The following is a 72,089-nucleotide window of genomic DNA, read 5'->3' as shown; positions in this document are numbered from 1 at the left end:
GGTCTTAATATAAAGTTGGATTAGCATGGGGGCACTTACTGGCTCTCCTCTAAGTAGGAAACACTAAACTTCTGGTATCATATTTATAATGAGTTTATACAATAAAAAGTTAGGAGATAGAAATGAACCTGATAATCGTATGATAACTAATGAATCTAGTAATATGTACATTTTATGTTGAACCTATTTCTACAACAACGGTGCTTTTTAGTGCGAAGCATGCTCAAAAGAATTTGAAGTTTGAGCAATCATAATACAAGTTCTGAAACTAATGAGATGAAGGAGAAAATTAATTACCAATCCCTGTTAAGAAATGTAGAGCATGGAATTCCTTTCTTACTTGTTAGCATTTTCCCTCCACAGTTATATTCAACATAAAAAATAGTAATTTTATTAACATAAACTCTTAAAACTGGTTTAAGATTTTATTAGAAAATAAATTTACTATATAAAAATATAAAAATAAATGTTCTTTCCTAATAAAATATAATCGCTTTTAGGATTGATATTAATATTTTTCAAAATAATAATAATATTATGCAACAAATCATGGACTTTTTTTTTTGCCTTGAACAAAACATAGACTTTATATGGGCCTAGTGCAACCTTCCAAATTTGGACTTTGCTCTTCCTTTGACATCAGTCTTATTAGTGATCAGTCCTGTCTTTGAGCAGGCTGTGTTGATTGATTGTTTTTAAGTTCATCATTCAACTATGCAATTTATTAGGTTTTGGGCCCATCTCAAAGGTCATATAGAACAATTAAACAAATATAAAAAAGTAATAATAAATTTTTAAATATTAACTAAAAGTGTGTTATTAATATTGGTCAGTAAAAAATGTAACAAAATATAAACTCAAAAAGGCCCATTTTTTTTTTGGGTAATGAAATTAACTTTTAACTTATTATTACCACGATACCACTGTTGAAAATTAGTAGTGGAGTTAAAAATTAGGGTGAGAGGTAAATGCCAAAAAAGTGGCAGCACCCAATGCTCCTCGAAAATCTAAACTAATAAATTCAATATATTGTATGTTTAAAAATTCATCCGAATTAAAATAAAAAAGAGAGTAAAAAACCAGGATTTTCCCTACTTAGAAAATGAGATTTAGCTTCTTTTAGTGGAGTGATTAACAGCTCTTTTCTCAACTTATGTTATAGACAATGTCAAAATAATTGCAGAAAGTAAAAGAATATCTTGGTAGTTGCTTTTACATTTCTCCAAAAACACACAATGATCTTGCACGCAAAGATCAATATATATCCAAATACTGAATGTAATTGAATGACTTCAAAATGATCCAACACGAAATACCAACACTTGATGACGACAACGTATCATTCGTTTTGGCGAAGGCAAGCTTTGGTACACAGCTTGCTGATAGTACTCTATCTTGAAGTCCTACATCATTTAAGTACACCAAAGAACAAAAGAAAATTCATGTTAATAACATGTATTAGTAATTGTTATATTGAGCACAAAGCAATTCCAAGATGCTTATGCTTGTAACTATTTTATATATTTTAATAAAGGAGCCAATGAAAGATGAACTTAGAGGAGAGGTGGTAAGAATGTTGAACACAGTGTTTGAACATAAACAGCAAAGCTAGTGATTGAGCTATTACTCTACCATAGAAGCAGCTGTAACAAGAGTAACATGAGCATCACACTTTTTGTACAAAACAAGCTTGTACAAAATAAAAAGGGCAAGTATATATACACACAAATTATTTGAGTTTTCCACCTTTTACACTCCTTTACCACTATATACTACAACAATCTTATGATATCATATCGTCCTCTTGTTCCAATTCATTTTTCCCTTGAAATTATTACTAACTTTTCAACCATTAATCCTTTATTCTTTTTTTTTTCAACGAACTAGAACAACCCACCCTTGTTCTAACTATCCCTTCATTTTTATGGAATGAATCTTGGTCACTTTTACCAAACCATGACTACTTTAGAACAGCTTAAGGTTTTAAGGTATGTTTGATTACCCGTTTGAAATATGTTGCACACACTAAGAGAGAAGAAACGTGAAATAATTTTTTTTTTTCATTGACCTAATATTAGTCAGACATTATTACAACGGAAAATCAAATTCACATTTTGATAGAAATTTGGCCTAATTTTTAACTAATGTGAGCACTGCCTCATATTTATAATTAAACATTATTACATAAGTTTGCAAAACTTCACATTAGTACGATAGTCAAGTTAGATAGATTTTATATTAAAAAAATAAAGTCTAATCAATGTGAGATATTTTAACACTTTCAGGTCAATCTAATAGGATATCATCCTTCATTCTCAGGGAGGATAGTGTGGCATAACTGTGAAGATACATTTAAGTCAGCACATATTAGATTAAAATTGGAGCACCACAACTAATCTAAAAATGGGGCTTTGATCCAACCTACGGATGTTACGGTGTTGCTGATCTAAAAATTAAATTTGAGACAGACTTAAACTAAAAGTAACCAAATCATAGAAAAGACAAAAACTTTGATTAATCTGACTTAAATTGGGTAATATCATTATAAACGAAAAAAAAAATCTTCAAAGCACTGATGCACTTTTAAGAACCTTTTAAACAGAGATTTATGAAGTTATATTTTTTCACAAACTTCCAAAAATCTCCCTTGTACGATTTTCTAAGTTGTCCTAAATTACGTGTAAAAAACATATTAAACTAAGAATGTTAGTTTATTTATATCACTTCATTCTATAAATTGGTAACATGCAAACAAGGTTTGTTTTTTATTTTCTTTCCTAATTCTCAAACACGTTTCAAGGAGAACAAAATAATTTTGTGGACGAATATAAAGATTCACTGGCATTTTTACTCACTAAAGGAACAATTTTGCACATTGGATTATTTGTTTCCATTCACATTGGAATGTAAAACCCATTCTCACCATAAAGTCATAAACACGCCCAAAACCCCACCATTTTACAATTCTTTTAACAATTAGCCTTTTCTTTTGGGGTCTAGTATAAGTGTTAGATGAAAAAGACCCAATTCTAGTCTTCCCCTACCTTCTCTTTTCTAATGCTCTTGTTGGGTACATTTTTTTAATACATATTAACGGATGGGACAAATAGAATGACACAAAAATTAAGTGAATCACAACATAACTTTTTGTTTGGTCAAGTAATTTTGTCATTGTTATGATTAACGTGGGAATGAAAGTAGATTTCATGTTTGTGCAAGTTGATATAAAAGGAAGATGGCTAAGAATGGTAGATGATTGTGGAGTAAGGAAATGGTTTTGTTGAGAATAAGGAGGGAAAGGATATTAGGCAGTTGGGTAGAATAAGGTTTATGTTTCAACCGTGAGAACTTGTGTGAGAATAACTTTTGAACATTAGATATGTAAATAACACTAGTTTCATGTTTTCTTTCCTCTTTCTATTTCTTTTTATTTCATCCAAACCAGTGACATTTGCTTTTTATTTTTATATTTTTTGTTTGTTTTAATTTTCATTTCCGATTTACATAATTCTATAAATAATTGAAATTTTCAAATTATTTTTCTTTCTTTTTATTGTTTTCATTGGGAAAAAAGTAAAATAAATAAAAATCTCATTTCCATTATAAATTTTAAAAATAAAATAATGTAAACTATTAATAAAACAGTATTACTAGTGTTATCTAAAAAATGATTAAAGAATAAAAAAAGATAAATTTATTTTAAGTAATACATTATAAACTTTAAAAAAAATTTTTTTGGTTTGAAATATTCCTCAACAATTATTCTAAGGATAACGGTTAACAAAATCAACAATAAATACACATAAACTAAAGATGACAACACAAAATACATTGAACACTAAATTTTTGGAAACTAAATTCTGATACGTATATTTTTTTTTACAAATTTGTAATACAAATAAAGTCGCATTTTCTATAGCATTTACACCATAGATATAGAATTTGACAGTCAGCTACTATAGGCTTTGCATTTTACAGTGATTTTTTAATCCTTTTTTTGTGGTCTCGCGTATCTATTTTTGTTATCATTAAATTCTATGAGAAGAAGAAGATTCATACTCAGTGCTCCTGCTATTATTAAAATATCTCAATCATACCTTATGAGTTCTCTTTGTTTATTTCTTTTTATAAAAAAAATGTTTCACTGATGAGTAATAGTAAAACATAATGATATGTCGGTGACATCAAGAATATTAGAATGGTCAATTTCATTCAATTAAAAAGGATATATATATATATCCGAAAAAGTGTATACATGCTGCATATATCTGAACTCAATGCAGAGCTGATTCAAATCTTCAAAGGTATTTAAGTTGATAGAAAAAAATCACCTTACTGTTTTCTCATCATTTTTATCATGTTTTCAAAAAAAAAAAAAACTTTTAAATTTTTTTTCTTAATTTATGTGGTACAAAATAGTCATTAAACTTATATAATTAAATTAAAAACCAAATATTTTAATTAATTAAATTATTTAATTATTCTTAACATATTTTAACAAAAAATTTATTAATTTTAATTTCAAATTTTTTATAAACTTATGGTAACATGAATAATTAATAATACTATATAAGTTATTCTTGTACTTAACCAAAATAAGTTACCTTTTTTTCATTAAATTTATGTTTCAACCGGTTTTTAATTTGTATATTTATAAATAATATTGTTTAAATTTGTTTTATTTTCATTATATATCATAAATATTTTGCGACCGGATTTTGAGCATAATCTTTAATGACCTATGCCTTAAACTGCCCTGACTCAATGGACTAAATTATTTCATCACGACTTGTAATTTAAAGTTTGGGTAACTTTATATCTTTAATGTTTTTAATAATTTTTAAATGTGAAAAATATTTTAAAAATAAACATATTTACTGTCTTAAAAATATCAAATTATATTTTCTTCCAATGGAGAAAATTATTGAGATATGTTATGATATTAGATGTTCTAAAATTATTTAAAAAATAGTCAATGTTTTCATCTTGTGTGTAATATCCATGTTCAAAATGTCTCTGCCTGTAAGTTATTATGGGGATTTTTTTTTCTCAACAGCACATAAATTAAAACTGCTTACATCATAAAAAATATATGTAGTCATCTGAGAGGCAGTTCCTTTCATTCTATGCGTGAGTGTCAGGAGTGAAGTTTGTGGCTACGTGCATGGACCTTTCAATTCAACACATGAAAAAGTGCACCCTAATCCAATGCGAGGTAAAATGCTATGCTAGGGTCATATGTTTTGATTGAGGAACCTGACAATGAGCCAATCAGGGTCATGTCATGTCATGTCATGTGGGTGCACAGCATGAGCTATATTGCACAGCTTTGGAGCGGGAAATGAATTGGGATTGTAAAGTCATTTTAGACTTTGGTTTTAGTCCAAAGCATAATATTAACATTGCCCCCATTCAATGACTTACACATGGTTTATGCCACACAAAAGCTTACACCTGACATGCTATAGTGAGGGGAACCAATGAGAGCACAAACAAGGAGACAACCGGCCGATACCCTATTCACAACAACCCATGCAGGAATCAACAAAAAAAGACAACACAACCCATAGCAAAACCATAAATTTATGCCCAATGCCCAACTTGTTTATCATTACCTAGAAGCCAAGCGGCTCATGGTATTGCACACAACACGTCAACCCAAAAATATCATCGTTCAAATGAAGATTCACATTATATCAAATATTATAATGTCACATCATATCCACGTAGGTTTACCAAAACCAAAGCATCTCATTAGGGCAGCAAATCAAACAACAAAAATGTCGACCGCAATGCATCAAACATTAACATTTAACGCCAAAGCCAAACAACAATCCCAGAAAAAAAAGAGTGATATATTTTGTAGGCAATACATGAAGGAAATACTACACCAGCAAATTATTACATATTATATTATCTAGCCCTTTTTTTAATAAGATTATAAATGAAAGGCAAAGGAGTGAAAATGCAAAAAAAAGATGAAAGATTGTTGCATGTCTTACCAGGAAGAAAATGGAGGAATCCAAAAGTCAGTTCTTGGCTTTCCCCTTCTGGTCTGAATGCCGGCATGCATCAGCATAGCAAAGTTGCAAGCGGCTGCCATCAAAAACAGAAGAAAACTGATGGTGGTGATGGTTCTCCATGGTAGGAGCAGCTGATGCAGGTGCAGCTCCAATGAAGAAAGGTACAGTGGATCCGTCTATAGGTGAAAACCTCTGAAAGTGAGGCAACAGAGACGGAGAATTGGACTGAAGGGTCCCCCTATTGTAACCAGCAAGGCCCGAAGATATGGTGAAGTTGAGGTTGTAATCATTCCCGCTGGGTTGAGAAGAAGCAGAAGATGTTACCACAGCTGACATAAGATGATCTGGGATGAATGAGAAGTGTTGTAGCTGAGGATCTGATGAGTGGTTTTCACCACTCACGTTGAAGGGTGAAACTGACATGGCTTCAGGAAGGGAATGTCCTAATTGGACTTGTGATACTGAGAACCCAGAAGAGGAAGAGGGTTGATTGTGATGATGGTGATGGGTTCTTGAAGAGGAAGGTCCAAGAAGCCCTGAGGTGAAGTAGTCCATTGGTGCTGATGAACACCATTGCTGTCTGGATGCTTTGTTGAATAAATTAGGCTCGTCACTAACATTCTGATGAACTGACCCTCTTGGACTTGTGGGAACTGCATTGTTGATTCCAACAGTGAGAAGCTCAGTGAAAGAAGCTGTTTGAGAAATGGGGTTCACATTGTGGTGTTGTTGGTGGTGGTGGTGGGGAGCTATGTTGTGAGATTCATTCTCTTTTTCTTTCTCCTTTTCCTTCTCCTTGGCTGTTCTTCTTTCCCTTGCTCTCTCTCTGGCCTTGACACGGTTCACACGAATGTCAGACCTAGAGAGGGACAAGCCAGAACCCTTGCTTGTCTCAGAGGTGCTGCTACAAGCAGATTTGGACAAAGAAAGGTTCTGGCTTTGGTTGTTATGCTGCTGATAGTTTGTGTTCTCACCATCTAGTTCTGCATCAGCAGAATCAAAGCCTTGTTCACTTGCCCTTTTCTCATCACTTGGTTGCTTGGGGGTATCAGGGAATGTGTTGTTCAAAGAAGGTAGTTCAGCAATGGCATCTGCAGCTGAGTTTATTAACCACTCCACGGCTTTGCTGGGTTGGTCATAACCCAAGCGATCTTGAAGATCATAGAACTGAATGGCTGTGGTAACAGAAAGCCTAACCCTCCTGTCTCTTAAACCCTTTGAAGTCATGACCTTGCTGTGCCTATCTTTTCCCCCAGATGCTCTTGACACCCTTATGATTCTAGAAGAGTGGTGCCAACTGTGGAACCTGTTTGTGCTCACACCATCGCTTCCTTTTCTTCTGATCTCTCCATCTTCTTCCTCATTCCTTCCATTTCCTACTCTTGGGAACTTACACGCCTGTGCTTGTATCTCATCCTCCTCCATACCACAATCATGCCTTTGCAACAACAGAAGCCGATCAAGCTCAAAACAAGCCCACTTTGCCTTTCTCTTTAATTATGTTACACTAGTACAAAGGTAGAGGTAGAGAGAGAGAGAGAAAGAAAGAAAGAGAGAGAGTGCAGGTGTGGGGTTGGCTATGTCCTTTGCATTGATGATGATAATTCAGAGACTGCTTTGGCTGTGTAGTGATAAAAAGGCCTCTTTTACGCTCTGATATATCGCGGTCCAAGTCAGGAGGGCCTTGTTTAGCTTTTTGCAGTTGCAGAATGCCTTTCAAAAGCAAAAGACTGAACTAGGTCTCAGACCCTCACCCCCTCTCTTCCTGCAAAAAAACCACACCCAGCTACCATAAGCACCCGAATAATTTCTGTATTAATTATCATTCAAACCCAAGATAAAATAAAATAAAGTTTTAAATTTTAAAAATAAAAATTAAAAAGCTTCAAATACTTCGTACACTTCCCGGACTCACTAACTACAAAGTAGATAAGATCTGACAGTGTTTAGCCTTTAGCTGATATATTAGCACATTACAAACCAATACATATTTTATGAAAAACCCAAAGTTTTAAAAGAAGGTTCAAGTGCTTGAATTTGGAGGACCTTCGATCTGAGCCTTTCTGCTTTGTTTTAAGCCAAAGGTGCAAAATTTGCAGATGGGTGTTTGATCTGAGTCAAACCCTTTTTAGCTTCTGCTAGTAGTATTTATGTCTTGTCCCTTCCCTTGAAATTAAAATAACATACATTATGTAAATCTCATTAGAAATCACAACACCACTGCAAGGCTCATTATGGCTGGCTTAGTGTGCAAAATATCACAAAGTCTTTAATGAAACCACTATTTGTGAAACGCTCAAATAGTATTTAAATAAAGTTATTGAAGAAGAAGGTTCAAGCCTCGTTACTTTGAACAATGTTGGGTGACAGGTGTTGAGGTCTAAATCAAAGACAAGAAAGATATTAAAAAAAAAAAAAACCCAGATGTTAAGATTACAGATCTATATCCCTGGAGTTCCGTTGTTATTGAAACAAAACCAAAAATAAAAGTACAAATCAGAACCTGAAAACTTTAGCTCATTAAAAGACAACACTTCTTCAGATCAGCACCCTTCATTTTGCCAAAAAAAATAAAACAAAAACTTTAATTCTCATGGATTTAAAAAAAGGAAACCATAATAACAAAAATCAAAGAGATCGAAGAAGTGGCTTCATATGAGAGGGAGAGAATTAAGGATAAAAAATGATATGAGACCTTCTTTGCTGTCTGATTTCAGGAGTTTGTTGAATTTCCCAAATGGTCTTTCCTTGTTCTCAAAAGCACCTTCAAGTGTAAACAAAAAAATTTCAGTTTTTTTTTTTAACTCTCAACCTTAAGTCCTAGACAAGGAAGGTGATAAAAAAGAAAAACCTCAAATCCACTACCAAAGCATGCTAAGCTGAATTTGGAGTTTGGTTGACACTTACAGATTCTTTTCTCTCTTGGGTTCTAGGGTTGGTTGGTCGGGTGTTTGGTGGGTGAGAAACGGAAAGAAAGTGAAAGAAAAAACCGGGTATATGGGAATTGCGTGATTGCTAGAGAGAGAGAGAGAGAGAGAGAGTATGTGAGTGTGGAAAAGGTAGAGAGAGAGAGAGAAGAAGAAGAAGAAAAGCACGAGGGTGTGGTGAACTCAAAGTGGTTGAAGCTGAGAAAGAATGAAAGAAGAAGAAGAAGAAGGGTTGTCGTTGATGTTTCCCATTCGAACAATGACCGGGCTTATCGGAAAGGGCCAGACACGGCGCTGTTCCACTGTTTATGTATTCTTCACTCCTTCACATTTGTCCGTCCTTTCTCCCATATTTACTTCCTAACCTTATCTCATTAATTATTAACCCTAGAAAATATTCATTCTCAATTTTTATTATAAATTAATTAAGTTATAATAAATACACAATTTTTTCATTCACTTTAAAGATAAGTTTACTTTACTCTTCACAAGTGATTTACTTGATTATTTATTTGAATGTTTATAAATTTGAGTGGAATTATTTTAAAAAAATATTTTTATAATAAAATTTAATATAAATTTTTAGTTCACAGCATAAATTATAATTTGATATTTTTACTAAAATATAAATTTAAAAATAAATTGAATTTTAATTTAAACCAACTAAACATATTAAAATAAAATGCATAAAAATATTATAATAATAATTAATACGAATAGGTTTTTAAACGCACATTGCATATTTTATTAAATTAGAATTTATTCAGATATTATATTCAATCATCAAATATTGTCCAAAATAAATCCTCGAATATTGGATTATTTTTACTTATATGTAACCACGGTAAGTTATAATTTAGGCTTTAATATGTTTTCATCTTAATTACAAGAAAACAGCTTTGTCCTCTTAAATCTTTTGTTAGCAACAAATAATCAATATTCAATTATATGCTGTGTTGTTGATGCTGATTTGTGCTCAATTAAAGGTGTTTTACGAGGGATCTTTATTTATTAAGAGTAATGTATCATCATACATAGTCTCCTACACTCAAAACATTTCTAAACTTTAGAATGGGAGCGTATCCTTGTACCTAGACCTTTCTTTTTTTTTATTTGTATATCTAATGTGTGATCACTAAATTATAATCAATTCATCGACAAAACAAACTTTAATTTTCATCACCGTGACAATCAAACTCGAACTGTAAGAGAAAATTACAAATGAAATTAAACTTATGTAAAAAATAAATTAAATATAAAATTTCTCTTATCCTTCGTATTATTTATAACCTTTGAAAAAATCTTTTGCTTGCATTCAATTGAGATTCTTTTTAAGAGGGTAGTGACCCCTTTTCCGTGTTTCACAAATTTCAATATCTTCTGTTTTTCTTCGTGATTTGATATATTATACAAATTATCTACTAAAAATTTGGACAGTGATCGTCAAAAGCATCCATTTGGTTCGTTAAAATCAGATAGATAGAGGTTAACAATTATAGCAGTATTTAGTGAGAACAAAAAATGAAAACAGATCAATTACTATTGGTTTTATAATAAATTATACTTTATCTCTTTTTATATTTCTTAATTTATTTTTGCAAGCGCATATTAGTGAGCTTCTTAACGAAAAAATTACTTCATTGAAAAGATGTTATGGTAGAAGGTTACATGAAAGGGAACCTTATACTCCTCAAAATCTAGACCAATTTCTTAGCATTCTATATAAGCGGGTGTTTCACAAAGATTAACGTTCCCCGTTGACCATTGTGTGACTCACTTTTCTTTTGAAAATCACGTAACATATAAATCACAAGCATGGTTATTTCAATATGCTACCCGTCCTTTCCATTTAAGTGTTAGGTTATTATAATTTTTTTATGCTACATGTTATGGTCCCCTAACTCTCAATTTGGTCCCCAATTCAAACAAGCCTTGTATTTGCGGCTTTCCGCGTATATGAGATTTTTTGAAAGATGACACCCTACCATAAGCCATACATTAACTATTATTAGTTCATCCCATTTCTTACAACATGAGGACAAATGGGGTCAATTCACAACCATTCATAGCCATCTTAGCTTAAGCTAGATAATTATCCTATCACTGCCCTTTAGCAAATAGGTTCTAGAGTATACAATGTGGCACTAGGAAGAAGAAAAACTGTATAATTGAATTATGAACACCTCAGGAGGGTTTGAGCATAAAGCTTTAATTTTCTTAGCCCCACCTCATCACTCTAGTTTTGGAGTTACTACTTGCACTTGAAGAAATTGCATGACACTGAAGTTTCATTCTATTGTATAGGGTGCTTTAATTAGATAATATGTTTATTTAGATAAAAATATCTTCAGTTCTTCCAGCAAGGTCCATGCATGGGTTGTAAATGGAATGCATTAACTAGCTCATTAATTAAGAACTTGGTTCCTTACTAGAAATTTAAGACCATGGGACCCGGCTTAATCATCTAGGCCCAAAAATTGAAACAAACTAAAATAACAGTCAAGTGATTGAACGTAATATGTTATTACTCTGTTCCTTTTAGCTGTTCTTTAAATAATTATGCAAAAATAATAATCATGTTTGAATTAATTGCTTTATTGAGACATTTAAAATAACATTGTTATTATGTTATATAATCTTTTCTCTTATTTATTAATAGAAAAATACTAACTAGTGCCTTTCATTAAGGAATTGTTTTTTTGAAAAAATATTATTACTGGACTTTGGTCATTATTTTTTAAGACATTTTAACTTAATTTTCAAAAAATTATTTATTTATTTTTTAATCAGTATCCTAAAAATATTAACTAATAAGACCCTTAATAATATTAAGTATAAAGTTTCAAAAATAGTCGATACGTTAATTTTCTAAAACGATAATGGATCATTCTTTTAACCAAACATATTAAAAGGAAAGGATAGAATATATACCCAATATATCCATGCAATATTTATCAAAAAATTAACTGTATGACTTAAAATTAAAATCCTAGCTTGAATTTCTATAGATGTACAAAAATGGGCTATTAGAATACCCCTAATTGAATAATATAAAAATATTTTCCATGCAAAGTCTTTCTTTTAATTGGGTTTTTTCTAATCCTAACAATACAATGAACAGGCTTCCACTATATCTTTTTTATTTGTGTCTGCATTAATTTGTTAATGAGATGATATAGTTTGTTCATAAGATTGATCAAAGAATAAAAAAAGTTTTTGATTTAAATTTTGCTGGCAACTCTTCATTGATAGATCTTGTGTAAGCATAGTGTAAATTGTACCCAATTGGATCATTTTTTTCCCTCTCTCTACAATTGTTTTCTAATATAAATAAATTTCCTTTCTTGTCAGTGCTATCTTGCGTTAAAGCCATATCACCCAAACACAAAGTTTCTCAAGCATCCATTATTGAATATATTGAAGCTAGGCAGCCATTATCATCAGAGGTGCTATTGGCTTTTGTGTAGTTAGAATGTGTTTGATTTGATGCATGAAGAAAGGATAATATACAATGCAAACAAAACAACGAAATGAAGAGTTGGTTAAGTTACGACATAGATTTTCATTTGATTTGTTGTCTAGTGATAGACGCACAACATAAGCTGTATAAAAAAAAAGGGGTAATAAAGGGTTGCACTAAGTACTAGTCCGATCAAGTTAGCTAGTGGCATCGATAGAGAAAGACCAAATTAATGAATATTATACACTTTTGAGTGGAGTCGTGTCCTGTTTGAGACAGTTTGTCCCCTCATTTATTTATTAATATATATTTATAAATTTTATCATGCACTTTAATTTTTGGTTTCTTAAATCTCATCTATATGTTTCTTAATTTTTGTTTATTTTAACTTTAAATTTTAATTTTCAATTAATTTTGATTATCTTCTTTGTGATCCTAATTTTTTTTAATTTAATCTATACTTTTCAGGCTTTACAAGGTTATGTTTATGAAAAAAGTAATAATAACAAGTTAATTAACAAAAAGAAAAAAAAATGAAAACCAGATGGATAATAAAAGTGTTTCGTAATATTAGTTGTTGAACTAATTAATAAGTGTAACATTGCAAATGAAAAATGCTTATATGTTTTTTCCTATTTTCATTTCATAGAAAAATATATTTAGGCAATTATAATTTTATATTATTTACTTGATTTGGAACTATTATTTTTATTTGAAAATGAAATTTTTGTTATGAATATAAATAGCGTAATAATTAAAATAAACAGTGCGATATTAAAGGTGATTAATAATAATAATAAGTTATTAATTAAAATGTTATTTCAAGTATCATATGAAATAAATACATTTTTATTAGTCATATATATCCCTTTATAATTTTGAATATTTATTTTCTAAATAATTTTTATCTTTGATTTATATTTTACCTAAATTTAAAATATCCATACAATGTATAAGTATTTTCAAATTCAAAATAAAATTTAAATTGTATAAGTGGGAAAATATTTAAAATTTGAAGAGAGTGTACATTAGTTTTTAAAAGAATGATAAACAAAATTTTCTTCTATCCTTTATTATGTAAAATTAATTGTTAACATAAGTAAAACTGTCTTTCCTTCATAATTATTTACTTGTTAAAAAAATTAGTCAAATTTATATACTTAATAAAACCTTTATAAAGGGATTCAGTTAAAAATAATTTAATAATTTTTAATAAATAAGATCTTGTTAAGCTTTTTAAAAATAGTTCAAGGACTTACAAACTAATTAATCTATAAAATTATAAGTTTCACCTTTTATGATAAAGGAAAAAGCTGCAAGATTTTTTTAAAAAATTAATGTGACTAGTATTTTTGTAAAATGTTACAGTTTTGTAAGTTCTCACTGGATATTGTGAATGACCTGAAATACAGAGTTTTTCCAATGATTTAACATGATAAACTCTTGTTTGAATGTATAAAATGAAACTTTTCTTGAACAATCATTCTTTTGGAATCAATGATGGTAATTATGTCCAAGGCAGCTTGAGACACACTATGCCCGTTAGTGATTTTTTTATGGAAAAATGGTTTTTTAAAATTCTTTCAAAGAAGTAATTTTAGTTTTTCTAAGTCAAGCAAAGCAATTTCTTTGACAAGTTATTTATAAGTAGGTCAATTATGTTAAAACTAAATTATTTAAAAAATTGAAGTAAAAAAATAAAATCGATGGCTGCAAAAGAAGAAATAAATTTTGAATTTCAAACATGGTAGACACTCACCCACACCCTTCTCTCTGTAACTCTTTATAGCGCAACCTCATGGTTGTCAAATTAGATATGAATGTAGACACGAGCATTGAATGAATCATTCAAAATTATATCACCAACAAACATTCATCAATGAAAGTTGCCAACAACTTAAGCCCAATTGTAGCATTAGATGTCATTGCTTTTGCTTGAATGAATAAAGTCTCTCATAAATGAAATCACAACTTCATATGTTAAAAATTAATATATCGTGTACTTTGAATTCAACTTTTAATGTTTTTGGGGGTTAAAAGTTCAAGTGTGAGCTGGTGGTAAATATTATGTGTAAATAACATAGTAAAATATGTTCCAAACAAACACGTGATTGGAGAATAATAACTCAACCATTAATTATCTCGGAAAAAATTGAACACGACACACTTTCACACATAATTGGAAAAGTTTTTATTATCAATTAAGATTTTTGTTAAGATAATTGAAGCAATTAAAATATAATATACATAAAAAAGAAACAAGAAAAGATGAACCATTGGGCCAAGTCCATGGAAGGTTAGAATAATAATCGATAAAGGACAAAGCATACTAATCGAAATTCAAATGTAAATGGTAGCTTTGTAATTGTAATTAGACAAAAGGGTTAATTCCAACGAAGATGAAAAGGATAGCACTACAGCCCTCAAGTAGTGTGCAAAAAAGGTTCTTCCCCACCACCCAAATGTCGAGTTCAGAACTAACCGGGCTCCTTCAGTAAAAACACACACAAAAGTTGTTTGGGGTTTTAAATCATCACGATTATTTAATTTAGATTTTACAAAGCAAAGATTTGAGGACATTTATGATTTAAATTAATGGGCTAAGGATGTAGTTGTCCGTACGACCAATGATGTGTCTCTTTGCTTCCTACCCTCTCTCTCATAAGTGGCATGTGGAAGGTATATGCAGTTACAGGAACAGCATTTGATGGGCCATGGATGAAGCAGAAACCCACTAAGATCCCTTTGCTGGCAACCAGAATGGCAATTGGGAAAAGACCAACAATTAGGCCACATACAATGTTCAATTTGTGGTGCAAATGCTGCATCTTTTGTGATTATTATAAAGGAGATAACTAATAACTAGGATTTTGACAAAATTTTTACCCTTCTGAAATCCTTCTTGCATCTCCACCAGTTTTTGTTTTGTTAGCACTGTAGTCAGAGTAACCATCAAGGACAAATAATAAGCCAAAAATCTTATCTAGAACTGATTATTTATTAAATATATAAATGACACCCAAAAGAAGTATTTTGCATGACTTTTTTTATTAACCAAATGACAAATAGCTGATTTTGTTATGTGTGAGTTCCAATCGCCAAGCATTAAGACTAATGGATGAATAAGTGTTTGTGAAAAGTTTTTCAATCTGTTATTTTATAAAAGTAAAATCTTATCAACTCAACCATTAAATGATGTAATACAGCATTGTATAGTAAAAAGTGTATATACATATTAGGAAACGTTGGTTGCTATCATCTTCTCCTTATTGTCCTTGGAAGACTTCGTACTTATAGCATGCCTGTCATTTTTTGATAGTTGTACCTAATCACTGGTTAGAGGGTAGATTTGGTCATGTTTTGATTGTAGTACTTTTTCTTAAAGGAGAGGGCTCTATTGAATAGGGGCAGGTTGCTTGCTTTAGGCCTAATTCGAATGAATGATTTAGAAATATAGTCATTTTAAACTTCTATCTGTATTAGTTATTAAGCTTAATAAACCATTTACCCACATTAACCTCTTCCTCGTAACAATAAATCTACGAATAATATAAGAATAGCAAGCAAAGACCAAATTATTCTTTCCCATAGCAATTTTTATGTCTTGTTGGTTTAAATTTTGGTAAAAATAACTTGGACAGTATTAATTCTAAATTGTTCAGCGTGATTGAAACAAGTGTTCACATTAGTCTTAATTACATCCTAAATAAGTGCTTCAATTCCAAACTATATATATTAAATACTAAAATTTACTTATATTTTAAATATTATATTATATATTAAAATTACGAGTATCGAATGATTTTTAAATTGTATGAATATTTATAAATTTGATCTACTTTATTAAAATTTTAAATATAACAATTGAACCAATTCTAAATACAATTGATGACACGAAAGTATATGCTTTAAATACTATTCAGCATAAAATTGAACTCCAACTTAATTTAGAGAGTGAGGTTAGCAACATCAAAATAGTCTACTAAAAAAAGTGTTAAAGGTTGCCCTTCAATCAAAAGTATTAAAACCTTGCTTTAGCAAGAGCGAGATGTCTAAATATCATATATAGAGCGAATTAAGTAAATAAATGTGATATTATTTTAGCTAACCTTATATGTGCTCATAATCTTTAGTATATAGTCTATGGAACTCCTTTTCAAATACTCACTTCTGATGTAGTAAGAGTTTTTAACAACAAATATTTCAGTATTATTTATGAGGGCATAATGCATGAAAAAAAGTTTATTTATGAGGGTATAAATACTAATTATTTAGATTTAATCATTACCTTTAAAATACTTTCAAGAGTCATTTTAAAAAAAACGCGTCGTTAGAGCTTGTAAATAATTTTCATTCCTTTTAGATATTGCAAATACATTGAATTGAATTGTAAAACATCAATCGTAGTAGAAAACGTATATGATGATTGTGTATAATGAAATATGTTAATTGTCTGAGAGGTACCTATACTAATGTTAATGCATGTTTATAATTTCATAAAAAAAAGTAAAAGATAAACAAAAGGGGAAAAAATGACCTATCATTATCAAAGATATTCGGATACATGTTATTGACTTAATTTAATTCTTTTGTTAAGTTGTAACGGAAAAATACCAATTCAATAAAATTATTTAATTTGTCTCTAAGTTCTTTCAAAATAATATTTTTTACTGCAAAAACATGATACTTTCTGAAGAAATGTTAACAAAATGCAAATAACAGCATCACTTAAAAACTTATCTCTGTTTAAAATGAGATAAATATACATTTGTTATAAATACTCTTTAAATATAAGAACTTTTATTTCTCATTTTACGATGAAATACTATGTTCTTTCCTGATAACAAAATTAAAAAATAAAAATAAAAATGCAACGCCATTCCAGAAGTTATTGACTAATTTCACATTCACTAGGAATACAAAGAAAGGATCACAAACACCCAAAGTAATTGGTTTGATTCTATACCATTTGATCTATATGGCTTCATCGAAAATAGATAATTTTTCATTCAAAGGTGTAGACTACGAAGGGATGCATTAAAATCAAAATTTGATAGTGTTATAATAACTTACAGTATAGTATTTGGATTAACGTTTCTTTTTACCAAATTTACGTCACTTTAATTAAACACTCCCACGAATAACTTATGCGTTCTCAAACTCACATATAACCTCTATCAACGTATATTTAACTCACGCTTAGATTGGTATTAAATCCTATAAAATGTTAAGAATCCAATAGCACTAAACAAAATAGTTGATGTCGAAACAGTAAAGCATGTGAGACAGTAAACTCTTATAGATGAACATGAGTCTGTCATACTCCATTTTATTAATTTTATTGTGTTCAATTCTTTACCAAACTTTCTCTCTTTCTTTTTTTTATTAAAAAAAGACAATATTTATAACCCTTGTTTTAGTATTGTAATAACTAAATAAACACAAAGTAGCTGACTATTCTGCAAACTATCAAATTAAACTAGCTTATTGAGGCAGAAATATCAAATATAAGAAGCTAGGTCTAGTAAGAACCGATTAGAATCCTCGAATCCCCGGTTTAAAATCCAATCCAATGTTATATTATTAAAATAATTGCTGCATGTAAACTTTCAGCAAGAACGTAATAAAAGTTGACATTCCACGATTATGTTAATATCTTATAACGTAATAAAATTATTTTACACTGTTGAGACCGTAGAAGATCCAAATCCAGAAAGAACTGACCCTAGAAAACAAATAAATGAACAAGTTTTTAAATTTGCGATTAAGGAAGATTTAAAGAACGATTCTGATTAAAAATATAATATTTAGAATTATCAAGACATTAAATCTTATAAATCTGTATTACATGTGGTTTCACTTAGCAGCAAAAATAGAGAGAAGGAAGAGGGCGTGTTGCCGTGTTCTCGCAATTCGACGCTGAATCACTTGCCGGGTAAAAAGAAGCGAAGATTATTTTAATAGAGCCCCATAAAACCAACTTTCCATGGCACTTTACTATTATTAATGAAACCCATAAATTATTTTAAAAAATATAATTAAAGCTAAGAGCTGAGATTAGCTTTTAATTATTATAAGGAAAAGCATTAACCAATAATAAGCACAAGAATGTGCACCCTATAGAAGAACCAGCAATGGGGTGTGTGAAAATAATAATAAAAAAAGGGGTAGAATGTTTAGCAGTGGAAGATGGGGGAAAAGTAGTTGTCTTTGTTTGGAGTTTGGAGAGTGAGAGGGTTCAAGTTGTTGGGTAACAGTGTTTGTGACACGCTCGAGAGAGAAGGTACAGTGATGAGGGAGCATAGGCACGTGTCAATTGCTGCCTCTGTGACTCTTCTCGATGACCGTAGACCAGCATTGCACGTGTCACGGTCTTTGTGCACCTTTCACATCTCACTTCTTAAATTCATACAACTATCATATATCAATATTTTAATTATGCTATTATCATTTATTTAATGCTTTATATTATATTACTTTTTTTTTTTTGTCTTTCTCAAAATACACACATGCACCTTATCAAACATGTTTTTATTAGACATAATTTTATTGATATTGAACATTTATATATTATCATTACACAAAAGATAATATATTGCATTATTTATTAATATAGATTTTAAAAATGTTTACTAGTAATTTAATATTTATTAAATAAATATTATATTAACAAAATTATCTTAACATTTAATATCTCTCTCTCTCTCTCTCACGAAAAATATAAAGTATAGAAAAGAAGAGAAAATAAAATATAATATTTTTAGGCTATTCAAATAATAAAAAAATGATTTTTCATTATTAAGCATTCATCTAGTTGAATAAAAAAGTAACATTTTATAGTAAAGACACATTAAAAAATGTAATTCTTGTCTCATTCCATACGAAAGATAACATAAGAAAGATGAATTTATTTTAAAATTCTATGCTATTTTTTCCTTATATCCCATATTTTGACTTTTGCTCTTTCTGTTTTTTTTATAAGATATTTTTTAGAAATATTTAATGGTTTTTTTCATAATTTTGATAAAATATTTGTTATATTCTTTTTTCATTTGTCTTAAATAAATAAAGTTAATGAACACTTCAATTAAAATTAACAAATTTAATTATTAACGGTGAGGTTAAGTTTAATGATATCAACTGAGGGTAAAATTGTTGTGTTATAATATTCTTTTTAAAAGAATAAAATAACTCAATTAACTTCGAATATTTTCATCAGCATGTATAATTTAATTAAAAGTGTCTTAGAAGAAAGATAATTTAATTTCATCATTTTAAAATTGACTTTCACATTTTAAAATTCAAATTTCTTTAACTCTTAAAATTAGTAAGTATTTTTGCATATATTTCGTAATTAATTCATCTTTCCATGAATCAGCACCGATATATATCATTACTTTTTAGTTGAAAACTAAATACTTACAAGCCATTATTTTTAAGAATAGATTGATTTTTTATTAAAAAAAAAAGGAAAACTTTTGAACACAACTGGTTTTTGAAACCCTTTTTCAGACTTGAAAGGGGAATAAATGTCATCCATGTGAGCAGTGCTATATAGTTTTAAAAAAATGATAGAATTTTATCTCAGATCTAGGCGTGGTTATTAAACAAGATTTAAAAAAGTAAAACTATTCAGTTATTTCAGAATTAAAAATAATCCCAACCAATTCATTGGAGTAATAATTTTAGCCATTTTATTTTATAATATTTTCTGTACTTCAGTGTCAGACTGAAGGAAGTTTGCAGTTTTTCTTTCTTGACAGAAAAGAAAAGAAAAGAAAAATATTTGCAATGTTGTTATAATGTTTCATTACTTACTTAGATAAATGATTATAGAAGCGGATAACATATGGTACAAAAATTTGGTGATCATTTACTCTTTTGTTTCTTCACCAATGATGATCTATCCATGAGTCTTGCAAAGCTTCCTTAATTTTGCAACTGGTTTTATGTTGATATATTATTGTTTAAAAGTGTGCTAATATATAAAGGAAAAAATAATTGTTCATTTACATAAATATTGGAATATAATATTTAAATGATAGCAGGTTTTGTTTTTGTTTTTTTTTTTTTAATTATCCAAATTGAATGTATTGCTTTTATCTTATCTTTGAGTTAAACAATGGTTTTGAATCTCAAAAAGCTAAATCTTAATCAGCACTTTCAACTTCAAGTAAATTTGACTTTGATGGGATAGAATTGAAGAGTTTCAAAAAATCTCCCAGAATATGATTGTGGTACCATAAAGTTATGTGATTATTGGATATCCCATCAATTCCTTGTTGAATCCATCATGCTAGATTGGTGGCCAGCTTATATGACCCTGCCTGAAGCTGACATTTATTGTGGTACCACAAAACAATATTGATTTACTGTTTACACTTTAATAATTGTATATTAGAATTTATTTTTTTCTTCATAATTTCAATTCAGAAAACTGGTTTAAGTTTTTAAACACAGTTTAGGCTATTTGAGTTAGGGTTTTATGTAGAAAGTAGAAACTAATTATAATAAAAGAATAATATAAAAACTCATGTAAAGGGATAAAAAAAAAGTGATTTTTTTTTTCAATTTTCCCTCCACATTAATCACTCATGCAGCATAATTACCCTCAATCATTCACAAACAACTGATATAACTTTGCAGATATCATGTTCTATCTAAATAAATATATATAATCTGAAAATTTTATAAAATTTTACATCAACTTATTTTTACGAGATAGTTTTTTATTCTTTGGATTATACTAAAAACTGAATGGCAACCTGAATTGAATAGTTTGAGACTTTTATCTCATTCTATATATAACACCTAAAGTAGCCTCAACTGACAACCCAAATATATAATTGCGTAGCATAGAAGAAAGTGTTGGTCTTTTAATCCTCAATAGACCAAATTAGGTTCAAAATCACAGATTCGCAGATTCCACAACATTAAAATCTTTGATGGGCTTGGTTATGCAGTAGGTATAATATAGCATTTGCTCAAGTTATTCCAACAGAATCAACAGATATAATTAATAAATGTGTTCCTTCTAATAATGGCCCAGATTCTGGCACCATATGCCACCCTTTTATGGCTATAACACATCATGTCTCAATAAAAGCTGTTTTAGCCATTGTTTACTCTTCTCTCCAACTCTTTGTTTATTTAGAAGTGTACAAGACAATCACATGAGTTTTCTTATTTAATAACATACCCTCCCTTTGCCATGCTTGCATAGAACCTTCAAACAATGTCTAATATATATTGTAACTTATAGCTATACACCGTAGGAGGAATCCTCGTGATATTAACACCAACCCCATGTGACCTTTTTATACACAACACAGATAGCAAAAACATGATTATAGATTACTTCTCTCTGCTGTGTGTGTCTATGTATATGTACAAATTGTTAATTTTATTTTATTTAATAAATTTGATAAAATTATTTAATCGTATATCAATTAATTTTACTTTAATGAGTAATAAAAAATGTTAAAAACATATTTTTAATATTTTTCAATATACTCTTTGTAATTAATTTATTTTTAAAATAATAAAGTATTTGTCTTGTAAATTGATTATTTTTAAATATTATTTTAATTTTTTTTAATAAATAAATCTCTAAAAGCAAGTGTATTTTAAAAAGTGTCTCATTAACCTTACTCATGATTAAGTTGTTTTATAATATATACGTAGTTGAATGTTAACTCTAAAGTTATATACTCATAAATATATAATTTATTTAAAATGTAATACATATAATTATTGTTATTGAGATAATATCATAAGATTTGTATTGTATAATAAATGATGAAATTTACAAATTAAGTAACATATTAAAATCTCCATTTATAATTTAGTTAGGTCTAATATATTGAATAGAATTTACGTAAAATAACCGTGAGAAACAATATAAAACTAAAAAGGATTGATGGAAGAGAGATTGTAATTATAAAATTTGAGGGAGGAAAGAGCTACTGTATTTGAATATCTATAAAAGTTTATGAGAATTTTACAAGTCACTTTTAAAAAATTGAAAGAAGGAATTAAATCTATTAAGTTATTCTTGTCAACTGATATTACATGTGAACTCTTATTAAAATATTAACTTATATTCGCAATATTCTTTATGCTATGCTCGAAAACTTTGTCTCATTCCTATTAAACATTGCAAACGAAACTGATTGAAAGGTACTAGCAATCTACTTGTTAAAATTGTAACTTCTAAATAAAGAAAATATTAAATAGTATAAAACTGTTTAATTTATATTTTGATCTCGCTTCATCTCTATTTCATATTCTATTAATAAATAAAACATAAGTTTTCTGGAATATGTCTATTATCTGATAGTTCATAAAATATGTTTATTTACAGTTAAAAGTTGGTACACAACAAAACACAGGTGGGCCTTGTGTTCGGAAATTTGCAAAATAAACAACACAACAAAAAAATGAGAATGAAAGATTGACTTGAGTTCTTATACAATGATGGTTTATTGCTTATCAGTTTTGAAGTGAGCTGGCTAGACAAAATTCTCCAATCAACAAGCTTACAACTGGGAAAAAAAAAAGAATAAAAAGAGAACTCTAAATCAAACAATCAATAAATTTGTAATTTTCTAATCACAATAATCTAGAATAGTATGCAAAGAAAGTCATAAGTTGGAGACATGCAGCATACCTTATTATTTTGTGTGTCCACAAATCAAATTCAATTTCACGGTGAGTTTTCCAAATTGAGTAAGATAGTTGACTTGAGAGTGAAGAAGCTATAAGCAACCTCAAAGATTTTTGCCAAACATGGTAGGCAGAGAAGCTAGACAAGTAGATAGCAACTTTTGCTAGGTCGCATGCAAGTGAAATGAAAGTTGACTCTTGAAAGTTGAAATTCCCTCTCCTCCTGATGAAACTATATAATTAATATGTCTGCTTTTATTGTATGAAAAATTAAACAAAAGAAAACCCAAAGCAAAGCAGTTTAACTTTTATAGGTGCGGGAAAAATTACAATTATGTAAAGATTTAGTTTTTAAAAAATAGACGTGATTTAGTATATATTTGATAAATTTAATTTACAGTATTAACTTTGCTATGGGAAAAGAAGTGACTGGATAGAGCTACTATGGAAAAAAAAAATCATAAATCTCGAATTGATGGGTCATTTTCAAATTGATGAAAAGGCAAAACACAGGCACAAACCGTTATTAGTCTTCAACACTTGGCAGGTTAGATGGGGGAATAGACTCTACAGCACTTGGCCTAAAACATAGGTGCTCACTCGATAAAGAGACGTTTCCACGATTTCACGTTATGCTTTCTATATTGTGTTTCTGGTTTGATCCCACTTATTAGTGAATATCAAATCATAAAATGACTCCTCCATACATTGTATATTCACACGGGTACTCAAACACACAAAAATACAAATGATATTTAAAAAAAATACGTAGTGCGGTTGTTCATCTAATATGTTTGTGACATTATATTTATTGTTTTTATTTTAATGCGCTTTTTATAGTTAAGATTTCATCCAGTTTTTTAACAACTGCAGAGAACCCAAGATTGTTTGGCAAGACTCAATAAATTCAATAACCAAAGGACAATCATGGAGAGGGTGTCACAAAAATGGAAACCTTAATTAAAAACCTGAGACTCCCTTTTTCAATTGATTGGGTTGGGTGCTGTTTTCCATCAATGTAGGCCCAGACATTTCTCTCTTTGCTGGGCTAGGATATCGCAACCCGTTAGTGCCCCTGTGATAGGGGAACTTTTACTGTTAATTAATAAAACTAGAAACTAGATGTTTTCTTACTAGCAAGGCTTTAGAGATGTACAATATATAAACTGAGCTATTATCATGTATAAAAATCAATAGTGATAGGTAGTGATTTTATTTTATTTTATTTTTTCTTTTAAGTACATTGATATCTCTGATAATGTCAAATATCTTTTTTATTTTTTTTCATAATAAAATGTCGAATTTCATAAAAGGTTGGCTATCTTTCCCGCACTATACGTGGGTTGTCGAAGTGTTCATTTACAGGGATCTGGACATTGAGACTGCTGCTTTCAGAAATCTTTATACAAATAAATGCCAAAAGGTCACTCCATGATGTCCATGGGAAGTATTTCTTCTGGTTCACTTTATTAACAGAATATAGAGAAAACGCAAATACTGGAAATTGCTGTATGCTGTTATTCTATTGGTCGGCTCTTAGCTGCAAAATTATTCATGAAACATTTATGTTGAATTAGCAATAATACTATAATATAATCAAGTCGCTAATCAGTCCTTTTCACAAACTATTTTTGAATTTAGGTATCACGCCATGACAAATGACAGTGAGTTAGCCAACAGAAGCTTCTAACGCATTTCTTTTTTCAAGTATGATTAACTGACTTTTCCTGACCAGTGAATGTCAGTACAGGATTGATAGTTCCCTTCTAGTGTGGAGACCTTGTAGCCTAAAAATATGAACTTGATTGGATCTAATTGCAAGGTCGAGACTGAGACTCTCCAGCCAAGACTTTGTGGCGTGATACTCCAAAAGTTCTTATCAATTTACATCATAGCTTTTCACCGTGTCTCTCAATTGGTTGTGACACTGACTTTGTAGTATTCACCCAGGACTAGTGCACAACTAGCCTGCATGGCTAAATGACTAGTTTTTGTGGTGTAGTTCTTCTAAGATTCTTATTAGAGACATTGATAAAAAATGCTAATATCCATTTTAACATGGTTCAAACATTTAGTTCGGTAAACAAATTGTGTGGACTGTGGAACACATTCGATTCAAGTTGCAGAAAGGTCAGGTAGGCATCTTTTGGGAAGTATATGGTTGGTCCCAAAGCAGTACTAAAATCCCAGTATACAAGACATACAATAGCAACCGCTTAACACATTCTTCTATGAATGTAATAATGTTATTGACACACAACACTATCATTTACTATATCTGCATAATTTCACCAGTTGATTGTATCTAGTCTCGCCTAACATTTTGGTAGATCTACATCTAATCCTGTCACCTCTAATGGGAGAGAAGTGAGGCATGGTGATGTACTTCAAGCATTACCAGATTTACCTTCCATATGGATGATATCTTAAACTTTTTTGTTGCCCATCCATGGTTATGTTTTCCACATAAGTCTTGAAACAAGAACAACTGTTGGGTAGCTTTAAACCTCCAATCACAAATACAGAAACTACAGGTCGTCCTACCAACATGGAAATGGAGTGCCAAGTGATAGCTAGGTCCAACCCTACAGCCAATGAAAAAAGGTTGATAAGATCTCGCAAAAGTCACTGTGCTTAGAGATTATGATGATGATGATGAGTAGAATCTAAATCACGTTGGCATCTACCTCACTCTCAAACAGGTTTTGATTTCCGTGTTCTGACATCAACCATTTACTCTGTTAGAGAACCCCTTAATTTCAGGAATGAAAAACAGAGAAGACTGAAGCTGCAATAGCAGTGATTCCAAATACCCTCCTCGCAGCGTGTATGCTACTCCAACAGTTTGTGTTGGAGAAATAAAGACAACAATGAGATGCCCAAAAACCAATTCGATGCAGATGCGATTCCTCCAAAGATTCCCAAAAACCATAAAAGTTTCATGGTTGAGATGGCATACAACAGCTTCCATCAAGGTGAGAGGTCCAAGGTATTCAAAATCAAGATCCTACCTAAGATTGGAAGTGAGCGGTAGTCATGTAAATCACGCAAGCATAATAAAGAACATAAGATATTACCTCAAGTACATGCTAAAGTTATGAGCTAAGACAGACTAGTTTTTTTTTTTTAACACATTAAATTAAAACAGTAAAAGCAAGCATCCCAATTACTAGATATCAACGAAATAAAAGTGGAGTGGATAACAAAGAAACAGAAATTGATGCAGAGAATCAAAAGATTTACAAACCCTGTAAATTTGAGAAAAGTATGATTGAAAACGACTGTTCATTTCACACTTCTTACAGTTACATCATTAAAAATGAATCGAGTTAAATAAAAAAAAAAAAAACACTCTTGGAGAGATTGGTAGAAGTAGACTGATGAAAACAATATAAGAAAAATTTAAATAAAAAACAAGTGATGTGTGTCATAACAAAATCTGTGATCCAAAACAAAGAATGTTGGAGTCAGTAAGAAAGAGCTGCAATATTGGATTTGAAATAAAGAACAATTCACGAATTCTCTTCCTCATATAGCAATTTATTACAACAAAAAAAAAAGTAATACCTCTCACCTCTAAAACAAAAAAGAAAATGAAGTGAGAACAAATTATGTAGCTCCAGTAGCTTTTTTCTTTCCTTCCCTCTTTACGGGACCTCCCTCTTTTCCCTTAATCATCCTTGACAAAACATCTGCTTGCTTTGTGTTCCCCTCCTGATTAAGACTCTTGATCAGCTCATCATGTTTGCTCCAATCAGTGGATCCTCTTTTCTCCAGAATCTTACATAAAATGGAATGAGCATTGAGGGTTTTCCCTGCTGCTAAGAGAGCATCTAAAACCTTATCATAGATTGAAATGTTAATGATACAGTCTCTCTCAAGAACAAAATCTAATAGTTTGAGAGCGGCAATTGTCTTTTCTTTCTCACATAGAACAGATAAAAGGTGGTCAAAATCAGGCTCACACCCATTAAGCATAAGCAAATCAATTCGGCCCAAAGCTTCTTCAACATGACCTCTCATGAGAAGGGCCTCCAATATCTTAGAAACCAAGTCCATATTCTCCTTCACCCCCTTTTCCACCATACTTTTCATTACTCTGCTTGCAGTTTGGACCCTGCCATCATCAAACAAACTCTCAATAACTGACCTATAAAGGGATGATTCTGGTAGATGCCCACTTTCAAGCATGCTATCCAAAGCTGTTTTAGCATCAGCCGGCTCTCCTTTTCTGAGGCAACTCTCAATAAGCAATCTGTAGGAATCTGCATCTCTAGGAACCCCTCTCCTGCCCATGATCTTTATAATCTCAAAAGCAGAGTCAGGGTTTCCTTCTTTTGCATGCCCACGGATCAGATTATTAAAAGCAACGGTATCCTGTACACCCTTTTTCATCAACTGGCGGAAAAATGTCTCTGCCTTAACCGTCCGCCCATGATCACACAGATACTGAATCATCAGATTATAAGCACTAGGTTCCATTTCAAAAGAATTCTGGGGCCTCGAGACAATCTCCTTCTCAATCAACTTGTCCAACAATTTCTCCGCTCTGTCATACACATTAGCCTTGCAAAAACCCTCAATCAAGGCACCATAGTGACCAGCCTCTGTGGGAATACTCAAACGTATCATCCCTTTCAGCACATCTGCCGCTGCATCCAATTTACCAGCCTTACATTGGCAAGCCAGCAGTCTCATGAAGATGGCATTATCCTTGGGAGCAACATATCTCTCCACCATCTCCCCAAAAACATCCCGCGCCTCCGCCATCTTATCAGCATCACACAGGCCAGGCAACAGGGTAGTAAACGTAAACGCATTCGGCTTGATACCACAAGACTTCATCTCCTCAAAAATATTAAGTGCACCGTCAATTTTTCCTGCGGCAACATAGCCTTTCAACATTGTGGTATAACTAATCACATTGGGTGCAATATTCCTCCCCTTCATCTCGACAAACAAGTTCTCAGCCTCCTCCACCTTCTTAAACCGATAATACCCATTAATCAAAGTATTATAAGTAACAACATCAGGCAAAATATCCCTACTCTTCATATCTTCATAAAACCTAATAGCAGTGTCCAATCTCAAGGACAAAAACATACCCCAAAGAAGAACATTAAAGGTATGACGCGTAGGCTCAACACCGTCTCTCAACATTGAATTGTAATACCTCTTCGCCATCATGTATCGTCCCCGTCGCAGAATCACCTTAAACAAAGCATCATAAGATTTAACAGTGCGTTCTACCCCTAACTCCTTCATCTTCTGGAAGATCTTAACGGCTTCCTGAACGATCCCGGCTTTGCCATAACTGTCGATGAGGGAGACGAACATGTCCTCGTGGAAGGGGACGCCCTTGCTGGGCGCGTCGAGGAGAATGCAGCGCGCGTGGTTGAGTTTGGAGTAACGGCCGAGGATTTGAATGATCTTGAGAGTGGTGTCGGGGTTGTGGGAGAACAAACCAGCTCGCTCGACCCACCGGTAGAAGTGAAGCGCGTGCTCGGGAGTTTTGGCAGCGTGGAGAACGTTGTAGACGAGGGAAGGGTCGAAGAGGGGAACGATGGAACGGATCGAGTTTTGTAAGCGCGTGGTCCAGGCCCGGTTGGCCATCATCCTGCAAATAAGGGTTTCAAGTTTCTCGGGAGTGCGTTGAGGGGGAAGGGTTCGGGGTTGGGATTGGGGTTGGGGTTGGGGTTGCGGTTGAGGTTGAGGTTGAGGTTGAGGTTGGAGAGGGGGAGGGTCGGGTTCGGAGAGAGGTTCCGCAGTAGAGGTGGAGAAACGAAGGAGAGGGTTGGGAAAGATGGGGTGAAGAGTGGGTCGCCATCGGAGAAGGTTCGAATTGGCCATTGGAATGGAAATGTGGTGGTGAACGAGCAGAGTGATGCAGCAGCGCCAGTTTAGACGTTAGGGTTTAAGAGTTACCAAACTCAACACCCAGGTTTTTTCTTTTTTCCTTAATTACACTTTTAGGTACTGTATAATTACAAGATTAATCTACCATTTTGGCTTTTTAATATTTTTTTTCCAATTTTAATACGTCAAAATTTTCTTTATTATTATCGAGTTTTTTAATTTTTGAATCGATATATTGAATTAGATTTTCATTCTTATTTTACGTAAATATTTTTTTATCATTTTGTTATTGTGATTTTTATATTTTTTTAAGTTATTTTTTTAAATTTCATCAATCTGAATATCATACTATATTTTAAATTAAAATTCTTTAAAACCTTAATATCACATTCTACTAAATCTTTTAAATTACAATAAATTGTTTATTTTCTCAAGTTTTTCATTTTTTTTTTCGCAGTTTTTCATTTTTTTAATCTCAAACTGAAGTTAGAATTTATTATTTAAGTAAAAGATATATCAATATAATAATTTTACTCGAAGGAAAGTGACAAAGGATTTACTTTTAATAATTAAAAATTTTAATTTTAATAAAAGTTTATTATGAAACTGAAATAATAGAAAAATAAAAAAATTAATTATGTTTTTCTTATAAATTGAATTTGAGTGAATTAGTGTATGTTTCCTAAACCTTTTTTTTAAGATTACTTTTTTTCTTAATTATCCTTTTCATAAAACTCTTAATTTACTTCTTAAATGAATTAATCCAAACATACTGAAATAAGTATGTTTGATTTCTCTTTTAAAAAAAGTTTTTTATTTTTTTAAATATAATATAAATTTATACTACATTTAAAAAAAAAAACTCTTTTTAAAAGAAAAATCAAACATATTCTTAATTTTTATTTATTCAACAACTCAAATCTGATTATATTATTTTTTATACTACAAAATTTATTATACATAAACCTTCCATAACATCGAATTTTTATCTCTAATTTACATATTTTTATGTTAATTATTTTACATCCCTCCAAATATTTAAGTCAAGCTTCACCAGTAACAATTATTCAATTAAATCCATGTCTCATTGATCCAAACTTGCTTTCGTACCAAAAATAGCTTAAATTTTTTTGTTATAACAACATAAACAAAAGTAAAGAAATAAAGGAAAAAAAAAAACATATTGCTTTCCTTTTACGTCAAAAAAGATAATTAAATTAAAACACAATAATAAAATTACTTTTTATGTGAACCATTTCTATAGCACTTTTTTTAAAAAATTTATAAAAACAAAACTTAAGTACTTTAGTATTATTTTTATTTAAAAAATGTTTTATTCTAGCAACTTGTTTTAATTTTAAAGATATTTTTTATTATATAAATTATTAAGATAAAATTATAACTCTAATTAAAAAAACACTAACAGTATTTATAATATTATATTTAAATTTTCTTATAATATAAATAAAAATATTTAACTTGAATAAACTAATTTTTACGTCTAAAATATGAGTACTAATATTAAACTAGAAAAATGAATATCTCACACTTATCAAAATTTACACTTAGGCCTGTCAAAAGAATTGTATTATAACATTATGATGAGTCAAGGATGTAAAAAGAAGAAAGACTAATGTAAAGTAAAAAAAAAAGTATGAAAACATCAAATTTATATAAAATCCACAAGCAAAGAAGTTGATCATGATCTAGAATTCTTCCAGAACTTGAAGTTGAGACTTCTTTCATTAAGAACCCTTTCTATCTCTTCCATTGGAACACCCTTGGTTTCTGGGACAAATATGATGACAAAAATAATGGCAACAAAAGCAGTTATTCCAAAAAACATGAATGTCCATGCAGTCCCAATAGCTTCAGTCAAACTTAAGAAAGACTGGGAAACAATGAGGTTAGAAACCCAAACTGCTGTGGATGCCATTCCTGCACAAACTCCTCTATACCTTAAAGGGTATATCTCTCAGTTGATAACCCATGGAACAGTTCCCATTCCAGGTGAGAAGAACAAGATGTAGAGTCCCAAGCCTATTATTGCAACCCATCCAATTTTGCTTGGACACTCTTTTGTGTACCATTCCCTATGTTCTGAAGTGCAATGATGCTTCGAGGAGTCGTTATGCACCAAACATGCCCCTGGTTTTAGCTGCACAACAAATTATATAAGAGTTAGAACAAACAAGAATGAATATCAAAACTCCGTTTGCCTAGATATAAGCTAACCTTTTTTCTTTTTTTTTTCATCAAATGTAAATCCCCTCTTGTTATTGAGTAATAAGATATAATTTTATTAAAGAAAAAAGCTTATTTTAACCAAAATTTTCTTGGCTGACGCACAAAACTTCTTAGATCATTTAATTATGTATTGCGAAATTAGTACTACCACATGTAAATTTTAACCGTTTTAATCACATGTCAACACATTTTTAGCTAATATGAGTGATGTAAAATGTATGTTAACGAATAATATAATTTGAAAAAATTGAGCCTGGAGTGGATCAAGTTAATGTTTTGTAACCTTATCTGGGGCAGCACAGAAGCCACAATGTGGAGAAGCTTGAAGGCAGGTGGTGCAATGCCATTGATGACGGTTGGTAGCTGTAGTGTATCCAAGGCAAGTGCCATTGAAGCGAGATGTTTCAGTTGGGCTAATCAACGGGGAAGAAATCTGAGTTTGGTGGAAAATGGCAGTAAGAAGAGCAAGGGATGCCATAACGCCACCCAAACTAACTATAGCAAGCTTCTTTCTTATCAATCAAGTATATGCTCAGAATGGAACCAAATGCATTTAGCCCTGCCGTGATGAGTGACAAAAGTAATGCTATTTCATTGGAGGCAAAACCAGCTAACTGAACAATAGTGGGGCTATAGTACATCACCGTGTTGATACCCACAAATTGCTGGAAAATTTGAAGGCCAATCCCAGCATATAAACCTCTCCTCACAGTTTTTGTTTTAAGCATTGTTAGCAAGCTCACCTTACCTGAGCTTTCTGCTTCCCTAATTTCCGTTTCAGTTGATTCCCTTAAATTTTGAATCTCAGCTTCAACTTCCCCTTCCGGGTAAATCTTCCTCAAAATTTGTATCCCTTTTTCTTCTTTTCCCTTTTATATATTCAACAACCAACCCATAATAAGACATGAAATATAAATGACTAATAGTATGTATGATAATAGATGATCACTGTGTGACAAAACTTGGTTGCAAAACTGATGTTCTCCAATAAAAATTGACACTTTATCACAGTAATCTTCATTTAAGAAACTAAAATTAACAATGATTACTAAAATAAAATACTAAGTTTGACAAGAGAACAATACTAATAATACCAATGATGTTGTACTTAAGTTTGTTCTAATTGCTAACCTTTCTGAATAGCTAACGAGGTGATTCTGGGAGCATTATCGTACACAAAATTTGGAATCAGGATCTTTTCCTGTGACATGACTCTCATGTTCCATGTTTTTTCATTTTCACTCAAGCGAATTATTTTTTGCTTAAGCAAAAATGCAAAAATAGTGAAAAATGAAGGTTATGTTTGCGCCAAAAAATGAGAGGATCCCAATCCCAAAATTTGTAGTAGAGCAGGTATTGCTGCTATTCCTAACATCCACTTCCATGTTCCACGCACCTAAAAGAAAGGTACCAGCGAATTTATTAGCATATCATCATTTATCTCAGTAGAAAAATCCTTAATTTGACACATAATGTAAATAAACATGTGGAAGAAGTTTAAGGTTTAAACATGTGAGAAATCATGAATGCTTTTATTGTGTGAATGTAGTTAAAAATAGAAGGCAAAAACGATGTTGAGCAAGTAAAGCATAGGTTCTTACATGGTGAATCCCAAGTTGACACAGTAAGAAAGAAGTTGTCCACCAGTAATAAGGAAACTATTGAGACTCACAAGGGCTCCTCGAACTCTAGTTGGAGCAGCCTTTGAAATGTGAAGAGGGGATGTCATTGATGCCATTCCAACACCAATACCAACAAAAACTCTACCAAAAATTAGAACCGCTGGACTAGGAGCTGCAGCTAAGACAGCAGACCCAGCAAAGAAAAGTGCATCTGCATAAAGGATTGTTGTTTTTCTTCCAAACTTATCACTCATCCATCCACCAAGTGATGCTCCTAAAATGGCACCAGCAAGTGCCACACTTACTATGGCTTCCTGTTCAGTGAAAATGAAGCTACACCATTACCATTTTATAGTTACTAACATGTTACATGTATATTAAAGCAAATTACATTCACACATCCAGAATTTTATTGATATTACTTTCGATACCTCTGCCTCTTTCACACTTCATAGATTCGTATTAATTTAAGCAATAACATAACACTATGTATCCTTTCTATAAACTCACACCTATCCCTAGTATATGAATTGAGAGACGTCAATGTAATGTCAATAGAGAGAGAAATATCTGATGCATTATTATTAAACTTTAAGGAATGATAATGCAATTCATTATATAGATTAACACAATTACAACAACAAACAAGTCTTGTGGTGCAGTGGGTGAAATCGGCTACATGAATCACAAAGTGCCAATGAGTTTGGTCTCAAACCAAAATTTCAAAAATATTATTAATTAATAAATGTCTTTTAATAACTATTTCAAAAATTCGTTTTTTTATCTCTATCTCTTTTACAGGACTAGAATTTATGTCATGCACTTTCATCATTAGCATCTCCAAAAATCTACTCAACCCAAACCACCTTAATATATATATATTAACACAGTTTTAAACTAATATTTGTTGGGATAGTTAATATATGCAGTTTTAAATAGGGGGCTGTTTTACCATTAAACAAAAACTCTGGGGAGCTATAGTGTATACATGTCCACAAAATAAGGGCAATGGAAAACAAAAATAACAATTTTTTTTATTCTCGACCATATTCACCTGTGCATGTGGAACACATGAAATAATTTCCTGCACAATGGGCGTGTGTCCATTTTACTCTTCAAGAATTTTTCCCTTGGCACTGTATGAGGAGGCTGGAGACAAACATGCGTTTGTTTGTGGATGCATTTGAACACAAGATGAATTCATGGACATCGTGCCAACCAAGTGTTGAAAAGTCAAAAATGGTGTGCCATTTTCGGTACCTAATATTCGGTTGAATGTTAGCGTTTTCGGTGACTAACTTTAGTTGAAAAATTAGCAAATTGTGATGCTTTGTTGCCTATAAATACGAAGTTCTTCCATCCATTCATTGCATCTATTTTTGAGAGAAAAATAGAGAGCAAATAAGAGAAAGAAAAAGAGAGAAAATAGTTTAGCTTTTGGGTATAATTGGGTTATGGGTTGTGAGTGGTTGTGAGTATTTTTAAGTGTTATGTAAACACTGAGTGTATTCCCTTTTTCAGTAATATATCTGCAGCAGTTTGGAGACATAGGCATTGTTGGCTGAACTCTGTTATCAATTTTGTGTGTGCAAATATTCCGCATTTATTTTTTACTTCCACAAATCTGACATTACAAGAAAATTCGGCGTAATTTTCTCAACACCAAGATGGGCAAGAAAGATTAATAATAAACGAAAGAGTGACATCTCATTTTCCTAGTTGTGACCGCAAGCATTACCTGAAGCCAAGTCTCTCTGTCCACTTCTTTGAATTCGTCTCTTATATACAAAAGAGCTCCAGATATCACACCTGTACTACATATCCATCAATGGTCAAACACTCAAATGTCAAAACATTAGAAAAGTAAAAAAACCACAAATGTGCAAATATATTACCGGTGTCATAGCCAAAGAGAAGGCCTCCAATTCCAGCAGAAAAAGCAAGTTGAAGAACATATGGATTGTTCTTTGAAAGAGCCAAACACTCTCTGAAAGCAGAGCCATCAGCTTCAGGAACTCCTCCCTCCATGTTGTTGTCTCGTTTTGTTGAATCATAGAAGCAGGCTCGTTTATACTAATGACTGCGCCAGTGCACCAAACCATAAATGGAAAATGGACTCAAACAAAGGTGTGTGGACTCCTTGAAAAACGAATATAGGGAAGGCAGAGTGAGTTTAGGAGAAGAAGAATACGTGCAGACAAATGTAGACTACTTTCCACTCTAATAATGGAAACTTTTCTGAAGTTGTGATTTCTCATTTCTTCATGCCTAATGCTTCATCACAACTCACAACTACCTTACTTCACCGTTAAAAAAAAAATACAAATAAAAAAATGCTTGTGTTAATATTTAAATCCCCTTAATAACTGTGTAATACGATTCACTAAACCCGCACCCCTTAATTGTAATTCATGCTACAGTCTATAATTTGGACATTAAAAGATTGATACAAATACGATTATCTTTTATCTTTCTCTTATATTTTTATTTTTTTTCATATACATGCATATAAAAAATTACATGATTTTCATCTACTAAAAAATGAAATATGCTAGCGGTTAATCAGACTCAAACTTATTTTTATTATATTTACTCTTATATTATTAATAATTTAATTTATATATATATATATATATATATATATATATAGTTAAAGTATACAGAGTATGATATCATATCAAAAGATAACTCTGTTAGAATAAAAAAGTAACATATATACTCATATTATAAAATAAACAGTAATAAATTCAATTTCAAATATATTAAACATATTAATTTTATTATTTCATCGTCAAGTAAATTTTAACAAAAATAAGTCATTGTATTATTATAATAATTATTAAACTATATATAATTTGTGAGTATTAATTTTTAATTACAGTTTTTTTAATAGAAGTATTTTTAGAGATTTTTTATAATTTATTTTGAAAAATAAAATTTATTTAATTTTTAAAAATTATTAAATATATTTAAATTATTTATTAAAATATATTTTTAATTTAATGATACCTGTGTAGTGCATAAAAAATATTAGTTTTACAAAACTTTATCGTGTGCTTGGATAAATTATTTTGACAGGAGAAAGTCAATTTCTTTTAAAAATAAAACTTTACATTTTTTATTTAACAAGGTACAATGGTAAAAACAGAACAAAATCTACCTAATCAGAACAATACCTGCATGTTAAAATATCTAATTTGAATATTTCTTTTATCAAAAATTAAAATTCTTGTAATTTTAACGAGGAATTTGTTTAACTAAAAAAAAGAATTTAAAATTAAACCTAAACACGTAAATTTTTTAATTTTTAACAAGATATTTAACTTATAATTTAGATCAAATTATAATTCATAATAAGATTAAATATTTTATTATTATTATCAAGCATTTAACTTTTTATATAATGTATGAGAGAATTATTCAAAAGACATAACTAAACTATTTCTTGAACTAAAAATGCTATATTGTTGTCCTATGTAGTAGTTTATGAGATAGAAAAACTATGTCGAATTTCATATGAATTTTGAGATCTTGATCTTTTTCAGTTATAATGTGACAATCAATGTTATTTTTAATAAAAAATGACAAAAAAAATTATATAAAATTTATTTAATCAAACTTTAAATTAGCTTAATTGAATTTTACAAAAGCCAAAGAAAAAAGAGGAATGAGTATGTAGGGATGAGGGAAGCAGGAGGGGTTATGTATGGGGAAAGAGGAGTAGTGAAAGAGTTGAATATGAAGAAGAAAGGTAGGAGTGTAGTTAGAGAGGGAGATAGAAAAGGAGAATTCGTTTTGATTCTCATCACAAGAGATTTGGTATCTGATTTTTTGAGAAAGTTCCTTGATAAATTCTTTAAGAAAAGATTATAAGAAAATAAAATATTCAGTTAATAAATCTCAAATTCTGACTCTTATTATTATAGATAGGATAATACTAATCAAAATAAATGAATTTATTTATTTTCATTTAATTATAATTTTGATGAATCTATTTACAAAGTATTAAAATTATTTATGAATGATTGACTATATCATATCGTAGCTGAAAAGAATATTTAAATATCAAATTCAAGCTCTATATAACTTTTACAAAGATGAAAATAGAAGAAGATAAAAAAAAAATTGTTCTAGTTCTTGTCACAAGAGAAGTTTATGAAGAAAAAATATTATCTCAAAGTTGGAGACTCAAAATTTGCATTAAAGTTTCTTAGGAATGGATTTTTGTCATTAAAGTTTCTTAGGAATGGATTTTTGTCAGCTAATCACTATGAAATGTGGGTAACGAAAACATAATAAACTAATGGATAAATTTTGAAACATTAATTCCTGGGCAGTCAAGTGAGCATAATTTGAAATTCAATTTTACAATGAGTTCAGTAGAAAAAAAAGAAAAAAAAATGGATGATGAATAGAAAAACATAAACAAGTTTCTATTTTACATATGGTCATAGAAGAAATATTTTGAATAATGTATTTCATTCGTTTAAAATTGGAGTTTTACATTATTTTATATATACACATCAAAAGATCTTATGACTTTAGTATAATTTAGTAACAACTATATAATAGCAGATGAAAAGTTAAGTAGGTGGAGAGAGGGTTAAGTGGGTGTGGGAGAAGAGGGAGCTGAAAATGAAAAGAGCCAGTGAAGGAATTGAGTTGAATATGAAGAGGAGAGTGGAATTAACAAATATATATATGGAATTAACAATATTACTTGAAAAAAAGTATACATATCCCTCCAAAATGAAGTTTCACATAGAAGAAAAAGGGGAAAAAAAAAAATACAAAAGCAAGTGATGATGACTGAACACTTCTTTTATAATAAATAGTATTTTCATTTCTCATTCTTCATCCTTGGGGTTTCATAAGGCTTTGACAGAAAGCTTCAGTCAAAACATTAAAACCCTAGAACTAAAGTAGAAGCGGCAAATCTTTGGGTAAAAAAAAAACAATTCACAATCTCTAGACACAATTCTTCACAAAAGAAGCTAATAAATATACTTATCTCACATCAATTTGGCTTTACACCTGCTCTTGCACCCACTAAAACACAGTTGATATGCACTTTCCCTCTATGTCTTTATCAATGTAAGGGAAGTGTAATGGTAAAGTGATGCGAAACAAAGTTTATTCTAAAAGAAAGCATAATTAAATTTAAAAAGTGAGTCAACTCTTCTGATTGCCACTTCTCTTCTCCCAAAACTTAATATGCATAGCTCTTTCATCCAGCATCTTCTCAACTTCCTCCATTGGAACACCCTTGGTTTCAGGTACAACAATGATCACAAAGAAAATTGCAATGAAAGCAACAAACCCAAATATCATGAATGTCCATGCTGTCCCAATAGCTTCAGTCAAGGACAAAAACGACTGAGAAACAATCAGATTTGAAACCCAAACTGTTGTAGAAGCAATCCCTCCACAGATTCCACGGTACCTTAAAGGATATATCTCAGAGTTTACAACCCATGGAACAGTTCCCATCCCTGGTGAGAAGAATATGATATACAAAGCCAACCCAAGTATTGCAAGCCATCCAGATTTGCTAGGACACCCTTTTGTGTACCATGACCTGTGCTCCTTTTGGCACTGATCCTTTGTAGTATCATTGGAGATCAAACATGCCCCTGGTAAGAGCTGCATATTTGAGACTAATGATTAAAATCCTACTATATGGTAAAAGCAAATGTGTGACAAAATATTGCATGAGTTAGGTACTTACCCTGTTAGATGCAGATGCACAAAAACCACATGCAGGTGAAGCCTTTAGGCAAGTCATGCAATCCCATTCTTGAGGATTCACTGCTTGGCTGAAACCAGGACAGGTGTTATTGAAATGAGAGCTTTCCACTTTACTGATAAATGGAGAATGAGTCTCAGTTTGGCGGAAAGTAGCAGTTAGAAGTACTAGTGATAGAACAACACCACACAAGCTGAACAAAGCAAGCTTTTTCCTCCCAGTCTTGTCAATGAAGTATATGCTCAAGATTGAACCAAATGCATTAAGGCCAGCAGTGATTAGAGACAGAAGAAGTGCTGTCTGATTGGATGCAAAACCAGCTAACTGAACAATGGTGGGACTGTAATACATCACAGTGTTGATACCCACAAACTGCTGGAAGATTTGAAGGCCCATTCCTGCATACAAACCTCTCCTCACAGTCTTGGTTTTCAGCAGCTTGATCATGCTGATCTTTTCTGAAGCATTAGCTTCCTTCAGCTCCAAAGCAACGGAATCCTGCAAAGCCTGGATTTCAGCTTCAACCTCACTTGGAGGGTAAATCTTTCTTAAAATTGCCTTTCCTTCTTCTTCCCTTCCCTGTTACACATTGAACAAATAAATCAGAAACGATGCAGTTCATCACCAAGAGAAAATTCAAATAATTTACTCGCCTTTCGGAACAGCCACCGGGGTGATTCTGGGAGTGAAAACATCAGAAACACTTGAATTATAGCAGGTGCAGCAGCCACCCCAAGCATCCACCTCCATGTTCCTGGCGCCTGAAAAAAAAAAGAAAGTTACCAAATATTCTGTTAGCATATTACAAGGAGAAGTCTAAATTATAAACTTGTTCTTCAATTAAAATTACAGTTTTATTTTAAAAATCATGTCCACCTTTGATAGTTATTGGGAAAAAGAATCATTAAAGTATGAACAATAATGCATATATGACAGCATAAGCTAAGCATGTTTAGTAATTTGGTTTGTTATACATTATCCTCTACATTACAAACCAATAAAACAAGTAACAAAATAATAAGAACTTAAGAAGGCTTTGAGCATGGTAAAGAAAAAGGTGACCTTAGTGAAAGCCAAGTTGATGAGGTAGGAGAGGAACTGCCCACCAGTGATGAGGAAACTGTTGAGACTTACAAGAGCTCCTCGAACTCTGGTGGGAGAAGCCTCTGAAATGTAGAGAGGAGATGCCATTGAAGCCATTCCAACACCAAGGCCAACAAAAACTCGACCCACGATGAGAATAGAAGGATTTATTGCAGCAGCCATGATAGCAGACCCAATAAAAAACAGGGTATCTGCAATTATTATTGATTTTTTCCTTCCAAAACGATCGTTGATCCATCCACCTACTGAAGCACCGATGATCGCTCCAGCAAGTGCAGTACTCACAATGGCTTCCTGTCATAAGTTATCAAGTATCGCAACACTATTTAAACAATGTTCTACATACCAGTAAGTTCTGCAGCATTAAGATATGGATTCTCTGCAACTGTAAATTCCATTTTTTCTTGAGCGAAATTGACTCCCTTAGAGAAAAGTATAAAATAAATTTTAGATCCTCCAACTTTTTCTTTCTCCATTTCTTTCATGTTTGATACTCTCTCTTCAACTTTCATATCCACTTTTTCTTTTTTTTCTTATATACAACTCCTCTCTTCCTCTCTCAACTCCTTCTACCTCCACCCTCATCGCTTCTCAACTTCTTTCTTTCTCTTTCCATCTCCATCCTCACCCTCATACTCACCTCTTTCATCTTCTTTTTAACTCTTCCACTCCTACTTCTACTCCTATTTCTTCTTGAAAAAATTTTGCTGCATTCCTCATTTTCATTCAAAGGAGTCCATTTTCACGAAAATAGAATTGAATGTGAGTTTTTGCCGCTAGAGATTACATGTTTTATGTCACTCTTGTCAAAATTATATTTCATTATAAAACAGGTGATTTTAGTCACTATCAAATAAAGTATAAAATCAATTTAAAAAATTTATATGATATTTTTTTAAATTAATTACTATTTAAACTTTACATTCTTCTTACGGCTCCCATAATTAATTAAAGGAAATTGTTTGACACCTGTAAAAATCAAAATGCAGAAGTACGAACGGTTTATTAATGAATGATTTTAATCACTTCATAATTCACTTTGCACGGTCATTTTATTATACTCTTGATAGATAAATAATCATAATGTTCCTGAAATCTTAATGTTTTGTTCAGTTTGAGATTAAAAAAAAGCTAGGTAGAAAATAAATGATAAAAAATAGTAAATTTAAAAAATTGTTTCACATGAAAAAAAAAAAAACAATCATTTCTATAGATAAAAAATAAGTATCCAGTTTTATATAAACAATTATGATCCTATTAACAACAATGAAATGTAAATGAAAGAAGGACATTTCAAGAACATTGTAAAAAAAAAAATGAAAAAAAAAAAACTAACATTAATTTCTAGGATTAATTTTAAGCAAAAATAGATGTTTCTTTTACGCCCCAAACTTTCCAACTATATTTACTAAAAACTAATATTAAAAGTTAATATTAACGTAAACAAGTAAAATAGGATGCATTTCACTTGTATTATATAAGAGAAGTGTTTCAATTTCTTATCTCTCTATTATTATTTTTCTTCTCTTATTTCACTTTAACTAAACGAAGTATAAAAGAAGAAGGCATAATTAACTTTTTGAGATTTTAGTGACGTGCGCAATTACATTGCAGTTTAAGGAATAAATATTAAATTCATGACCTATATAAAAATAATAATAAATTTTTATAACTATTTGTTTCCGGCTCTTTAAATAAGATGATTTGTCAAAAAAACTGATTTTATTTTTCTAAAATCAGAAAAAAAAAACTAAATTTTCTTGTATTTATCCCAAAAATAAAATAATAAATTTAAATTTGGAAGAGTTGGAATTATAATGCATTTTAAATTAAAATAATAATAAATGATTTGATTTTAAAACGCTACTTTTTCTAACTGATTACATATTCAAATCAAATCGAAAAATACGGAGAGAAAAACATCTATTGAATAAATGTGATCTCATAAACTCAATAAATAACTTCTGAATAAAAAAAGGCATGAGATCAAATCATTAAATGTACAATTATTCTTACCAAAAAGAATTTATGGTCTCATTAACTATTGTTTACTTTTACCAACCAGTGGGTCCCATCTATTTTATATGCCAAGTTGCTGCTTTTGCTTTTTATGAATGGATAGAAGATGATGCAGGTTGGGAAGAATATGTTAAGATTTGGAAAAATGGGTATTTGTCAATTTATGTGTAGTGTTTTGGAAAATAAATGAACAAAATATTTATTAAAAAAACATATAATTGGGAACAGATGAATCCGGATCTGGTGATATATTATCCAGCCAAATAATCAGTAAAAGAAAAACAGAATCCCATAACCAATTTTAAAACAAAAAAAACAAAACAGAGAGTCACAAGTTGTATTTAATTACTAGATTAAAACTTTCAATTACGCCTTTCTCGTGATGACGGAGCAGAACTGCAGAAGACGACAAACTTAACCAATATTCGCCAACATGATCAGATTAAAATTCATGAACAAGTCCAAAAACAAAAGGTAAAATAAAAATTAAAGCTTTTTCACAAAACATGCAGATTTTATGCAACATGATTATGAGAGCATTAAAGTTCATTAAAGAAGGCTTGAAATTTCAAGAGAGAGAATTGATGAAGGACAAAGGTTTCATTTTACAGAGAAAAGGGCTGATGAGCATGCATTAAGTACCTGAAGCCAAGTCTTCCTATCCACAGCTTTGAAGTCATCCCTGATATAGAGTAGAGCCCCAGATATGACCCCTGCACCGACCAATTGTCAAAAACAAAAATTAATGGGTAGAAAAATAAAACAAAAGCATAGGAATGGCAAATACCATACACAGGAAAACAGAGAAACGGGTGCTTGTTGTTTATGTGATTAAAACTTGTTATTGTTATCATTAGAAAAAATATTAATAATTGATTTACCAGTGTCATAGCCAAAGAGAAGGCCACCAATTCCAGCAGAGAAAGCCAGGCGAAGGACATAAGGATTCTTCCATGAAAGAGACAAACATTCTCTGAAAGCAGAGACATCAGCCTCAGGAACTCCTCCTTCCATGTGAATGGTTGTGTTCTTAGTTCCTACGAAAGGAAGAGAAAGAAGTGAGAGTTTCTCTGTGAAGAGAGAGTGAGTTGAATGATAAGAGGTGGTTGTATTTATAGAGAAGAGACTGCTCTGTGACTCTTTGGACTCATGCAAGATTCTTAATACTTTGTTGGCTCTGTTCGCAACCTCACGCCATAATTTAATTTTACATTTTTTTTATATTTTAAATTGCTATTTTAATCTGTATAGTATATTACATAATAAAATATATATAATGATTTTTTGTTTAAAATTTAACATATTGATATTGTTAAATGTTATAAATTTTAATAAAAATTTATTATTTATTATAATGTGTAGTTTTGCATAGTTTAAAAAATTTATATTACAATAATAATAATAATATTTATTAAGTTTTTTTTATTGCTTTTTCTTAAATGATACCATTTTTTTTAGAAATTTAATTATTATTATCTTAAAGATTCACATTTGTTTTTGTTAAATATCAAAATATTCTAAAAAATAAGAGCGGAGCGCTTGTCCTTTAACTCGTTATATCTTTCTAAAAAATTAAATCATTTATTCAATTTACAAATATAGTTAAACTTTCTAAAAATTTAAAATAATCAAATATTTTATTAACATTTACTGTATTATTATTAAAAATAATATTATTTCACTAAAATTAAACTATTCATACCATGATAAATTATGTACTTACACTTTTCTTTTACTTTTTTTTTCTACAATTAATTTTACAGTCATACAAATTTTCTCAAGTAAACATATACTAATATAATTAATTGAAACAACATATACCGCAATCTCATTAAAAATATCACAATATAAAAATAAATATTCACATTAAACATAGAAAATACCAATAACATTCTTTTAAATACATTATTTATGATTGGTATTTTTAAAATCAAAGTATTTATTTCATAAATTTAGTCATTTTTTATTGACTTTTAAAAAATTAATCAATCACACAAGTGAATTAAATATTAGTCATTTAAATTTATTATAAAAATTATAAAGTGATTAAAAATAATAAAAATTATTAATTAAATTTACAAAATTCATTAAAAATTTATTTTTGTGTTTAAATATATATTTTTTAAAAATACTTCATGTTAAGCTAATGCACATAATTAATTTCATATAATTATAAAGAGAAAAATAATTAATTAATGTAAATGATGTTAGTATTATAATTTTTAAGAATATATAATCAGATAAATTATCTATATATATATATATATATATATATATATATATATATATATATATATATACATGAAGAATGATCTTTTCACACCAATGTAAGTTTAAAAATTCTTATACTTGACTTAAGTTTTTTATTTAACTTATATTTAATGGATTATATACATATATGAATTTAAAAAAAGTTTTGATATTTTTTGTGCATTATAAATATATTATTAAATTAAAAATAAAATAATATTGTGTAGCTATTTTAAATTTAATAATTTAAAAAAATAATACTTTTATTATAATAATTAATATTTTACTATATTAAATATGAACAAATTAGAGAGATAAAATTTTAAAAATAAAATTCAAATAAAAACTTAATAAAAAATTAAATATTAATTGAAAATAAATTATGTGACAATTAAGAAGATAATAACACTTAATTAAAATACGTTAACTGATTATAACTATATATATCAACCTCTATATATAAAAATTAAGAAATATGAAAATTAAAATTGATCCCAAAAAATATTTTCATTTCATAGGTAAATTAATACTTTCATTCAAGAAATAATACTTGCAGATTATATATAAAAGTATAAAAATTAGTATTAAAATAAACAAAACGTTTAATTTAAAAAACACCTAATGAAAATTAAAATTACTCTTATTTTAAAAAATCACTTTTATTAATAATTAATCTTTATAAATTATATATAGTGATTAATTATTTAATAAAATATATTATAAATATATTCATACAGATTAAGTTAGTTCTGTATTTCTTTTATAATTAATATATATTTTTTATTTTCCTTATTAGCATGCAGAATTATCGGGAAATACTTGTGTTCCACAGTAATGATGAAAATGTTATTTAACTTTATTATAAAAACGGTTTATTTGTTTATAAAGAGTTAAAAAGATTTAAAAGTTTTCAATATACTATTGATTAAACATCCAAAATTTATTTAAAAATTACAATTGCATTTAAATAATTTTCAAAATAATAAATTTATGTTAAGCTTTTATAAACTTGTTAAAAGTTGGTTTCCCTTATTTATTTATTTTTCTATTAGTCTCACTTTTTTTTATTCAATCATGATAAAAAATTTAAATGCATTAAGTATTTTTTAAAAAGCGACAACTTTGTGTAAAATAATTAAAAAAAAGAGGATGGAAATATATTCATACAAATAAAGTTAGTTTTATATTCTTGTTAATTTAATATTGTTTATATATTTTTTTTCTTTTCACTTTTAGTAATTAGCATGTAAAGCTTTAAAAAAATATTTCCACTCCAAAAACTAGATGAAGAGGCTATTTAAATTTATTAATAAAAATAGTTTATTTATTTATAAAGAGATTGACAACATTAATAAGTTTTTAAGGTACTGATAAAGTGTTTGTTAATCGGATTGAATAAAAAAATTATTTTATCTGGTCTGATTAAAAGTGAGTTAAAATTTATTGACAAACTTGTATATACAATATTTAATAATTGTTTTTGATAAAATATGAGATTAACTAATATAATAGTTGGTTTGAAAGTTTTTATTAAATAAGTTAATTTAATAAAAATTTATAAAAATAAATAAATAAATAATTTATTACATTATTTTATATCAATAGATAATATAATTTTAAAATATATGTAAATATAAAATTTTTAAATAATATATATAAATAAATTAATTCTATAAATTTTAATATATATATATATAATAAAAAGATAATTTAAAACAATTCCTCATTAAATTGATCACTTTTGCATGTTTAAGTTTATATACGGTGTCAACAATCTTAACTTGTTAAAAGTGATTTAAATCAACAATCTTAACATGTTAAAAGTGATTTGAATTAAATTAGAAATTTAATTCATATACTCTTTAATTTAGTTAAAATCTGATAAATAAACACATTTATTATTTTGAAAGTAATTTTAAATAAATTTATTTTTATATAAAATTTTTATATTAAAAAGATGATATACAAAAATAATTTTAAATTAATCTAAAAATATACTTATATAATTGATATAATAATAATAATAATAATAATAACAATATGAATATATAAATTTGAAAATAAAAGTGTAAAAAATAGTTAAGTATTACAGTTTTATTAATATATAGTTCATAAATATGAGTGAGATGTTAATTTTATCAGTAAAATTATATATACATGTAATTTTAATTTGATCAATTTTTAAAATCAGTTATAAAATCTAACTAATCTAATTATTATTTTTATGTTTATAAATTTTTATTTACTTAATTTTTAATTAATTTATGTTTTGGTTATTATGTCTATAAACTCTAAATCTATTCATTAAGGCTCCAAAATGTATTAAAAATTATAATTTCATTTAAATAGAATTAAGAAAGTGCTTTTATGTTAAGCTTTTATAAACTAGTTGAAAAATAGTCTTTTTAACTTTTTTTTTTGTTTATCTAATTATAATAACAATTTAGATAATCTAGTTAGTTGAAAAATATCTTCTTTTTAAAAATTAAAAAAATGACGCTTTTATGTAAAACAATATTTTCAAAAAATATTATTGCGGACAAGGTCATTTGTAGATTCTCGTTAATTATGTATATTTTATTTAAATATTTTTATACAAATTTAAATATATTGAAAAGTAAAAAAAAATATTGTATTTTTTTATATACAAATAAAATATATTTTTTCGAAATCATAAATATTTTTTATTGAAAGTAATTTTTTTTTTTTCAAAAATCATTTGTTGACTCCCGAACTATACTCATCAAAATAAGGTTCGCTTTATATTCTCATTAATTTATAATATTTTTTTCAATTTTTTAATAGCATGAAAAATCTTAAAAGATATATAAATTTATTTTGATATATTTTTAAAATGAGATTTAAAATCTAAATGAATTCAATCAAATATAAATCAATAAAAAAAAATTTAATTTGAGTTGAAACAAATGTTGAACACTCTAAATACCATAATTAAATCTCCAAAGTTCATTAAAAAATTATAATTGTGTTAAAATGAATTTAACAAAATACTTTTATGTTAATTTTGTATAAACTAGTTGAAAATTAGTCTTTTGACTGTTTCCTAAATTTATCTTATTATGATAAAATTTGGGAATACATTAGCTAGTTAAAAGGTATTTTTATTATTAGAAAAAAAAAGGTATTTTTATTTTTAAAAATAAATAAATGGCGCATTTATAAAAATTATTTTTCAAAAGATAAACATATATTCGTGCGGATAAGGTCAGTTGTAGATTCTTGTTAATTTTATAATTAATATTTCTTTTTTTATTAGTTTTTCAGTTGTTTAAATTTATTACAAAAAAGTTCGTATTAATTAAATTTTAATTGGTTAAATAATATTATAAAAAATATTATTATATTTTAAAATCATTAATTGCATTGTTTTTTTATTGGATTATATGAAATAAAGCAATTTTTTTTAATAAAGTGTAGTGGTTATTTAATTATATAATAATTTATAAAAAATTAAGAATTCTGAACAAGTTTTTCGTTGCATTATGCAAATATTTTAAATTTAAGTAAAATTTAAAATTTGAATAAAATAAAAATATGTAAGATATTAAATTATTATTATTATTAACTAACTGAAAAATTACCTATGATGAAGAAAAATTGATTGTGTTAAAAATTATTTAATCTTAAAACAATATTTTAAATAAAAAACAGAACCATTTAACTTTTTAGTTAATAAAATAAACTTTTAATAAGATGAAATACCCTTTCAAATACACAGTTAATCTTGGCTTTAAATTAGATTAGTATAGATTGGATAAGATTTTGACAGGGCCATAACTTAGTGATATAAAGAATATTAGTAAAATTGAAAATAAATAATCTAACTTAATCTAAGCTTTAAATTGGAATAGTAAGATGGGATAACATTTTGATAAAAAAAAATTGAGAAAATGTATCTAACATGAGAAGCTTTTATTTTAAAATTGTGAAACTTATAAATTTAAATTATATAATTATGTATATATGAGTAGCCAACATTAATAAATAATTATTATATCATCACTTTTAAACAAATCTAATAATTAAGATTTAGTTTTTGAATCTTTCAATAAATTATATATGTATAGAGAGAGAATTAAATTACTTTAATCAGAGTTACTTTCCATAATACTCTTTATAATATTGAATTTCATTAATCAAATAATTGAATAATGTAACATTAATAAGTTAATCATACATACTATGTTTTAGACGAATTTATACTCTACAGTCCGTATTTATTTATATTTAAAAATTTTATATTAAATGTTAAACAAATTTATTTGACAATTTGTTAACTGACTTTTTATTTGTCATTTTTTTAAAACTTGATCTATGAAAAATAATTTTTAATTTAACAACTAGATTAATAAAATTTAATTTTTATAAAAAAATATCAAGTGTTCTTTGTCTTACGCATCAAAACTATTGTTGTCGTCCCTTAACAAGAATACAATATAATTATGAATCTGATAAATATCTAAAAAGCTTGGCTTTGACAACAACTTGGCCTCGTGATTTCAATGACCTAACTCCCTTTGGATATCTTTTCGTGGAATTTTATCTGTTGTGATGCAATTAATACTTTGTAAACAAAAACAACTTTGTATTTTTAGGGTTCCAACCTTCTTCCCCGATGAGGAATTTTTTTTTTTATACATAAAATATATATTATTAAAAAAAATTTAAAGAGAACTTAAAACTCATATATACAAAAAAAAAATTACTAACTCAGAGAAATAAAAGTAAAAATATATTTATATAAAGTTAAGATAAATGTAATTTCGTGAATTCAAATACCAATCAGCTAATAAAATAGTTTCTTCTTTACTGTCAATATATTTTAATTAAATGAATTTTCTACATGGAAGGATCTCATTCATTTCTTGTATCAATGAAAAACATAATGGCAAATTTAGTAAATAATTAATTACTTTCATAAATTAATATAATTCACAAGGCAAGGTAATTAATAATCACATGCAATTCACTTCTTTTGAAGAAATGTTTTGCCACTTCTAGTTTCTAAAAGAAAGTTGCCAATACATATGACTACTCATTTTGTCTGCTCTCAAGATGCATGTGACGTCCCTTAAATAATGTTTTATAGGAAATATAACATATCATACAATTAACCGTACACTATTTTTAGCAAGATAAAATTAAATTAAAATAGGTTGAGTTAGTCGTGTTTAAACTTAACATATTTATATGATTTTTGTTATTTTTAGTATGACTTGATCTTTTGAATACTTTAGTCTAAATTAAAAATCTATAAGCCTATTCATAATAAGGCTTTTAAATAAGAAAAAGAAAACTTATCTTTAAAAACTTAAATTTATATATAAATTAATAACTCAAATCTTTAAATAAAATAAATGTGCAACATTAATTTATTATTATTATTTGGATCGTCAAGTTTAAAATTTTTTCTTATAGTTTTGAAATCTGACCGTTTTAATTAAATAAACTTTGAAAACAAATAATTTAACCTATTTATTAAAAGTTTGATATTACTTAAGTTCAATGTAAAGTAAATTGTAGGTCCCAACAAGTGGCTTAACTATACAAATGTGATAAATAAATGTTTATAATAACACTACAAATTATTCACTAAGGAAAAGCTATTCGAGTTAATTAATAAATGTGCAACATATATCGAACAAAGATCCCTGTTTGCTAACTATGCCCACCTTTGGAACATAAAATTGGGAAAGTGGCAATTTATGGAACTACGAAAGTGAAGAAAGCACCGTCACATTATTGGTTATACTATGCATAAAGTAGATGTTGCCCACTTAAACATGTAAGATGAACAATAACTCAAATGCAGGACCACAATCAGATACATTCAAATAAATTTCGGTACAATTAAATGATTATATTATTTGGGACATTTTATGTATTATTTATATTATTTTTTACAATATTGTTGTAATTAGTTTTCAAACTTACATTTAAAAAATAAATGATTATAATTGTTATCTTTATAATGTAAGAAACAGCTTTTAAAATAAATTATTAAAATTATATTTTTATGAGATAAAACTAAATTATTATTTTTATCAGGGTGTGTCCTTGGAAGTTAAATTTTAGAAGAGGATAAAAATGAGAAGCAAAATTAAACCTAAACTCCCAAACTTACTCCAAAAGTATCATGTTTTTCATTTTTTTTAACGTAAATTGAAATTAGTGATTGATATTGGTTCTAAAAAAAAAAAATCAAATAATTTATGAAAACGTAATTATAGAAACTACTATTAATATAACTGTTTATTTGGGGACGAGGATTTTAAAATTGCATAATTAAAACTCTTAAGAATTTTAAATAAAAAATTTTGTGTAATTTTGACTTTTTTAATTTTAAAGTTTGTATTTTTTATTTTTATTATTTTAAAAAATTATTTATTTTAATTTTTTAAGAAATAATAAAAATATAACAGAAGTGAGATATATTATTAATATATATAAATTATTAAATGAAAATATATAAATTTTTAAATAAATATAAGTAAAACACATAACTATAATTTAAGCTTGTTTAATTTTTATTTAATTATATATATATATATATATATATTGTAAACTTGTCAAAATATATGATCTATTATATATTTTGATATTTTTATTGATTATTAAATAAAATTTTTAAATAAACATATAAATTTAAATAATTAAAATATTATAAAAATTAAATATCAACAATTAAATTTATAATAGCTAAAATCACATTTAAACTATACAAGGTACGAGGACTGATTTGGCTAGATGCATTCTAACTTTTTAGTTCATGTAAGTCTTTTTTACGTGTTTTATCAAATACGAGCACATTTAGGAGTTAGTCCTAGTTTTTCATAGTTCCAAATGATTTTTTATAGATTAAATAATAATTTTTAATTACATTTTAAATTAAAATTGTGAGTTTTTTTATAATTTATTTTTTATTTTTTAATTTGTTTTTAATTTCATATAATAAAATGTTTGTTATTTAAAAATTCATACATACAAATTATGCGTAGAGGTTAACATGTAGAGTTATATTAATTCAAAATATTTTTAATTAAGTGTTTTCATTTTCTTAAATGCACCACATGATTGCACCTTCATTTAGTATTTACTTTTCTATATTCAATTTCTATTTTAATTTTAAACATTTTATCTCTTTAACTTAGTCCTCTTTTTTTTTTTTTTTGTTGGTAAAGAGAAAAAGATTTAACTTAGTCCTCTTTAACATAATAAAATACTAAAATATTAATTATGATAATAAAAATATTTTTTAAATTTATCAAATTAAAAAAGACATCTAAATATTTTTTATTTAGAATACTTATTTTAATTTAGCAATATTTATATAATATACAAAAACTTTACTAGCATAAATTAGGAATTCTTAAATTTATAACAAAAATAATATTTACATTAAATTACTGTATGTAATTATTTATGATAAAAAAATTAAAAATAAAACACTTGTACACTGGATTAATTTCTCCATTATAGGTTTTACTATTTAGTTGGTTCTGATGCGTAATTTAAAAACAGCTGCCATGCAAAAATAGAAAACCACTTCTGACATCGTCTATCGTTCCTATCATATTAGTGATGTGTTTTAATTTAATTTTATATTAAATTAAAAGATAACTACTTGATCTATACACAAATTTTAAAAAAAATATATTCCTAAAACTGCTTATGGGATAGTCTAGTGGGTGAATAATAGAATACTTTTTTTCTGCTTCTCTTATCTTCTTACATTCTTTCTCTCTCTCTCTCTCTGATTCTTCTCTTCTTGCTCTACCTAATTACTTGAAGAGGTATTTATGTAACAAATTACCCGGTTTGATCTGCTCCTCAAAGAACAAAGTTTACAAACTTAAAAGCATTTTACCCATAAAGCAGGCTCACATATCTTGGTTTCTAAAGCCATGCCAACTTTTACAGTCTCTTGATTTTCAATCTGCCAAGAGTGATACTTCACTTTTTCTATAAATTACTACTACATCCACCCCTTCTCGTCATGGTTTGTGTAGGTGATATAATCATATCATTACTGGTTCATCACAATCTGAAATTCATCACTTGATTTCTTTCCATCACTCTCAGTTTGGTGAAGTGACCTTGACTCTCAATTATTTTCTATGAATTGAAGTTACACACTGCTGATAGAGGGTCTTCACCTATCCTAGACAAAATATATTCATGATCATTATCATTAGCCGAATATGGTAGATTCTAAGTCCAACCTACCCCAATGGTTGGTGGTTTAAAATTAGCAGCTCATGGCTCGACCCCCGTGAGTTTTCAGACCCAGATTATAGAAGATCCGATACATGTTATTCTATCTTTTTTGGCCCCAACTTTATTTCTGCATCAACTTTGAGGCAAAATATTGAGTATAGCAGCTATCACCAATTATTTGCTATATCTTCATTCTGTTCTTTTTGAGTTGTAAGTCGCAATTCCACCCTTGAGATCTTTCGTGACAAACTTTGCAAAAAATCCCATTTTGTACTCTCAGACAAGGCATTTTGAGATATTTGCGTTTTGTTTGTGAAAGGTTCTTCATCAACACCTGCATACTACTCATCTTCCCTCCTAATTCCAAGTGGCTGACATTTTGTCGACATAAGTTGTCTCAAGAACCGCAATTTTGTAATTTTCACGACGAACTTAGTTTGTTTCCTTCTCTCACATTGAGTTTGCAGGGGGATGTTAATTAGGTGTAGCTGGTAATGAGTTGGTTTTTTTTAAATTGTATATTTTTGTTACTCTTGTTTTTTGTTAACATGAACTGTACTCATATGTATCAACTCGATCACATATGTGATCGTTCATTTGGTGAATAAAAAAAAACTTTTACTTTGCTTTTCTTATCTCTCTACACGCTCCCTCTCATTCTTATGTCTAGTATATGTAATTTAATAAAATGGATGCCAGCAACAGTAATTAATAATGAAGATAATGATAATAATAGTAGTAACGAAAGAATTGAGAATGATGATTGAGATGGATGTTATCGTTCAGAGTGATATAGTGTTGATGACAGTCATAGTAACAATAATTACGATAATTGAAAAAATGAGTGGTGGTAAAAGAGGAATACGATAATTAAAAATCATAATAATATTTGTAGTTTTAATGTAAGAGAAAGTTAAAATAAAATGGGAATGATTTGAATATTTTTATATATTAATGTCCCTTTGTTTATGGGATGAAAAGTTAGTTTTGTTTTATTGATTAATTATTTTTAATTTTATCCAATGTTTTATTTTATTTTTTTAAGTTGTTTTATAACCATTATTAAAATCACATGTACTCTCTGTGTCAAATTAATGGCGTTTAAGATATTTGAACAAGAATTAAAAAATAATAATATCTAAATAGTAGAATATTTTTACTGAAGTATATTTATTATTTATTCTCATTATTTTGTTGAATAATCAACTCACATGGTATTCAAAATCCATTACAGTAATTTATTCGAGATAGACTTATTTTTTTAACATTTATCAAAGTTTTAAAACATTACTTAATATGATTTTTTTATATTAAAATAGCACTTAAATTGAAATGGATGAAGTAAAGAATAATAATTTTTGAATCATTCGGTTTTTTACTTGTAGTAAATTAAATGGACCTGAATTAATATATAATTTTTGTACTGCCCAACCCTTTTTTTGGCAAATCAAACAAACCCTATAAGTTTTTTAGATATTTAAATGTGATATTTTGATAAATCGTGAGCTTAATTTCTCTCTTAAATATTTTAGAAGTTCTCTCGATAATTATCTATTAAGAATCTGAATCACCAACTCCAACGCTTTTTGTCGCAATCAACAAAGAACTGAAAGTAATTTGCATGATCACCTCAGCAGCATCCACAAGTTAAGTTTCGTTACATTGGATTAGGAGGGGTAGAAATTTCATTGTCATATGAAGATGTTCCACTGATAAGTGTACTATGCTAGCTTTTCAGAGTTGAAAGTTCCGATCCCAGGTTCTTCCACTAAATATGTTTGCCATTTCTGGAAATCTTGTTACATGTTTGTTAAGCTTATCCTATGTGAATTGTGATATTAAAATACCAATTTTATATCTGTCGTATGTATCAAGCAGTATTATTAAATTTAGCTCAATATTGATTTGACAAAGATACTCAGTTATTATTTTTCCTCTAAAACTTTTTTTTAATATTATTTTTGGTTCTTTATTTAGTGTACTTGGTTCATATGATAGAGTATTCGACTGAAATATTATCCTTTAACTATATTCTAAATGCCACGATGACTATTTTGTTGCAATATATTGTCAGCAACACTTCTCACCCAAAAAAAATATATTTCCTTCTAAGTTTTCTTATATTCGATCTTGTGTACACTTCAATTTGAAATTTATAATCTTCAATATTTTTCATTTAAACAGCTTAATAATGCTTCAAGAAATTTTTGTGCAAAGCCATTGCAACTAGTTTTTAAACACAATGTATTTCTCTTGAGTATAAAAGTAACTTGTTAACATGACGCCCATACCTCCTACTTACCTTTCATTAATTCGCAACTTTTTCTTGTTTTATTTTATTTTAACTGCACCTTTTCTTCCAAAACTTGTTATTTGCATGCTGTTATTTTAAAGAACAAGAAATAAAAGATAGAATCTAACGAGAATAATATGTTGAAATAGAGATGATATTAAGGGATTAGAATTGGGCTAGTGGTAAAGAATTGGAGTAGTTTGCATGAGATTATACGTAGGTTCAATTCTCATTTATCACTATCGAGAAAAAAGAGAGAGAGATAATATTTAAAAATGAAAATAAGTAATATAAGCATAAATAAAGATATTTTTAATTTTAAAAACCGTTAAAATAATATAAAAAAAATGCAACTTAAATGAAACTACTTTCATAGACTATACATTTTTTGTAGCTTGATCTTCTTATAAATAAAGAAAAGGGAAAAAGATAGGCATATAATTTCCCTATCTCCTTTTTTCATTGAGAACTAGTTCTCTCGCTTTTTCCTCATAATGCAATGAACTTGTCTAAAAAAGTCAAGTGGTTGTAATAAGATCATATTGCTTATTCAATTGAAAGGATAATAATCTTAGCAAATGCATGGGAGATGGTCTATCATTAACAATTGCCACGATATTTAAGAAACCTTTATTCCCAAAAAAACAAAATAAAATAAAAACATGGAGAGGAGGAGGATGAAACTCGTAGTTTTAAAAGTACACACACGTCTTCTAAAGCACGTACTACCTAGAAGGAAAAAGAAAATGGCCTACTATTAATTGAGCTACAACTTGTCATTTATTAGTAAAAGAGTTCTATTAATCTTAATCTTTTAAGTTAATTTTAAATACTTAATAAATTTTTATTAAAAGTATTATATTATAATAATAAATATTTCTAATAAAAAATATCACATTTAATTATTCAACGTTAAAATAAATATTTTTCTTAACAAATACTTTGATTGAGTAAAATTAATTACTGTAGCTTATTAATTTAGAATGACTTCAAAAGCTTATTATTTATTAAATTGGTATATTTTGATTTACATGTCCAGCAAATTAAAATGTTATAACTTAATCATCTTCTGTTTAACTTTTTTTTTTTTCATCCAATGTAATATGAACCTAACCTGAATTGCGCTGGATGTGGTAGTTGAATTTATCATTATAGATTTTTTATATACATAAAGACTTAAACTTCAAATATTATTTAATCAATACTGAACTGCTTACCATTGAAACCAATTTAAATATTAGTTGTGCAATTTATATGTTTAAGCACAAGTTTTTATTTGAAACTCCATAATTGGTTAGCTTAAAATGCTAAGGTATTATTTAATGTAGTCTTCAGTGTTTAATTTTTAAAATATTTAAAAATAAAAAAATAATTTCAATTTTATAAATTTTAGTTTTTTTTTATAAACTTTTTAGATTTAAATTAATGACAAATTTCAAATTTGATAACAAATTATTAATTATTTCATTCTCGAAATTTGTTTGATGATAAGCTAAGAGTTGAGGCAGGAGAAAATAAAAGAGAAGTAATAGTAATAATATTGAGAATCTAGTAATAGAAATGTAATATTAATAGTAAAAAGTGTTTGTTATAATACTCTTAAATTTGATGAAGTATTATATATTTTTTCTAAATTAAAGATTATGATTTTTTTTATCTTAAATTTAAGAATATTTATATTTTTTGAAAATAATTAATTAATCTTATTATGTAAAAAAAGCATAAAATATACTATCATTTTGTAAAATATCATAAAATCATAAAATTTATTAAAAATAATGATAACAATTATAATAATAGAAAACATAATTATAATCACAATCATATTACAAATAGTGATAAAAACTTAATAGTAATAAGAATGATAACATAGATAAATAAAAATAAACAATAATAATTATTACTATAACATATGATAATTGTTACAGTATTAGAAGTGAAAATAGTAATAATAATCACTATTAAACGATAACAATAATGATAAAAAAAGTATAAAATGAATATAAATATTATTGACAAAGGGATGGAAAAATTTTAACTAATAATATTTTGATACGTGTTTAAATAATAAATTATTATATTTATTACATTTGAATAAGTTAAAAAGTATTTAAGTTAAAAATAAATAAATTAAAATTTAAAAATAAAATAATATTATTATATTAATATTTTTATATTTTTTATTTTATTATTATTAATATTTAATTATTAAATTAATATATTATTATGTATATTTAAAAAAATACAAGTTTCATAATTTATTTTTACAACTAAAAGTCAAACACCAATAAATAATTGAGGTAATGTATCTAATTATTTTTTGGGTTTCAAAAATTGAAGTAAATCTGTAATAAAATATTCAGCACTAATTTAATTGAAAACCTTTTATTTTAAAATTTATATTTAAAAATTCAAACCACCTTTTTGGATTGTTTTACATGTGTGCTTTTTAAATTAACATGCCAAATAAAAAAAATGTTTTAATGAGAAAATTTAAAAGAATGGATCTTAACCATTTAATTTAATTTACTACTAGAAAAACGCTGATTATAGACGGATATTTATTCATCTATAATACAGACACATTTGTGGTTTTTATTTTTTTTAAATTTTTTGAAAAATTCGTCTATATTACAGATGAATAAAAATTCGTCTGTACTACAGACAGATAAAAATTTGTCTGTAATATTCATATGTAGTTTGCCCGCTATTTGGCTCGAAACAGTATAGATAGGAATTACAGACAGATTTTTTCGTCTATAATTTGAAAAAGGGAAAGAATTTTGGAGCGAAAGTTACAGACGAATTTTTTCGTCTGTACATATTGCCTTTTTTTAACCGACTTTTCATGTGGCAATTTACAGATGAAAAAATTCATCTGTAAATGGACTTGACAAATTTACAAACAGAAAAATCCGTCTATAATTGGATCTTTAAAATGCACCGTTTCATTAAACCATTTATAGACAGATTTTCCCGTCTGTAATGTCTGCAACCCATAAATTCGCACCTCCCCCTTCCCCTTCCTCATTTTTCATAAATCTCTTTCTCTCTCGCCTCTCTTTGTCTCTCTCTTTCAAGGAGCTTCAGTTTTTTGGCCTTTGCGAGTGATTGGAGCATCTATTTGAAATATAATTTGCATCATTGTGTTCCTGGTACGATACTTTAACTTTTAATCAATTTAGTTTTTTTATTTTTGATGTATTTTAGAGACTTAAAATTTCTAAAATAGAGTTGTAGGATTGAAGATTTTATGACTGGGGGGAAGGGCGTAGAGGTCCTTCTCCGAACTTGATTATTGTGTGCTGTTGGATTGTTTATATTTGCAGAGTTTGTAGAATATGCATGTTGTGTAGTTATAAGGGGATGTGCTCTAGAACGATGTAGGATTGTAATGTGTATGTTTTTTATGCATTGGAAGAAGTGAGAGATTACATAATATATAGATTATGTGTAAATAAAATTTAGATTTTTGTATTAAGTATGTGTAAATAAATATAAGGAAATATTAATATATTAGGAAAGATTCTGCCAAAATTTACATTAGAAATTTGTTGTATTAAGTGAAAATATTCATATAAAAAAATATTCATATATTAGGGGAGATTCTACCAAAATTTATATTAGAAATATGTTGTATTAAGTGTAAACAAATATAGAAAAATATTCATATATTAGGGGAGATTCTGCCAAAATTTACATTAGATACATATTTTATTAAGTGTAAACAAATATAATAAAATATTCATGTATTAGGGGAGATTTTGCCAAAATTTACATTAGAAATATGTGTAATATATAATAAAAGGTTGATACAATATTGTGTATTTGGTGTCTAAACATGTATTATATTTGTTTCAAATATGGTAGGTAAAGGTAAGAAAGGTGTTACTCAGGATCCTAATCGTGACAACACTACTTCACCCACCGCTCCTACTTCCACTTCCACACCAGCTATTATGCAGACCTCGTAGGATAGGGGATAGGAACAGTTTATCATGGTACCCAACCGTGGGTATGTTGCTCCTCCCCCTTCATTGCTGACTACACATGCCACACAACCTCCTTCTACACAGGGCATAGGTGAGGGATCCACTGCTGTCCCAGCTGTAAGTGGCCAGCAATCATCACAGACCCAGGCATCATCTAGATCGCTTCCAACATTAAGATGGGATGGGTTTACTTGGTAAGTTAAATATAAAATATGAATAATAACTCTAAATTGTTTTAAACAAGTTATAATAATTGTATTATTTTATTGTGTGTTAAGTTGGATTCCATCACAGAAGGGTTTCCACCAGGTGACAGATACCATTAAGAAGATGTTTGATGCGCCTTACACAAGTTTTGCAATGGTGCCTAAGGATACAAAGATGGAATGGTTCAAAGATTAGAAGGTAATAATAGTTAATTAATTCCAGTTAAGTGTAATTGGATATTGTTTTTTGTAATTCTTCTAATGAAATTGCATTTATGTAAAACAACTTCTCCATTCTCCCCAGGATGAAAAGATGATTTTCAAGGCATGGAAGAGTCGCACTCCAAAGCGACTAAGACAAATGTATACTGAGGCCCGTCAGATCCATCATCTGCTGATTGGATAGCACCCAACTTCCTTCATGTTTTGCAAGAGTATTGCAGCAGATGCATGCATATTTTGAGCTCATGAGAGCAAGCACCTCTACACCTCTTCCTCCTCCTCCACCAGCTCCAACACTACCAATCTTCAGCTCCATGCGTCATTCCTTCTATGACTCTTCCTCTACTGGTGGTGATACTTTTTCAGAAGATGATCATGCTGATTATTAGTGATATACAATGTTATTTTATTTTTATATTATTTTTCTAGATGTTTACTTCTTCCTTTGTAATGAAATTTTAATTTTACATTTTATAGATAACTTTTAATTTTAAATATATAATTTTATAGTTTTTATTATGTTTATAAATTGTGATAATTAGGAACAGCGAGAAATAATTATGTTTATAAAAAAATAAAATAATTTTTTTGAAATTTCATAAATGAATTATAGACGAATTTTATACAGATAAATACAAACAAATTTTTTCGTCTGTAAATACAGATAAATTTTTTCGTCTATAATTCATAGATGAATTTTTCTGTCTGTAAATTATAGATGAATTTAAAAATCTGTTTGTAATTATTTACCGACGCGCATATTACAGACGGACTGTAGCCGTCTGTAAATTCGTTTATAATGCTAAAATTCGTCTGTAATAGTAAAAAAATCCGTCTGTAAATCTATCTATATTTTTGAGTTTTCTAGTAGTGATTATAAATAAATAAAATTAAAATATAAAGTAACATAATATTTTAAAATAACAATATGGCAAGTAAATAAATTTTATTTTTAACTATACATATGCAATTAAAGTTGATCCCTTTCATCTCATAAAAAAAAATTCTTTTACTATATATGCTTTATACATATGTGTGCACTCCTACTTGCATATGTCTCTTTATAAAATATATGTTAGAATATATGGCATATATTTTATAAAAAAGAAGAAGATTATTTTGTTAAGAGATATATAATTTTAAAAATTATTATACTATATTATATTATCATTGTCTAACTTTAATCTAAGATGGGTGCAACTCTGTAATAGGTAAAACCATCAGTTAGGGCTCTCAAAATATTTTTTTATTTACTGATAAGATTTTTAAATATAGTAATTATTTAATAAATAATATATTGTAAATTTTAATATATATTTTTAGTATTAAATTTTTAATATTATTAACCAATTAAAATATATAATTAATATATCTTTTATTGATTACTATAAAAATTAATAATTCTTATTAATATAACAATCTATAATTAGATAATAGTGTAAAGACTAAAGAGTTTTATATTGTAAATATAATTAAATTATATTATAAATAATGTTATAACTGACTATTTTTCTTATAAGAGATCTCTCGTCTTGACTTTATCTCTTTTCATAAATATTTATCCCACGTTGAATAATAAATAATAATCAACATAAATATTTCCACTATTTTCACACCTTTATTTGTCCCACAACTATACATTTGTTTCTGTTTTTCTATACTTTTCTTCCATTTGGTAAAAGTCTTTCACTTTATTGTTTAAGATTGAGAAAAAAAAATTAAGATTACCCTTTATAGCTTCTACTGAAAAAATATTGACTAACAGTTTGATGTTAAATTAACTTTTGTTACTGTAGATTTTTTTCATAAAAATTAAATTGTTAGTATATATTTATACTAACAATATTCTATATTATACCAAAAAGTAATTTTTCTATCAAAATATCTTGATAATAAGTCACATTTAATAATTTTATTATAAGTGTTGTAAGTTTTTTTTTTTGAAGCTGCTTTAAAAATAGAAAAGTCAACAAGGTGTTCGACTCTCTTTTAATTAGGTCATAGCAAAAAAAAATTTGGACTAAGTATAACTTTTTTTTATTTCATTTGATTTATGTGAATATGGTTAATTATTTTTTAGTTGTTACTTCTGTTACCTTTTTTGTTTTATAGTTTTGTGTCTAAAGAAATTCACAGATGAATTTTAACTAAAATTATAGTAATTTAACAAAATCTCTAATTAGTTTATAAATTATTATTTACTATCTATTTTAAGTCTAGGTAAATGTTATGTCTTAATCTCGTTATCTTCATACATATTTCTTTCACCTACACACACATGTTTGTGTGTGTGATATCGCTTCCATTAAAAAGAATTGTTATCCGATAAACTTATCTCAATCTTTTATTTTATTTTATTTTTACTTACATACATAATATATGACATTATTCGGGTTATGTAATTAAAAAGGACAACTATTTGAACTAACTAATCTGAATTCATTTCTAATTTTTAAAAGCAAAAACATATAAAAGGATAAAACTAACCTTTTTATTGAGTTAGGTTTGTGTTTAAAAAAAAAAATAAAAAAATTACCAATCTATCTTGATTGGTTCGCATTTTTCAAAACTAAAACTGAATCCATACAAAACCCTAAATCTTATCTCATGATTTGGTAACAACACTACCAATTTCCTTCGAACAACCCTAAATCATGTGTATTATATTATTAAAATCACATCTAAGAAAAATATTATTTTTGTTAATTTATTTCCACACACGATCGAAGCAAATTGGAATTTGATCTATATATAATTATTAATATAATATCACATAATTTAACAGTTAAATTTGTTAATTGGACATATTCTATGTAAATAATATTTCAAGTAAATAAGTGTTGAAACTTATAATTGGAGTGAGTAAGTGAAGAGAGTATTGAACTTGTATACTTGATAAAATGACAGGAAGCTATCATTTTTTATGATTGAGTTAAAAAAGTAAGAAGCATAAGAGAATGTCTTGAATCTTTTCACATGAAGAATTGAAGGGGCCATGCCAGAAAGAGACCTCAGGTGAGGAGCGAGGAAAGAGAGGAAAATTTTATGACATTGAAGAGAAGAAAGTGTTAGCAAGTGGTAGAAGAATGAGCTAAAGGCTTATATTATTTCCATAAAGCTTGATCCAAAGTTGTGGGGTTGGTGTGTGACCTTTAAGAACTTTGAGTCCATAAGAAGGTTCGTCACAAGTTCTTTGCCTCACAGCACCTTTACAAAAGAGAGCGAATGTCCTTCGTTAAAGAGAAAGACGAAGAAAAAGGGAGCGAATTTCTTTCGCTTTGGCCCTTTCTTTCTTGTTCGAAAGGATCTTGCAAGGGGCACCATTCAATAATGACGATACCTTTTGTAGGTGGTTACATACAAAAGTGGATAACTACCATTTCGTTCTTCTTCATAAAATGATAAAACCAACAAATACCCAAATTTTCATGTTATAAAAGCTCCACAACCATCGAATTTTCAAAATTATTAGTTGTTGCATCACAAGTCAGTTTTACTAATTTTTTTTAGGAAACAATGATGCTAAATTACTGCTACAAGAATTTTTTTTTTACAAATTTTTTTTATATCTCTTAATAATTAATCAGTTTGATAAAAAGTACAGTGACATCTCAACATTGGTTGTCAAAGTAATTAATATAAAAATTTTCTATAAAACAAAAATTGTAAAAAATACTAAAAGTATAAAAAATTAAAAAGATAGAGAAAACGTTGAAAATTTGAAAAATAATTTTGTCTGAATGCTCTTTAAATGTTTAGGTTGAATTAATCTAAAAAATTTATATTAAATAAACATATAATTTATATAAATTAAAATTTTGTACTGTAATACTTCTTCAATTTTTACGATTATAAAAACAATAAATCATAATTTTACATAAATTGTTAAAACACACTCTTATATTTTCAAATTTTTTTATATATTAATGATTTTATCTTACTTTATTCTGTGTTTTTTTATTTATTAACCCATTAACATATGATGAGTATTGTATAATTTTTTTAATAAAGATTAAATCTTGAATAAATATTAATAATAAATATTATATATTTTTCATTTATAAACTTTAAAAAAATTAAATCTTTAATGAATATTGACAAAAAATATTAAAACTATTAATTATTAACATTATTAAAAAATTATTTATTAAACTATAAAAAAATATTAAATTTATTAACAAATATTAATAAAAAAATACTTTCTAAATCAATTATTCATAAATAATATAAAAATCCTAACTATATTAGTTATATTTACATAAATTCTTCAACCAATATAATTTTTTTTTAACTAACATAATAAGTCTTTCTTCGGTGGTAAATTTACATCAGAGTCAATGTCACACACTTTCTTTTAGCAAGAAAATGATACCAAAATTCTGACAGGCAATTCCATCTTATGTTAAAACATTAATCAAATCTCATTTTACACAAATGTTACTCATAAGTTGGTGCGTTTCTAAATTTCATAAAAAAATATCGCTTAACTTCCCATAATCAAACAAACATTAATTATTAAAGATAAAATTATAAAATAACAACTAATTGTTTATTGATTTTATAAAATAACAATAAAAAATTGTACAAAATAAATTTACTAGTGTCAACCCAAAAAACATTAAGGAAAGTAGTATGACACTTACAATTCGTTTTAAAAAATTCCAAATCCATTAAAATTCTATGCATACTATACAAAACTGTTGGATAAAATTTTAGACAATTAATAAATTTTATAATATACAGATTATTACCAGAATATATAAAGTTTAAATTATGTGATATTATTATGTTTATTTTATTAAAAATGTTTAACATTATTTATTCATTTTTCTATTTCATTATTATTTAATTTGTTTAAAGGATTGATGTTACCTGTTTACTTACAAACTGTATTTTAAAGTATATGAACTTGATCTTTGCTGGTTAGAGGTAAAAATATATTAAGAAGTGTCTATATATATATATATATATATATATATATATAATGTCCTTTTAACATAATTCTTAATACATTTTTATTTGTTAATTTTAAACAGTTTGTTAGCAAGATCTATTCTTCAATTCTCTTTTTACCTTAAAGCATGTCTAATAGATGTGGGTATTGAAGTCTTTTGCTCTTTCATCCAATTTGTATCCCTCTTGCAGAATAATTTATATATTTTTTCCATTCTTATCCATAAATTGATGAGTCCCTTCCTTTAAGCCTACCCGTGAATGGATCGTAGTGCACAAGACTCACATGAATACTTCAAGTAAAATGGCGTTTCCCATGGCCAAAAGACAAAATCAAATACCTCTTTACCATGGTAGTGCCTACAACTTGGGTTGTTCACTGATACGTTGCTAGAAATGAAAGAGTGCCAATTACTTAGCTACGCTTCACAAAGGTCACGATTGGTCTGTGAGTTTCATTTTTTTTTCTAACTTGGTTCCGACTTTCCCTTCTCATGTTTTCAATTAAAAAAAATTAATTAAATTCCCATACGAATTTCTTCAGACCAAATTCATGGAGAAGACTCTTGTTGGCTAAAAATTATTCACATTCTTTCTGAGACACGTGATTAATAAAAAAGTCAGAAAACAAAAGTAGGTTAGAAGATGATAAAAGCCAATATATCCTCGATCAATACGTGTTTTGATAAGAATCAAATTTTTTATTTTTATACTTTGTCTACTTGAAAAACATAAAAGATGCATGCTTGTTTTGGTGTGTGTGTGTCTACATTCAAATATTCATGAATTTGAGGTCGATATCCTTTCATTTCATCTATATATATATATAGACAAAAAAAATATGATAAAATATATGACAATGATATTTGTTTACTGGCACAACACAACACTGATATAGAGTAATGCTATTTGCACTGTGCCACATTGGGAGAAGGAAACATGTGTGGCCATATATGATGGGTTACACTACATGTTGGTATGTATATATCGCAACCATGTCTCCCATTGGTTTGTAGAATGCGATGTATGCTTATTCCGAAGATTTTGCTCTTCCAAGTTTTGTGCTCCTCAGATCGAGTTTGGTCCCTTTCATGTATGATCAACATGTGAAATGTGAAATGTGAAATGTGAAATAATATAATAATAATACAACTATTTGCATAATTATTACATTTACAATTATGTATGTCCTTTTAGTGGGTTAATAAAGGCCAAAGAGAAGCACTTTGTCAAAAAAAGTATTTAGAACCACGGAATGTCTCCACTGTGAGGTTAATGGAAAAGTATTTATTCCTACCCCTTTGAAATTGAAGAGGAAAGAAAGGATAAAATGAGGCTAGGGTAATGCATAAAATAAACCTTAAGTGTCATATTTTAAAAGTACTTTTTTCGTGTTATTTTTTATAATTAATTAAAGTTAAACTCCTGTAATTTATAATAATATTAAATGGGAATTTTTTAAATAAAATTTTTATTTTAATTACAGAACAATATAAAAAATACTTAACAAACTGTACATGATTTTTTTTCTGTGTATATACCTTTAATTATACCGCATTATAACGACTTGTTCTTTTTCTACCTTTTCCTATTCAATTCTATCTCCTCTTAATAAAATGTCGTTGATTCTTTCTTTTTTAAAAACTTCTAAGAAAGAAGAACATTTCAATCAAGAATATTAGTTTATTTTTTTAATGAATAATATTTTATGTTTATTATAGAAATTTCTATAAACTATATCCAATTAAAAAAATTGTATTTATTTAAAATGCTTGCGCATTCAAGATGGCCATGTTTACTTAATTTGAGATCACTCCTCAAATTCAAATTAAGACAAACATTCATTAAGCTTTAGCCAGTATTGATAAAACATTCTGCCTTATTTTTTCTTTAAAATTAGGAATTTTATTATATGTATATAAATAAAGTATTCAGACACTCATTTTACTCTAGTTATAGATAAACTTTCAGCTCATCTTTATTTAAGACTTACCTTAATAGACATGTAATAGCGCTAATTAATGCATAATATTTAAAAATAAAATACAATAAAAGTTTAAATACATTTTTAATTTATGTAAAATTTATTGTATTTTAAATTAATTTTAAATTTTTTGGCTAAAAATTTGGTTTTTGATAAATTGAGAGTAAAATAGCAGTTTATGCATTTAATAAAAAGTTAATGAAAGTAAATAAGATACATAATTTTTAAAAACTCAACCTGTGTGTTAACATGGATCCTTGTAAGGACATAACATGTTGAAACTCTATCAGCCAATTCAATACTTAATATATATATAGGTTAGAAGTCTTTAACTCTACAAAGTTTTGATTTAATATTTAATGGTTTAAAAAATATTCTATTTAGTCTTTTTTAATTCTTTTTTTTTTGTCATTTCATATATATAAAAAAGAAAATAAATGTAATTTTGTAAAGTCAAAAATTAAAGTAAAATTTTTGTGAAATCGAAGGACTAAAATAATTGATACTTACAATTTAAAAGATTAAAGTAAATACTTATTCTTAAAAATATGAAGTAATTTTTTACTCGCCTAATCTATTAAGAACTAAATCTTTTAAAAAAAATTAAAGATTAATTTTGAACACAATTTTTATAGCTATCAAAATTTTATTTAAACATTTATTTTAAAATATTTTAGATATTATGTGTTAATCAAGATTAGGGTTTACTACTGTATGACATGTAACAATGTTGAGTTAAGTTGAAATGCTGTTAACTAATTCAATACTTTACAAATGAAAACTAATGGTAAGTATTATTTAATAAAAAAAATGTATACACTAATTCTAAATGTAGAAACTTTTAGGGGAATCAAAATCTTATTTAAGCCACTCTAATCAAGTCATGGGTGGTAGAAGGACTTACCCTCCTAAACCCTTGGATTTCATGGGAGGTTATGAATGACACAAGGGAAATGGTTACATAACTTAATTGTGACTCACCAAACTGCAATTCTATAAATAGGAGTCTTGATTGGTTCATGTCATGTGCACGTTACTTTCCTTTATTGTTACTCCATTAGAATATATATATGATTATTTAACTTGAGCATCAAAGTATCTTTGGTATCTATCTGTGTTTTGCATGATTGAGAAGAAGTAGGGCTAGGAGTTGCAGTTCAGATTGATCAAGTGACATTGCGTATAGAAAAATGCCAAAGTTATTCTTATCATATATACCATGGTCACATCCTGATTCCTGGCTCAGATCCAAATACCCTTCAAGTTAGCCAAGATAACCACTTGATCCCATCAAGTCACATTAAAAGGGCAATGGATTCTAGAAATATTCAAGCCAAATTTCATTTAGGCCTTTCCTACCAAAACCCACAATCTCACAAGCTTCTGAGTGATCACAGGGGAAATATTCACTTTACCTATTGCTCACCCACACCTCACTTCTATAAATACTAGAATCCTGTTGAATCACGATACACCTTTCTTTCCTTTGCTATTACTTTGAAAAAAATCACTTAACTTAAGCATTAAAATACCTTTTGAATATACCCACTCCACACTATGCTATATGCAACTCAGAGAGAAAAAGTAGTAGAATGCTTAATTTTTTGGTTAATTTTTACTTTTTAAAACATTTTTGTCTTTATTTTATTTTATCAATTTTAAATAAATATATAGTATACTTTTATATTTTCATTTAAAAATTATTTTAATTTAATAATATTTATACTATAAAAAACAATTACTGATTTTTAACAAGATATTAGGGAAATCACTTTTTGGAAGAAGCTGCAAATATTAGCATTTAACATAGATTCTCATTTAAAATAACTCTTAAAATAATAATTTAAATTTAACATATAGAAACAGAAAAGGAGAATCTTGAAAGTCCATGTGTTCTACACATATTCAACTGTACAAGCAATAGAAAAGATTACGTATAGCAACTTAAATATTTGTTTATTATTTTTAGTTAAATTTAGAATTTCATGTAACTAGTATTTGAATGGACTCTTTTTACATAAAATATGAGATAAAAATTTAATTTGAGCATTTCTCCTTTCTCAAATTTCCTACTATGCCTTCCTTTACAAATTTTCTTGGTATTATCATTGAAGTTCTTCATGGTTATAGAGCCTCAAAATTGTCATGTCAACAGGAGAAGGATTTTTCTTCCTAACTTCGGTTTTGGTTCACCAATTTTCTACCTTTTATCAAACTCATATTTTCTTTCTTTCGTCTCTTGATAAGGAATGTGAATATGTCCTTAATTTGAACAAGGGAAGAAATAAAATCCTTGTTTTAGTCCTTGATCGATCCTAAACCCCACTCAGTTGATAAGCTAACTGTAAAGAATGTTAAACATGGGCACTTAATTGCTATATACGTGTTCAGTTTAATCAAACTCATTATTATAGAAGAGTGGAAAGTGGTCAGAAAAACATCATCAGAAGCAAAAGGTAAATACGCAATAAGATTATGAAAAATAAAAAGTCAAAATGTGGTGGCTTAATACTGACACTCACTGGTCAGTCTATGATATGATATAGTGATTTCTTTTCTTTATTTATTGACTATCATGTAGTGGCTACCCTTTACCCACTTTTCTTTCGTTTGTATTTTTTAATTTTCGTTCTTCTTTTATTTTCATTGCTACCCAACAGCCCCCAATATAGAAATTTCTGCCACCAATTGAATGGAAAAGAAAAAAGATAGCAATGGAGAGAAAGTTGAATCGATAACAATGGTTAAGTACACGTGTCGGAAAATTGTATGCGTTCTATTCACTAAATCACAAAAACGACTTTAGTTATTTTTACGAATATTATGTGTGATTAATTTAACTTATTTTCAAAGCGAAACTATTTATTAATTCTTTTCATTTTTTGAAAATACTTTTCTTAAAAAAGTCTACAAATTTTATCTTTATCAGATAACATGTATTATGACTCTTGCATATTATAAAAAATCATGCATAAAAATTTTAAACACATAAAATTTAGTTATTAATACTTTTATGAAACATAAAATAATAAGATGATATCATGTTACAATGTGAACAAACGCGAAAATAGAGAACCTCCAAATGTACTTTTATGAGTGGTGGGCAAATATTACATATAGGCAGAATATTTAATAATTTTCCTTTTATTTGGTTAATTTCATCATATAAAGATAATATAAACACGTTAAAATTTGAAGTCCATAATCTTGTAGTACGTTGCTATTTTGAGGGACATATAAATGATATAGTTCAAATGCTCTTTCAATGTGTATTATGGTTTACTTTGATATTGAATTGATTAATAACTAGCTTCCTTTTACGAGGCTTTTATTTTTGTAAATTTGTTTGAAGTTTAAAATTGGGAACCCTTTTCTTTCATATACAATGAACATGGAAAAGTGTCAAGCATTAAATATGTGTGTGAGAAGGACACGAAAGAGAAAGGGGATGATACAGAGATTTGGACTTCATACGATTCATGTGAGAAAGCTTAATTATTCTCAAGAATTTAAATGATGATGATAATAATAATAATAATAATAATAGAAGAAGAAGAAGAAAAATTATTCTAAATTTATATGGTCAGGACGTTAAACACATCTGTGACGTTACAACACACATACCCTAAAGGTTACTTCTAAATAGTCTACTATCCAAAAAATATATGATAAATTCATGCTTAACTAATTTTTCACTCTTATTTTTAAGAGTCCACGAAACTTACCCAAGGATTACCAACTATTTATTTAAAATTTTCCAATATTTTATGTAAGATTGTCTTTCCAAATTTTTTTTTATTTTAAAAAAAGAGAGGAAACTATCGTTTTTCTAATAATTCTATGGGCGGAACTAAATAATTCTTGGTTCTCCTAATTTTTCATCTTCCGTTTCATTTTCATTGTCCATTGATCCTTCTTTTCTAAAGTTTTTCCATTTTATCAACAATTCATCAATAATTCACAAGTTCAGATCAGCTAATCATTAGTTGTCTTTGAATGATTCTTTCAAATTGTATTATTTGCTGATGGAGATACAGAACACATTTTGAGTTACATGAAGGATAACAAAACAAAACAAAGACTTATAATCTTAAGAAAGAAACACCCACATCGTCAGAATTCAGAATTTGGAAATTCTAGTGTTGAACAACCCCCCCTTCTTCTGAACATATTGAACTATGTGACAGAAGCACCACTCTTGATCAGGCTAATGACCTCAAGACACCTTTATTCTATTAGATTAGTAGTACTAGACCCTTTTCCCTTCATCCTCTTCTAATCTCTTTCTTTTTTATCGTCTTTTTTAACCATATTTGTTCAAGCTCTTTTGGTGGTTATTTTTAACTTTAGGGGTCTAGCTTATTTTTAGAATTGTGCTAATCAAGAAAAAAGAAGAAGAAATATTTTATACCATTCAAGCTGCTTTTTTAGTTGCTAATTCAGTATCAGTGTTCTGATTTGGGCTTAAGCTAATTCGAAAAACAGAAGAAAGAAGAATGAAAAAACAAGTTTATTTTCCCTTTTACAAGAAAAATTCTAAGTTTAATTCTTATATTTTATTGAATTCTCAAACATATTATGTATGAAATTAAAAAAGAAAAAAACTGACCCAAAGCATACATACAATTTTAACTTGTACAAGAAAATCATTACTAAAAATAAAAAGTACTCGTATTCTAGAGGAACATTCATTTATCATTATAATAAAAAGTTCTCCTCATTCGCTTCCCTTTGTTATTATACAGTGATGAAATAATGAATTTGAACTTCCTTTAAGATACACATATCCTTACATGTTTTTGATAAATCCATGGATTAAAATATATTTTAGTAATGCATCATTGTGTGATTAGATCCAAAGTTTCTATTCTAAAAAATAGTAGAAGAGTAATATTAAGAAGTTTATAGTAATTTTAATTATGTTTTCAATTTGTGTTATTTTTCGAAAAATTGGAAAAGTAAAAAAGATTATGAAGTATTGTTCTTTTGACCCTAGAGGTATGGCTACATGTGGGTGGGGTTCTGAGCAGTGACCAATATTCTATTTTCTTCTAATTATTTGGTAGAAGATCGAACCTCAAATAGATGAACTAGCATCTTAAACGACCCATTTTGGCAATGCATTCACGGGAGTGATATGAATGAAAAGCATTTATGCCATAGTTTTGAATAAGAGACAAAGTTCAAAGTGCATAATACTTTTGACTTGATTCTTTTCTGTTTCTTTTTTCAATGATACTAGGGTCGCATCGTTATCGTAGAGGTAACATGGATAATTCAGCTTTAGATGATTACTCAGATCATATAAAATTGTTTTTCTTTTTCTTTTTTTGTTTTGATTGCATATATATACTAGAAAATGTCGTACATTATTTCAGCCTTAAGTTGAAAAGTGACAACCCCATGTTTGAAAATATTTTCTTTGACAAATTTAATTAATTTGAATACCATTTAGTTAATGAAAGAGAATAATAAAGTACAGACATGTAAATATAAACCTCTAGTTTATAGCCTTATTCAAAGAAACACGAAATGTGGTAGAGGAAGAGAAGAAGTAGAATAAATATTATTGAAGTTCGATGCTTATTCTTATTATTATATACTTGTTTTCTCCATTGCTGAACGATTGCAATTAATGCTTTATTACTCTTCTCCTTTCTTTATTCTCTATTGGTTTGAAAGGAATTTTAATAAAGATTTCTAGTTATATCATTAACTTTCCTATATGGCATAGGTGCGTTAAGCATTTTATTGTATTTTGATAAACTTGAAAATAAAAAACGAAAGAATTTCGTCCATGGGCTAATATTTTGTTGGGATTAAACCTTACAAATTTATTTTTTTTCAACATTGTTGGCCCACAAGGGAAAATATCCATAAAATTGAGTCCAATGCCTTTATTTGGGTGGCATGCATGGCTACTGTGTTTTTTATTCCCAGATCTTCTTATCTTTCTCATTTTCTCCTCAAGGTTTCTAGCAAGGGAATGGTACATGACTTCAAGTTATTGTTATGTTATTTTCCTTACCTGCAAGACATCTCTAATTGATAATGTAACTAATTTAGGGGACATTCCAAAAATCTCATAGAAAGCTTAGTTAGTACTTAAGAAATAGCTGGCCTCTTCTAAACTTATTTTAGTTTATTTCAATAAGCTTCTAAATAAAATTTTTAAAATTTATTTCAATAATTTTTTCAATCTTCCTGTCTAATAAAAATTTATTAAACAAATAATTAGTTAAATTGCATACTCAAATGTACTCTAATTTGAGGTAAGCTAAG

General features: G+C 28.1%; 3 protein-coding genes and 1 pseudogene across 21 annotated transcripts; all 4 read right to left on the bottom strand.

Annotated features, from left to right (window-relative positions):
* Positions 1-1,039: 1,039 nt before the first annotated feature.
* LOC113854299 (transcription factor TCP2-like) lies at positions 1,040-9,288 on the bottom strand. 16 transcript variants are annotated; one of them, XM_027485226.1, is made up of 6 exons: positions 8,875-9,288; positions 8,719-8,787; positions 8,527-8,574; positions 8,070-8,189; positions 6,003-7,788; positions 1,128-1,403 (listed from the first exon to the last, which is right to left on the bottom strand). In XM_027485226.1, the coding sequence occupies exon 5, from the start codon at positions 7,446-7,448 to the stop codon at positions 6,030-6,032; it is 1,419 nt and encodes a 472-aa protein (XP_027341027.1). In that variant the 5' UTR covers positions 7,449-7,788; positions 8,070-8,189; positions 8,527-8,574; positions 8,719-8,787; positions 8,875-9,288; the 3' UTR covers positions 1,128-1,403; positions 6,003-6,029. The 16 variants fall into 16 exon arrangements, 15 of the variants coding, with proteins under 15 accessions (XP_027341028.1, XP_027341033.1, XP_027341027.1 ...); XM_027485231.1 differs by having other exon boundaries at positions 8,070-8,184; positions 8,889-9,288; XM_027485232.1 differs by lacking the exon at positions 8,527-8,574 and having other exon boundaries at positions 1,092-1,403; positions 8,931-9,288.
* Positions 9,289-24,319: 15,031 nt separating this feature from the next.
* Positions 24,320-29,006, bottom strand: LOC113854434 (pentatricopeptide repeat-containing protein At2g37230). 3 transcript variants are annotated; one of them, XR_003502761.1, is made up of 3 exons: positions 26,650-29,006; positions 25,763-26,086; positions 25,109-25,660 (listed from the first exon to the last, which is right to left on the bottom strand). XR_003502761.1 is itself a non-coding variant. In XM_027485406.1 (2 exons), exon 1 carries the CDS (start codon positions 28,923-28,925, stop codon positions 26,685-26,687), a length of 2,241 nt encoding a protein of 746 aa, XP_027341207.1. In that variant the 5' UTR covers positions 28,926-28,999; the 3' UTR covers positions 24,320-26,086; positions 26,650-26,684. The 3 variants fall into 3 exon arrangements, 2 of the variants coding, with proteins under 2 accessions (XP_027341207.1, XP_027341208.1); XM_027485406.1 differs by having other exon boundaries at positions 24,320-26,086; positions 26,650-28,999; XM_027485407.1 differs by lacking the exon at positions 25,109-25,660 and having other exon boundaries at positions 25,898-26,086; positions 26,643-28,999.
* Positions 29,007-30,630: 1,624 nt separating this feature from the next.
* LOC113855850 lies at positions 30,631-34,828 on the bottom strand (annotated as a pseudogene).
* A 3,018-nt stretch (positions 34,829-37,846) lies between these two features.
* LOC113854601 (probable inositol transporter 2) lies at positions 37,847-42,748 on the bottom strand. 2 transcript variants are annotated; one of them, XM_027485700.1, is made up of 6 exons: positions 42,551-42,748; positions 42,312-42,382; positions 39,609-39,944; positions 39,200-39,307; positions 38,529-39,125; positions 37,847-38,443 (listed from the first exon to the last, which is right to left on the bottom strand). In XM_027485700.1, the coding sequence occupies exons 1-6, from the start codon at positions 42,681-42,683 to the stop codon at positions 37,973-37,975; spliced, it is 1,716 nt and encodes a 571-aa protein (XP_027341501.1). In that variant the 5' UTR covers positions 42,684-42,748; the 3' UTR covers positions 37,847-37,972. The 2 variants fall into 2 exon arrangements, with proteins under 2 accessions (XP_027341501.1, XP_027341502.1); XM_027485701.1 differs by having other exon boundaries at positions 37,847-38,361; positions 38,663-39,125; positions 42,551-42,736.
* Positions 42,749-72,089: the final 29,341 nt, after the last annotated feature.

This window comes from Abrus precatorius, unplaced genomic scaffold (assembly GCF_003935025.1).
Source record: "Abrus precatorius isolate BTA unplaced genomic scaffold, Abrus_2018 Scaffold11, whole genome shotgun sequence".
NCBI lineage: Eukaryota > Viridiplantae > Streptophyta > Magnoliopsida > Fabales > Fabaceae > Abrus > Abrus precatorius.
This window is presented reverse-complemented; position numbering and strand designations above follow the sequence as displayed.

What these genes read in the sequence shown, in the direction of transcription:
- LOC113854299 (XM_027485227.1), bottom strand. Translation starts at nt 7,448, where the DNA reads ATGGAGGAGGATGAGATACAAGCACAGGCGTGTAAGTTCCCAAGAGTA.
- LOC113854434 (XM_027485406.1), bottom strand. Translation starts at nt 28,925, where the DNA reads ATGGCCAATTCGAACCTTCTCCGATGGCGACCCACTCTTCACCCCATC.
- LOC113854601 (XM_027485700.1), bottom strand. Translation starts at nt 42,683, where the DNA reads ATGGAAGGAGGAGTTCCTGAGGCTGATGTCTCTGCTTTCAGAGAATGT. An exon ending in TCAACTTGGCTTTCACTAAG is followed by an intron (nt 39,308 to 39,608) that starts GTCACCTTTTTC and finishes TTTTTTTTTCAG; the next exon opens with GCGCCAGGAACATGGAGGTG. An exon ending in GTGCATCTGCATCTAACAGG is followed by an intron (nt 38,444 to 38,528) that starts GTAAGTACCTAA and finishes TCAAATATGCAG; the next exon opens with CTCTTACCAGGGGCATGTTT.